We start from the raw sequence: 60213 nt of genomic DNA, 5'->3' as shown, positions 1-60213 counted from the left end.
CTCTTGCAATGAATAATTTTATATCTTTATGTTAATTAAATGTTTAATAAATGCTAGTTATTTTTTAAACTAATTTTTTTTTCATTATTATTTTTTTAGCTTCTTTGATTGTGACATGGATCGTCCACAAGGGGATGTGGCGGATGCCAATGCTACAACTCCTACACCGGTGGGTACTTCCACCCCTAGAGGGCAGCTACATCTAGAGCAGCTACATCTTGTGCGAGTAGTCAACTCCCACTCCCAGTTGATATAAATGATGAGGATATGTTCAACGAAGAGGAGGAGATGCTCATTGAGCAAGATTAACCACCACGGCTTCCTAAAAAGAGGTCATGGATATGGGAGCATTTCACCAAAATTCCTAGTGATATTGCGAACCAGGTAGCAAGATGTCATTACTGTGTGGTTGCCATTCGAAGAAGTAAGGTACCAGTGTGTTAATAGCACATCTAAATGGTTGCCAACGATATAAGATAGCGAAGGGATTGCAAGCCACTGATTAGACCAACCTCAACTACCAAACTTCTATAGCCATTGATGGTACACAGACTAAGAAATTGGTCATCCCTCAATACAGTGAGAAGATGTTGAGGGACATGCTTGCAGAGATGATAATTACTGATGAGATGCCATTTACCACAGTCGAGAAAATATGCTTTCAAAAGTTTCTAAATGTTGTTGAGCCACGATGTCTCATTCCATCACGGTATACGGTGATGCGAGATTGTATGAAGAAGCATGCGAAGGACAAGACGAAGATGAGGAAGATGTTTATTACCACTGGCCAGAGAGTGTCGTTTACGACTGACACATGACTTCCATACAGAACGTCTGCTACACATGTATCACCACACACTACATTGACAATGAGTGGATTTTGCATAAAAAAATTATTGGTTTTAAAGATATTGTGGATCATAAAGGTGCATCCATTGGGGCGAAGATGGATGATTGTTTAAAGGACTGGAGAATTCGAAAAGTGCTGTGTATTATAGTTGACAATGCCAGTGCCAATGAAACATCAATTGATTGGTTTAAGCAGAACACGACGGTAAGAGATGATGTCATTCGGGCCCACGAGTTTATTCACGTTCGATGATGTGCTCATATCATCAATTTCATAGTTGTTGAGGGGTTAAAAGAGGTTGATGATTCCATTACCCAAGTTCGCAGTATTGTACAATATGTGAGGGGTTCCCCTCAAAGGCTTGCCAAGTTTAAGGTAATAGCAGAAGATCTTAAGATTGAATGTTCTAGTATGTTGTGCTTGGACGTTCCGACTCGATGGAACTCTACATTCATGATGTTGGATGTGGCACAAAAGTACCAAAAAGAATTCGAGTAGATGGAGGTCAAGGATGGGGGTCTGAGGTATGCTTTGTTGGAGCCAGCAGGACAGGGGCTCGGTGCGCCGGACGCACATGATTGGACCAATATGAGCTACTTTGTTGAATTTTTATGAATTTTTTATGACATAACCATGCGGCTATCTGGATCCAAATATACGACTGCGAACTCATTCTTCAGCAAGCTGTCGAAGCTTCACTTCCACTTGGAAAATAGTTGTACTGACTCTGGTGGATTGTTATCTGCTATGGCTACGAGGATGAAGATCAAATATGATAAATATTGGAGGAATATTGAGAAAATAAATAGATTGTTATTTGTGGCTGTGATCCTTGACCCCCGATATAAGCTCGTCGTTCTAGAATTTTGGATAAAGTCCGTCCTCGGGGCAGTGAAGGCTGCAGAGTTTATTAGAGTGCCAAAAAGTGATATTGATGACCTATATAATCACTACAGCAATAGTTGTCAGCCTTCATCCGCAACTGGCAGCTCCTCACATTCGAGGCCGACGGGGTCGACAGCTTCCTCAGGTGATACTGACCCATCTATAGGGGTTAAAGGCCATTGAATTATCTAGCAGTATCATCAACTCATGTCAACAAGGAATATTATGCATTGTACATCTGAGGTTAAACGATATTTTATGGAAGCTGTCGAGGCACCTGATGATGTATTTCAGTTATTAACTTGGTGAAAAGTTAATTCCACCAAGTATTCAGTCATTTCTCGTGTAGCCCGAGATGTGCTAGCCATTCCTGTCATTACGGTTGCCTCAGAGTCGGCATTTAGCACTAGAGGTCGTGTGTTGGATGCTTATCGGAGTTCATTGTCACCGTCAAACATGGAGGCCCTTGTTTGCACACAGAATTGGATAAGTGAAACGCCCATTAGACTAGATATCGTTGGCGTTGATGCCGAGAGCTATAGGCTTGAATCGGGTAAGTTTATATGCTTTTAAATGATTATTTAATTATTTTTAATGTTTATAACTTGTACTTTTTATGATTTTATAGATCTAATTGTGAACCTTAACATAATTGCCGATGACTGAGAGTCTGAAACGGACGCTCCTTGAGAGTTGGGATGGAGTTGAGAGAACCCCCTTTCTTGGTAAGAATGAAATCCTACTTTTACTGTTTTCAATTTTTTTATCAACTTTTTTTTCATTTATTGATTGCAAATTTCTATCTTCATTTCAGGCATGATCACAGATCAATGGACTATTGAGATTTGAGTGACATGAGCATTTAATATTTATGTCAATGTTGTTATTACGTTATAAATGAGACTGTTATAACTTATAGCTACATCATACATGTTATTTAGTTTTTAAATTATTGTATTTAAGCTTTTTTTTTCTTTGTTTTTCTTTTCAGTACTATTTTTTTATAGGTTTAGACTTGGGCTTTGGTGATCATATTAGTCTTAATGGATCAAATTTTGCTTGCATATAATTTATTTAACAAAAGAAATTGACCACATTATTTATTTAAGTACTATTATTATTTTTTTTTTAGTCCAATAGACAGTCGGAGCTCCGACCTCCGATTGGAGTCGGACTCCGATTCCGTTCAGAGTCGGAATTGGAGCAAAAAGTTAGCTCCGGTCGGAGTCGGAGCTCAGAAACGGCTACTCCGACTTCGTCGTCGGAGCTCAGCCCAAGCATTTTTTGCTCAATAACTGTTACTTTAAAAAACTTTCATTTTGCTAAACAATAAGAAATTCTTTTTTGTATTGTTTCTGATTGAGAGATTTAGTTGATAATTTGTGCTGATCATATATAGTTTTTTTTTGTTTGACTATTTAATCTTTTCATTGAGCAGGGGCCACCAGCTAGTGACTAGAACACTTCAGTTTGCAACTTGTTTATACAAGTTACGGCAGCATAGGTCCAAGTAGGACCAAAAAAAAAGAGAGAGAGAGAGAGAGAGAGGCTTTGGAGCCGTACCATCTGTAACAGTATGCTCTGGCTCATCTTTGTTTAGGTTACTTCCATGTTTTTGCCTTTATAGTTGAACTGCATTGTTAAGTAATCTCTAATTAAAGTGTTGATCAAATGCAAAGTCGATATTTCTGGGAAAGACGGACTGCCCCATAATTCCAAGCCTTGAAGCAGCTCTTCTCTTTCTTTGTTTTGTTTTATGTTATGAAAACCAGACACGAGGAAAAATGTGTGGAGTAGGTCATGTGACATGTCCAATATGTCTTATATTCAAGGATAATCTCAATTCTAGTTTACAGCTTTCGCTCGCTCCTCTTTAAAACTCTCCATCAGCATTGGCCCAAATCTGGTATGAAACAATTGAAACATGATCCATGGATGTAGTAGATTCTTGTAGCTTTATTACGGAAGCTGAGTTGATTTGGGTGTAGGTTTTGCCTTGTCAATGATGGCTCATACCAGAAACTGGTTGACGTGAACAGAACCGCCGATCATAATTCAGTAAACAGAAGAAATACTTGATGTTTTATGGGGTTCGGGAAAATGATAGAAAAATAATTAAATAAAAAATATTTTAAAGTTAAAATATTGTTAAAATATAATTTTTTAATTTTATTTTTGTTTTTGTTTGGAGATTTGAAAAATTTGAACTGTTTTTTATTTTTTGTTTAAAAGTTATGAAAGTTATAATGATAGTTTGAAAATATTATAATGATTAGTTTGAAAATATTTTTGTTTGAATGATGTATGAGAAGATGAGATGAAAATTTTGGGATGAAAACCTTTTCCAAAGAATCCCTTAGTCCAATACAAATAACCTATCTAAAAGTAGTCACGAATGTTAAGTTCTACACTGGCAACTACTCGTTAAAATCAGGCTTTTTTTAAGGCAAGTTTTAAATTGACTAGTCTTTTAATGATAATGGTGTAGATGTAGGTAGTCGAGATTTTGTTTTTAGACACTTGGTGACAATAACCAAAAATTAAATAAAAGTTGTCATGCGTTGTGAAGAGAATTCAATGAGGCGTGAATCTCGCTGAATAGGAATAAATGATTTTATTGAATTGAAAATTATAAAACAATGTTATATATAGTCGTAGAGTGCGTAGTGCAATTCTTTTGAAAAAGAGTAAAGTCCACTATTAAAAAATTAATTTTTTATCATGTAGATTTTGTATTTATTCCATTGTTTCAAAGTGATTACGTGGTATTTGTGCAATTTCACGACTACAAATATCCTTTTTTAAAACTATAGACATTGTATAGCATATAAGTATTTAAGTTAATTGCGTAAAAAGTAAATTAGTTAATAAATTCGGCCAATACAACGCTCAATAAAATTGAGCAATTTAATGATAATGATGACTGTTTATCATATCAAAAATTGAGGTATAAAATATGGTATTTTCATGTAAATCGAAAGGTTGGCGATCTGTCTAAAGGTATAAAATATGCGGATTGAAGATATTAGAGGTTCTGAGGCCTTAAAGGATCAAATTAGAAACCTTAAGCGATCTATTGAGGAGGAGATACGGATGCAACACTCATTGCAAGAGATACAGGATATCATTTCTTCTTTGTTGAGGATAGCTGGGAGGAGATGAAAACATGACACTTATATTGCATTTTCCTGTTTTATGATGTGCCGGCGTCGCCTTGATGCCACCCAGGTAGCTCCTATGAGAATAAGGCAATGCCTAGTTCACAAGAGCACGATCGAGGCGGCACTACCTGGGTCGCATGACTCAGGCGCTGTCTCCTGGTGTGCGATCAAGGTAGCGCCGTCTTGGTCACACTCTAGCTACTAGGCAACGCTTTGGTCTCAAGCCCAGGCCATGCCTGGTTCACATGGCTTGGGCATGAACCAGGCATCACCTGGGTTGTGCTTGGTTCTCCTAGGTTTTTTCCACCTAAATATTTGTTTCTATACGATGTTTTTAACTTTTTTTTCCATTTTTACACAGAACTTAGTCATTAGTGCTAACAAGGCGTTTTATTAGATAGGGAGCAAAAAACATACTAATAAAATGATAAAAATTGAAAGTATAGGGAGCGAAAAGTTCAGCATTAGAACATAGGGACCACTGTCCAAAAGGTAAACCCCACAGACAATTTTAGTATTTAACACTAAAAAATCTCTTCTGGCTCACAACAGTGGAGTATCAACTTCATGAAGTAGGCCCGTGATTGGAAGGTTGCGTGTTTATAGAATTCTTTTGAAGTTGGTAATGAAAAGGTGGATAAGATTGTTTGGAGGCCTTCCAACAAAGGAAAATTCTCTGTACGCTAGTTCTATGAGGTTCCCACTACTCAGGATAACAATCACTTTCCTTAGAAGACTAATTGGACGTTTTGAAGGCGCCTCGTAAGGCGACCTTTTTTGTCTGGACTGCTTCCTTAGGGAAGATTTTGACCATAGACAACTTAAAGTAAATGCAGGATTATTATTACTCATTGGTGCTGCATATGCAAAAACAGTGGTGAAACTGTGGATCACTTGCTTCTCCATTGTGAGATTGCAAGAGCCTTATCCAATGACTTCAACAGGGTGGAATTAGAATGAGTTATGCCTGGGAAGGTGGTGGATCTTATGGTGAGTTGGAGAGGTCTTAAGGGTATCCCACAGATTGCAGCAGTGTAGAGGATGACACCCATTTGTCTCTGGTGATTTAGAAATTTCTTTTCCAAGACTTTGTTATGTGGGCTGTAGCTATTGATTTTAATGGGCTCAGTTTGTATGACTTGCATCTTTTTCCAGTTCCTAATTGGGTGCATTCTCTTGTATCTTTTTCCAGGTTTTTATATAATTAGGTGCCTACTTTCGTATTAATGAAATTTCTTTTACTTATTTAAAAAAAAAATGCACATCTGAAAACTTTCAAGAAAGGAAGCATTAAACTTTTAGCTCCAAATGTAGAAACATGCGCAGAACAAATCAGATTGAACTTTAAGAATCCTTACCATGCATAGATTTAATGAAGTAAGCCAACTCTGGTAAGCAAATTGTTCCTTCACCCAAAGGGGTCGGCTGTTGATATACAAAGAATGTAAAGTGGCGGTGATCAGGATCATTCCTTGGCTTGGCCATCTCAACCATGCTCATGTACCCTTCTCTATCATAACATGGAAGTGCATTCTCACCAGCTACAGCCAATCCTCGATCCCAGGCTGAGTTTAAAACCTGTAGGAATGCAAGAGTATTTAATATCGGTCACCTTTTTTTTTTTTTTATAAGTAATCAAAGTGTATTAATAAAAGAATAGGCAAAGCCATGTGTAGTACAAAGAATGCCCTAATTACGTAGGTACATTAGATACAAGGAAATCATGGAAATCTTTAACGGAAGAGGCCCAAGTACAAAAAGTTCTAAATAAAAAAGCAATAAGTTTTTCCATCGATCTCTCTTTGTCCTCAATCGTCCGTTCATTACGCTCTTGCCATACACTCCACATGATGCAAATACGAATCATCTTCCAAATATCCTTGATCTGCCGATTTCCTCTTAGATCTGTCCAGCTAGCCAAAACCGCCATTATTGACTCGGGCATTACCCAACCAAGTCTAGTATTCTAAATACCTCGTTCCATAACCCTCGAGCTACTTCACAGTGTAGTAGAAGATGGTCCACAGATTCACCCTCATTCCTACACATGCAACACCAATCTGCGATGATCACTTCCTGTTTCCTCAAATTATCCGTTGTGAGGATCTTACCCCAGGAAGCTGTCCACACAAAAAAAAAAACTGCTTTGAGAGGGCACCTTGTGTCTCCAAATTCATTTCCAAGGAAACTGAATAGGGAGCTCATGTGAAAGAGATTTATAGAACGAGCGAATTGAGAACGCACCACCCGAAGGTATCCACCACAATGAGTTGGCATTTTGATTATTCGGTTTGAGAGAATACAAAAGTCTGAAAAAGGCTGCAAAGCTATCCACTTCCCAATCATTTGCCGAGGGGCTAAAATTGATGTTCCACTAGATTTGTTCCCCTACTAACACCATGACATCCGCCACTGAAACCTTTGTATCATTAGCAACCCTGAAGAGATCAGGAAATAGATCCTTTAAAGCACCATTATCACACCAAGCATCATACTAGAAGTTGATCCTGGCCCCATCTCCTAAGCATAATTGTGAGTGACGAAAAAAGACCCCCAATCCTCTTCTTATATGTTTCCACAACCCCACTCCATATGCCCCTCTCACTTCACTGGTGCACCATCCCCTCCATAAACCACCAAATTTGCTCTCAATCACCAACTTCCATAGAGCTTCTAGTTCTTTATGGTATCTCCACAACCATTTACCAAGCAACGCCCGATTAAAAATTCTCAAATTCTCAAACCTTCTCCCACCTGACTAGGTGGAATTTAAATTCCTCACCAATTCCACCCCACAAGAAATCACGCGGTAATTTCTCGATACATAGCGCCACACTTGTTGGAATGGGGAACAAGGACAAGAAATAGGTCGGTAGATTAGATAATGTACTCTTTATCAGGGTAATCCTACCACTTTTTGACAGGTACATTCTCTTTCAGCCTGCTAGACGACGCTCTACTTTCTCAATGACTGTATCCCATACAGAAACCACTCTCGAGGCAGCCCCCAACGGAAGACCAAGATATGTCATAGGGAGTGAGGCAATCTTACACCCCATAGTGTTAGTCAACTATCCGATATGCTGGACATCTCCAATAGGCATCATCTCTGACTTGTCTAAGTTTACTTTCAACCCCGAGGCCGCTTCAAAACACAATAAGAGAGCCTTCAATACTCGCACCCGATTATTGTCTACCTCACAAAATATAAAAGTATCATCTGCAAACAATAAATGAGATATTAATAAATCCCCCTCCCGAAGATCCAATTGAGTAACCAGTCACGCCCATTGGTGCCATGGTTGTGGTCATTCTACTCAAAGCCTCCATCACAATAACAAAGAGTAAAGGGGACAACAAATCTCCTTGTCTTAGACCTCGTGAGCTATTGAAATAACTTATTGGACTACCATTTATTAGGACTAAAAATTTCACCGTAGATATACACCAACGGATCCAAGATCGTCATTTCTCCCCAAAACCACACCTCCCAAGAAGGTTAAGAAGGAAATCTCAGTTAACATGATCTTATGCTTTCTCCTTGTCAAGCTTACAAATAATCCCTGCATTGCCATCTTTCAGTCTACTATCCAAACATTCATTTGCAATGAGAACCACATCTAAGATCTGTCTATCTTTTACAAAAGCATTTGGGGCTTTAAGATTATCTGTCCCACTACCTCACTAAGGCGATTTGCCAGTACCTTAGAAAGAATCTTGTATACCCCATTTACTAGACTAATGGGTCGGAACTCTCTAATCTCCACAACCCCAACCTTCTTTGATATCAAAGCAAGAAAATTGGCATTTGGGCTTTTCTCAAATTTACCGACCGAATGGGATTCCTGGAACACCTTCATGAGATCTTTCTTCAATACATCCCAACATGTTCGAAAGAAACCCATAAAAATTCCATCAGGACCTGAAGCCTTGTCTTTAGCCATTTTCCTTACCACATCAAACACCTCTACTTCCTCGAAAGGCCTCTCCAAACAGCTACCATCCATGGGCCCAATAGAGCCAAAGATCAAACCATCAGGCTTAGGTCACCAAACCTCCTGCTCAGTTAGTAGATGTTCATAAAAGCCAACCACATGATTATTAATCACTTGCTCCTCCTTACAAATAGCCCCATCAATTTTCAGCATCTCAATATTATTGGATCTCCTCTAAGAGTTGGCGACCTGTGAAAAAACTTAGTGCTTCGGTCTCCTTCCTTCAACCATAATGCTCTAGACTTTTGCCGCCACAAAATCTCTTCTAGTAGAATGATCCTCTCAAGATCTGCAACCAGCACTAACTTTTGGGCTAGTTCCTCCTGTGATAAGTTCCTAGACTCTTGTAACCTTTCTAACTCATGGATTTCCTTTATCTTACTTTCCTTGTGCTCACCAATATTGTCAAAAGACTGTAAATTCCAAAGCTTCAAATCTTGTTTTAAAGCTTTCAATTTACTTGCAAACATGAAGCTAGGATTACCCTGTATCTGATAAGATAACCACCACAATTTGACCATATCCACAAAATCTTCTGATTTCAGCCACATGTTTTCGAACTTGAAATACCAACGTCTTCTTTGAATCCCCCCACAATCCAACATAATAGGCCAATGGTTTGAACACAAACGAGGCAATTTCTTTTGCCAAACCTCCGGATAATGGATTTCCCACTCTAAAAGAAATTAGGAATCGATCTAATCGAGACCACGTCTGATTATTTGCCCACGTGCATGTACCCCCCGCCATTGGTAGATCCACTAAATTCAACTCAAAAATGCATTCCGAGAAATCTGACATTGCTGGACGCATTCTTCTATTACCATAGCTCTCATTGGGAAATCTGATTACGTTGAAATCTCCTCCAATGCACCATGGAAGGTCTCATACACTGTGAACTCTAACTAATTCATCCCACAATAATCTACGATCAGTGTCTGTATTAGGACCATACACACCTGCAAAGGCCCACAAAAAACCATCTGACACACTCCTAAAAGAGCATGTTACCGTAAATAACCCTATGAACTCCTCCCTTTTCTCCACTACCCTTTGGTCCCCCACATAACCAACACACCTCCTGAGCCCCATCAGCTGCCAGATATACCCAATCCACATGAACACGACTCCATATACTTCTTACAATTTTAGTATTAATTACTTTCAACTTCGTCTCCTGTAAACACACAATGTCCGCCTTCCACCCTCGCAGTAAGTTTCTCATTTGAAGGCGCTTACTGGCCTCATTTAGTCTACAGATATTCCACGAGACAATTTTTTGTTTCATTTGAGATAGGCCAGTCATTTTCCCTTAGACCTATCCCTACTAGAACTACCTTCAGAGTTCATGGACCAGGTTAGCCTCCTAAGTTCACATTGTCTCTTAGAGCCAGCTTTTCTTTGTTGTTGGTGCCCAACTTCAATGGCAGTGAGTAGCGCCATGAATTGCTCCTCATATCCCTGACATTTCAAACCCACCAAGTCCTGTATATCCTTCACTGTGTTAAAAACCCAATCTGAGACACTAGACTGCTCTGGAAACAAACCATTCAAAGGGATAGGATTCTGAATTCTAAACTCAAATTGTTCCTCCAAAACCTCATCCCCGAGTACGAAACCCACTTCCCCTCCCAGGTTCTCTTCGTCTGAGAGAGAGATCTTCACTGGCCGAATCATCTACTCCCATTTTTTCGCTAACTCCCACCACAACGGTGTGAGTGTGCAAGCCAGAGGGACTCCTCGCCAGACCGTTGTCTCCACCCTCACACCCCAACAACCCACTCTCCTGAGGAAGAATATTCTGCCCAACAATGAAGTCACAAGGCAGCTCCAGAGGCCTCACCGGAACTATATCTCCACCCTCACACCTCGTCGACTAATTCTGCCCATTCCCTAGAAGAGAGATGTCGCACAGCAATAGTTCAACTCCACTGAGCGACTTGGAAGGCCTCGCCGGACCCTCAACTTCACCCCCATACTTCGTCAGCATTTTCTGTCCATTCCTCGACCCGTCATCTCCACCCCCGCATCTCGGTTGTGGTGGAAGAGTCTCCACCAACTCTGTTGGCTTCACCTGCAGTACCAGCCCAATCTCCGACGAGGCCACCACCTTCGTCGGCGTCTTCTGAAGCCGACGCGATGAAGTTTCCGGCACGTCCACCACCCTCTGGTGGCGTTGCGTCAACGTCTGCAGCAGTGAGGGCCTTGACACTTCTCTTGCCCGAGCCCTCCACTTGTTGGGCTTAAACCCCTGCCTCTCTGAACGGCCCATTGGATGGCTATTCTTAAACCCATCAGAAGAGTTATGGGCTTGGTGACCCCGCCCAAACCCATCAGAGTTACGGGCCTGGTGGCCCAACCCTTTATGTACAACTAGAGACCCCCTAAACTCACTGTTCCCCCCCCCACCCCCCCGCACGCACCGTTTCATCATTTTCCTTAAAACACCCCGACACTCCTCACCACTTTAGCCATCTCCCTCTGCAGGTACCTCAACTGCTCCAGCACCTCCCTCACCATGCAGTACACGTCTCTACCATAATCACGCTCCCGAAAGAAAACTTGAGGAGCTCGATGCACGTCGCCCTCGAAGTGCCCCCTACCAGAACCTTCCCAACCAATTGCTCCCCCACCAGCCCCAGTTGTACAACTTCAAACCCACCTCAGTTTCTTTTCATGGCTTCCGCTGCAAACCACCCTCAAACCCTACGTTATTTCTGTCCACCAGGGTAGCCTCCAATAATACCTCATTCATTCTTCTCCAACCCCTTGCCCCCTCACCTTCAGGAATAATAATACAACTTCGGCGATTCCCTTCACCGTAAGCTGCCACTTCCAAGAATCTACCCTAGTTATTCGAGCATCGCTGAGCTATGACACTCCTGTGGCCCTCCCTTATTGACGTATAAAAGTCCCTCCTTTCGATTATCGCGCAATCCACCAGAGCTCTTCCAAGCCATTTTGCAGTACCCAGCCCCAGTAACAACTCTTGTTTGAACCTCCTAACTCTCTCAAAGATACGAATTAGTCCACCTTCTCTCACCACTATGAAGAGGTTTGCTTCAATCACAAGCTCCTTTGCAAATCCCATCCAAACCACCTTCAATGTAAACACATCACCTAACTAACCACCATTCTCATCGACGAAGAAAAAAAAGTGAAACTTTTTCGCACATGTATGGAGAGAAAGTGGCTTAATATTGGTCACCTATACTAGAGATAAACCTATCCACCTATTTAAGTAAAAATGTTTTTTTCTTTTATTGAACCTGCACACCAATATACAATACAAGGTTGTATGTCAAACGCTCCAAGTAATTTCCCACAAAAGAAAAGCTTATATAGCCAATAGAGAGCAAATGGGGAAGTCATAACACATTAAAAGTGGGAATCACCTGCCAACTCAAACCTTCTGGGTCAGCCAATGCTTCATCATTTTCCTGACCAGAAACGTGCAACCTCAAGCAAACAAACTTCAATGTCACCATGTGTTTTCTCAGAACCTCAAATACCGAAGAGTATCCATCTTGGTTCGTAGAGTTATAGAATCCTGCCGTTAGCTCTGCTGCATGGCTAGCAGTCTTGTACCACCAATGAACAGCAGGAACCTGCACATCAGCATCTTTCATTTATTTCTTTGTTTGTTTATTTAATTGGCAAGAAGTCCATCATATGATAGTTATCACAAACCACTACCACCAAGTATCTATGTATGTTTAGCTCCAAATTGAATATCCAAAAGTTATCAAAGCATCCAGAGTGCAGGTCAGGAAGAATTCAATCCCATCTAGTGAATTATGCAAGTTGTGATGTGCTGTTTGTGTGTGATGAGTATCAACTTTTAAACTTGTACTTTCACACCATTGTTTGACATTGACTTAATGTGAGATCCATATTCCACATCTAATTGTCTACTATGCTCACTGAAAAAGGTTTGAATTTTAAACAACCGCACCCTCGTAAAATTGTTTGCAAGGCAAGGAAGGCAAAATCCATCGTGACAGCTCTACTTACAATTCCAATCCTTTTCATACATGCTTCTCAAACTTCTGCTCTATTCCAAAGATGTTGTAAAGGCATGCTTTAAGGCCAAAGTACTTCACTTAACAAAAGCAATGTGTTCTTTCAAAAGCACGCTTTTTGTGTGAGTTTAAAGCACAAGAAAGCGTGCTTTTGCAATTCTTTAAAAAAATTATAAATAGCAGTTCAATACCCCAAAAATGATGCAAGCATATACTCGTAAGTATTTAGTTGATGTTAAAGATCATTGGCATACCATGGCACTCATGTTGTCATGTGTGATGTATATGCCTTGAAATCAATATAACAGTCCAAGACGGCTTTCAAGATGGATCGATATTTGATTGACCAGAGCTCTACGATTAACAAAAAACAAAGCGTATTTACGAAAGCATGCTTTTTGTGAGCTTAAAGTGCAAGAGAGTGTGCTGTTATAAAAGTTACCCCCTTCTATAATACCTAATTAACCTTCACTTCATTGAAAAAGCTTAAATATAGTATTCACTTATAAAAACTATATGTCATGGGCATTCCTGTCTTTTTATACATATTTCTGAAAAATTTAATGGTTATTTTTAACAAAATGCGGTAACTAATAATGAAGCTTTAAATTAGGATCTGAATTGCATTGAGTCAGTTTAAGGGGGTAAATGAAAAAGGGGAAGTAGTTCATGAGAGTAAAAGATAATCAACTTTTTTAATTTTGAATATGGGTCCTGCCTCTCTTTGTGTGTTGAAAAGGGCTTGGTTATCATAAAAAAGAAACTTGGTGGAAATCATTCTTAGTGTGATGCATATTAGGAAAGAAATGATCCAACTTTAGAAGACTGTGAGAAGACATCTCCCCGGGGTTTAGGTTCCATGGGTGAGTCCTAAGGGCTCTACTGTGGGGTGGTTCCCAGTCATAAAAAAAAAAAAGACTCAGAGAAGACAATTGTGGATCTCAAGCCTTTCTTCTTCAAAACCTTTTTTTTTTCACAGGTAAGAGAAATTTGTTAATACTAATAGAGGAATAGGCATAGCCTAAGTACACAGGACATATATAAGAGAAAACACCTATTTCAGATGCATAAAAAAAAATGAAGTAATCATGAAAATTGAGCTGATAAAAATCTGTAGTTATTGCCTATAACATATTGAAGAAGAGACATTTATCTTTGAAATTCTGCTCATTTATTTCCCTCCAAATGCACCACAAAAGCCATATGGGGACGATCTTACATACTGTTGCAATTAACGGGATGCCATAAAGACTTCTCTAGTTGATGAGAAGATCAATAGCCCCTCCAACATAACCCATGCTAACCTAACTCTGCACAGAAAATTTTCCAGACTTCGAAAACCTCATAATGAAGTAGGCAAGTGATCCACTGTTTCCTTATCTTTTCTACGCGTGCAGCGTTGGTCAATTACGATGATTTGACATTTCCTTAGGTTGTCCATGGTCACGATCTTCTCCAAGGAAACTGTTCATACAAAGAAGGCTGGCGTCTTACATCTCCAAATGCTCCTCCAAGGAAAAGGATTGTTATCCTAATTAGTGATGCCTCGTAGGTAAAAAAACAATGCCTTATAGAATGAGCATATAGAGAATTACCCTTCCTGAGCAAATAATGTATGAATCCCTGGATGACATGAACATAGGTCTTCTCCATATCTAGTTTGCATAAAATATCTACTTCATTATAATTTTCTCTACCATCCACATTCATTAACAATGAGTACCAAGTCTAGGATTTGTCTACCCCTGAAAAACTCATTTCGAGGCTTTGAAATGATCTTTCCCAAAACCTCACTCAAACAATTAGCAAGAACTTTGGAAAGAATTGAATTTTATACACCCTATTTACGAGACTGATAGGGCAATAATCCTTAATATCTGTCAAGTAATGCTAGATACAATCCTTGGGTGTGCAAGCCCTACACACTCCCTTTAAAAAAAGTGAGTAAATCTGGCACCCACATGAATAAATCATAAAGTGTGGTCCACCATTAAAAAAATGATTTTTTCATGTGGGTCCCAAATTTACTCACTTTTCCAGAGGGAGTGCATGGAGCTTGCACGTCCTACGACTGCAAATATCATATCTCATATCTAAAGCCCCAGCTTTCTTGAGGATGCACACTAAAGGTGGCATTGGGGCTTTTCTCAAACTTTCCAAACGAGTAAAACTCTTGGAATACCATCATAATATTCTCCTTTACCACAAGAAATCGCATAAAACCTTCTCCAAATTTAATATATGAGGCTTCATTTAATAACTACCGTCGCCCTCCCTTTGGTCTTGCCAAGGTTTGAACTCCTTTATTTTGTGTCATAATTGATCAACCAGGTAAGTACTTTAACTTCCTATACCTTTTTGAACCCAAACAGATTACGTGAAAGTGTCTCGCCTCAATGGTAGTGGGCAATGCCACGAATTGATCCTCAAATCCATCACATGAAATCCCCCCACATTGTTGTATCTTCTTCACTTTAGTTAATACCCAATCCGTTGATAAAATTATTATATTATGACTCGAAGGAAAAAAGATTAAGGGGACAAGGTCATCCCCAGGATCAGCTTCAACTTGTGTACTTGACCCCAAGTATTCCCCCGTCATTTCGCACCAGTGACAACTCCATCAGCTCACCCACACCACCAACATGGCACTATGTCCGACCATCCCTACTGTGTAGCCCAATGAAGAGCACCAATACCCCAGCTCCACTTTTATTATCCATTAAGTTGGATAGAACCAAGTTTAGTTATTTCTTCCACTTCATCAGACCTTCCACAAAGTTCCTGGGATTAGGGGCTATGAAGGCAAACAAATCCAGTTGATTTTGATATGCAATCTTCTGCTACACCAAAAGTGTTGTCCCCTGTCACCTCCTTTCCATTCTCCCTTGCCAGAGTGGATTACCCAAACGACGCACAATTTTGAGCATCATTGCCTGCCAGCGTGTTTACTCCAAGAGCCGAAGAGGAACCCTTTTTGTATACAAATGGTGAGCTCCATCCTTGACTGGCCGCCACACAGCCTTGGGCCAGGTTATCTCCATTAGTCACAGCCCCACTTTTACTTTACCCTTATCCGGTGGTTCAGTGGGTTTAATGGATTTCAGCTCATTAGCTTTAGATAAGCTCAATGATTTGCCACAGCCATTAAAAATAGCTAGGCCAAGTATGCCTGCAGGTTTTTTTGATTGTACAGGCCACACTCCAAGCCCAAGCCTTCATCCACACACTTAAATTAAATTGTTCATCACCTCTTTAGAATCCATTAGCTGTGTTTTCAGACCCATAAGAGCATTGTGAGCATAATTTTCTCCCAAATCACCTTCGATATCTCCACCGCTCTTCTTGCATAAACCTTGGTATTATAAGCAACAGACGGTCTGACATGCTGCCTCCTTGACTACTGCACAGTTCCACTCCCAATGGTAACTTCACCCCCCACCATGTTTCTACTTGTCCCTGTTATGGTGCCAGGATGTCAAGGAGCATGTCAGCCCCTCCAATACTACCATGTATGACTGCTCATTCACCAATTCCACCTCTATTGGTGTGATACCCATATAATAAGGATAAGGGTAGGTGGTATATGGGATCTCACATTACTTGAGAATGAGAAGTTTTTGCTCTTTATAATATTCCAATGAGATTTCGATTGTACCATTGACTAGTCCTTTTGGAGTATAGGTCATGTGGTTTGAGCCTTTCATTGGGGCATTACAAATGGTATCAGAGTATCCCAAACAGAAATGTGGGACTTGAGCCGTACCACCTATGACAGACAGGCCTGACGAGGATGTCGGAAATTTAAGGGGAGTAAATTGTGATACCCTATATGATAAGGATAATGGTAGGTGGTGTATGATATCCCACATTGCTTGGGAAGAAGAAGTTCTTACTTTTTATAATGTTCCAATGGGACTCTAGTTGTATTATTGACTAATCCTTTTGGAATATAGACCATGTGGTTTGGGTCTTCCATTGGGGCGCTACAGTTGATGGTGGCAAGACCAGCTTTTTTTCTATCTTCAGCTTCCAGGATTTTCTTAATTATTTTACCTGTTCTACTTCATGTTTCTCTTGCATAATCCTTGTGTACATGTACATCGCCCTTTTTGCTCTTTAATAAATCAAACTTATCAAAAAAACAGAAAGAATTATTGTATTGGTCAAGGGAGTTTGTCTTTATTTCAAATTGGCCCCTGGGTAATGCCCAACTATTAAAGTGGTCACTGTGTCCAAGTTTCGTCAATCTTGGACAGAAAATGTAATGTGACACTGACCATGTCGGTAGCAATGAAATGATGCCACATGTAGCAAATGCATAATAGCTTTTAAAATTAAAAAGCTTCCTATGAACATCCCAGATCAAATGAAAAATACTTAAAATTAAAGGAAAAAAAAAAACACGACTGAAATAAATAAATTAAAAACTATCTACAAGAGTCAATTAAAATGAAAAAAACACGTAAAAGTGTAAAAATATTAAGGACTTAAGAAAAAAATCTGAAAATTGAAAAAACTGAATATTGGATCAACCATCTCACAACATGCTCAGGTTCCCATTCATTTTAAATTTAGAAACAGCATTATATAGGATATCATATTCTTGAAAACTCTTTGTATAAAGACTTCTGCTTGGTCATTGCTTGAATCAGTTTTTAACAATGCAAGAGGTCGAGGCCTTGTGGTGATAAAGGTGAAGACAGACTATATGATGCAAATCAGATTGCGTGTAATACAGGAGATAAAAAAAATAAAAAATAAAAAATAAAAGAGAGAAGACAGAGAGAGAGAGAGAGAGAGAGAGAGAGAGAGTAAATTGAGACATTGGCCAACCCTATTATTTGACTCTAACCTTCATAAAAATTTTGGACACCCAAAAAAATGTTCACTCTTTTTAGAGGATGGAGATACTTCTAAATTGCTAATTGGCCAGTGCAGGTACAGCATGTGCTTGCAAGTTTGAATATCAAATCAATAAGACCAAGGCCGTAGGCCAACTGTAGGGCAGTCACAATTATGGTGCAATTCATCCACCAGAATCAAGTTTAAAATCAAAATAGAACTCCACAAATTAAGTTTAGTTATTGAGCAAGGTTATATGATACCAAGCACTACCCTTTCATTAAAGGTGAAAAGGCATATCATATTGCACGTAGTAAATTCGATAACAAAAGCTATGACAAGACATTGGCAAATTCTATTATTTTAGTTTTTGATGTTCGGAAAATATTTTTCGGCACCCAAGAATTTGCCAATGCAGGTGCAGCATGTGCATATAAGTTTGAATATCTAATTAATAAGAAGAAAGACAGAAAAACAAGGCCAATTGTACAACAGTCATAACTGCAATTTATCCAATTGAATCAAATTTAAATTCCAAATAGAACTCCCTAATCTAGTTACTGAGTCAACACAGACTTTTTGGAAAGTGATGATAGATGTTACAGAAGGGGTCCCTCCAGAGTAGAATCATGATTTGCAGAGAAGCATGGGATGAAAAGACAGGCAATGACTGAAATACCAGTAAGATAACTTTTTTTTTAAATGACTGGTATTTTTGTTTTTTTCTGTTTGTTTTTTTTTTTTTTGAAATACCAGTAAGATATTACCAATGCTTCTTTTGGATTTCAATGGCATCTATCAAATATTATTGATTATAATTGCATAAGGAGCACCAACAGAATCTAGTGGCTTGAGTTAGTCATACGTACAGAGAAAAGAAAATACAACTTAAACATACTAAATTTTGAGTAGATACCCACCAATACATACCTTAACAATTATTTTTGTTTCCTCAAATGCAAGGCTTGCAAGTGACAATACATTATCTGCATGTTCTATTAATGACTGCGCATACCAATTGAGGAAAAAGCGGCCATAGTAGCTATCATAATCACCTCGTTCACAAAAGAAACCAGTCTCATGTGGCCTAGAATTGTATTCGCCAGCGTTATCAGGACCCTTAGCCCAGAATGAGTGCCCACGCAATTTAGCTGCTCTGCACAGACTTTGTTGTAAATATTTGTCATAGCACTGCCATAAATGTGATCAGTATAAGCTGAGTGGAATTACAATGAGCATAATTTAGAATTTGAAATAGCATGCATGACGTCTTTTGTTGAAGAATTAATGATAGATAGAAACATGTACAGAACTATAACAAGCAACTGAATGGGTTATATGATATCACATACTCATATACGACAGGTAAAGCAAAAATCTCCAACCGCCATACGAGCTCAGAAAAAGAAAAGTATGTGTCCCACGCATATATTAGCAAGTTTGTGTTTTCTTTCTCAGTGTTTGTGAGTGTCACTTGTGATGTATGTTTGCATTACTTTTATGTTAATCTATACATAGTAAAATTTTAGGGAGGTGGTGAAAGAAGACCTAATGAGTCTTTTCCATGACTTTCAAGCTGAGGACAGAATTGTAAAAATCCTCAACGCAACATTTATAGCCCTTTTCTCAAGAAGGCAATAAACAGATCGAAACAGCGTGGAAGATAATCTGTCTAGTGTGGCATTGAGGGAAAGGAATGATAGGAATTTTGAAGACTGGGAGCTGAGAATGGAAGAACTTATAAACTTATTTCTTCAATAGTTTATTTCTTTGGACAACCGTAATAGACTTTAATGAGATGAGCTTCAGGTTTCTCTTTTATACATCCTATATGCTTGGGCGTGCATTTTGAGCTCTACATAGATTTCTCAAATTATTTCACTCGCAAAAAAAGGGAAGACACGCACACGCACCTAAAAAGAATTATGGAACTCCCTCCCTAAGTTGCAAAGATTGATGAGTCAATTAAAAAGTAGAGTTACTGACTGTTACACAAATTTTCAAGTGAATGCATATGCCACTATGTACACACATCACTATGTACATGTGTGTATGTGTCTGTGTGTGTTCATGCATGTGTAGGCATGAATATATTTATGTAGTAGTTAGGTTTAAGAGATACCTGAAACTCACCGATACCCGGATACCTCCATCCAATCCTTTCTGGAAAGGATGGATACTTCAGCTCTCCAGATGCCCCGAGTCCAATTTCTATACCAGAAACGAGACCCTCTGCAAACAAGTCATCAAACTCCATCCGGAAGCTTCTCATGAAATCAAAATAGACCTGCATATATTTGAGACTGCTATGGATAAGACAGCAACGCACAACCTTTTTGTGATTAACTAAATGGAAGAAACAAACCAAGATAGAACAAATCCTCAGTAGAAGTTCAATCAAACAACTATGCATAACTTTGTCACAGCTTCATTTTCTGTAATAAGGTAAAAAATAGAAAAGAACAAGCATAACAAATTTCCTACCTCAATGCCAGTTCTTCCTTTTAGAACTCGTTCTTTATCAATGCCCCAAGATAGACATTCAGTATTCCTCCTTCCTTCACGATCTGAGAAGAATATATCCCCATTTTCTTTTCCAATGTCCAAAACCCAACATGGGAGGGTAATCAACATGTCACCAGACTCATTTCCTCCAAACTCATGAAATGCCATTACAACCTTCAGAATTTAAGAAATTCCAAAAGCTACTCAAAAACTATGAAAAATATTTACTTCATTGCAAAATTCAGTGTCAATTAGAGAAACCCTTAAAAGGCAATCATAAAAATATTTCTCATCAAAACCCTTCATTCCTATTAGAAAAGATTCATGGATTAAAATTTAAGACATGGAAAACTTAGGTAGTGATGCATTTTGAAACTCTTTCCTAGTTCTGGTTCAAGAAAACTTAGAAAAGTTTAGAGACCAATAAGAAGACCTCGGTGGTGAGCACAATATGAAAACTTAGAAAAGTTAGAAACTCGGAAAACATAGAAATGTTTGAAAACAAATTCATATAAATATATTGCTGCAGATAATAAAGAAGGGGTGAAGAGCCCTGTGAGCCCTGTACACTTGGCCTTATACGAACACTGGTGTTTTCTCTTTTAATAGGTGCTGATTTTTTTTTTTTTTTAATGAACACTCTGATGTTAAATAAGATGGGAAGACATTTTCACAAAATGAAAACACTTAACTAAATAACAGCATTGCATTTGAGAACCAACAAGTAAATTCAGTATTTATGAAAATGGTGACAAATTATATTTTTTTACTTAGACATTTTTCATATAAGGGTATCCTATTGCCTATTTTGTACATGAGTAATGAAAAACACTAAATAAAAATGGGTGATATCCCATCAGTCTTGATGCCACGAAAACTTGCTGCCAGGTACATATATACAAACTTGTACATACATAAACCTGTGAACCTATGGAAAATACACAAAGAACAATATGTACACCACCTCAAATAAATCAGAGAAGCTACCTGCAACTTCAGCTTGAATTCTCGGATGATGTTGAAAAGCTCGCGATAGCCAGACCAAACATATTTCTGTGGACACCAGCCTTCAACAATACCCCACCAACAGTCTATAACAATGCCATCTACATCTAAAGATTTCAAATGACTAAGCTCCTGTCTAACACCTCCAGGATCAACCAACTGGCAGAAATTGTTGATAACACCAGTCTGCCACAGAAGTCTTTAATTATTTTACAACTCATAGTAACAATTACAAAATCTTATAGTATTTTACAACTCATAGCATTTTACAATTACACATAATATATAATCTGTTAAATGTAGAAGGAAAACATACAAAAACAAAATCAAAAGATAAAAAGAAGGGTTAAATATAAAAGTAGTCCATGTACTTTCCTTGAGATCAATGCAATCCATGTATTTTTTAATTGAACATTTTACTCCTTATAGTTGTAATATTGATCAAATTGATCCCTCCGCCAAAATTTCATAAGTAAACCATTACAGATGTCACATTAGCAAATGAGTATTGGACTAGTGCAAATCAACAAAGCACATGTATATAGAAATAAATATCATCTTAAATTCCAGAAAACTGGAAAAAAATGAAAAACAAATAATTACAAATCTTAAAAATATTAAACTACAAAAAATAATAATGATGATAAATATATTTAAATGTAAAAAATGAAGTGAAAAAGCAAAAAATAAATAAAATACCAAGGGGTGGTGGAGCTCAACCCTATGGTGCCCCAAATCTGGCTACCTCAGGGCAACTTTGCTAGGGCCACCCAACAGTGACCATCCCTTGGGCCACCCAATCTGGGCCGTTCCATTGAGGGCCACCCAGGCTATGGGTGACCGACAGTGGGCACCCCCTTAGGCGGCCTAGATTGGGTGGCTGGCAAGGGCCCAACAGCCTTTTTTGTTTTTTGAAATTCTTTATTTATTAAAATTTTAGAAATTTCAAATTTTTTTATTAACATTTATTATTTTTTTGAAAATTCAAATACAAGCTTTTGTTTAGTTTTGCTTTCTTTTAAAAAGAATGCCACGTAGCCTGCTAAGTGTAATGCCATATCAGCATATTTATTATTTTATTAACGGTATTTTAACGAAAGGACTAATATGATCCATCTTTTTTTTTTTTTTTTTGACTAGTAACTAATATGACCAATCTAAAAACACATGGACTAAAAAGTTCAATTTAAAAGCATAGGAGTAAATTGATTTTAAAGCAAAGCATAGAGACCATTTTGATATTTAACCCTAAAAAGAAAGCAAAGCTTATAACTAATTGCCTGCATGACAGAAGATTAATATCAATAAAAGAGAGTATAGCAGTAAGCAGTAAGCAGTAAGCAGTAAGCAGTAAGCAGCTAGCACTTACTGGAAGTTTTACAAAAATAGGGACATTTGGAATGCCAGTATAATCATTCTCATGCTCCCCAGAACGAATATCTTGCATAAGCTGCATAAGCACATGATCAGATGCTTCCATAGTCAGCAGTCTAAAACACCAATGAAGTCCCCTAGAGAATAATACCACCGAACTTAACAAATGCACCATGAGTGAGCAACAGAAAGTCAGGAAAAGATCATACAAAATATAGTGACACCTATGGCAAACACACAGATCCATATCACACAGAGTATTAAACTCCCAACTTTCAGATGAAGGTTAGCATTGTCCATTTCAAATGATTGTATCTTGCATATAAAAGGACAATGATTTGCTGAGGTTATTTTTGATAAGTTTGTTTTGCATGCAGAAGAGGACAATGGCATTGATTGAAACACAAATTGAGAGGACCACTAGGGGTGGGCTCCAACTCCAACGGAGTCGGAAAGTCCACCTTCGAACTATGACTGCGCTCCAATTCCAACTCCAATCATAGTTCGGAAGTGGGCTCAGAGTTCGGAACTCCAATCGGAGTTGGGCCAGCCCAAGGCCCAATTTATGTTGACTTTCAACCCATTTCCAAAAAACCTGTTAAACAAATTTAAAAAGAAAAATACTAAAACCTAATATCAGCCCAGTGGGCTTCAGTTTCAACCCATTGCAGAAAAATTCTGTAAAAAAAATAAAAAAAACATAAATCCAATGAGGAAATTACATACATTTCTTTTATAAGTAAAAAACTGCACATCCGGGGAATCGAACCCCGGATGTGGAAATTACATACATTACAAAACAAAAGAGGAAAAAATGCACAATCACAATCACTACAATCACAATCACTAAAAGAGGAAATTACCTACATTAAACCCCTACACTAAAATCACAATCACAACCTAAATTAAAAATGCAACATTCCAGCAGCACAATCACAACCAAATGCAATATTACACCCCTGCATAGGGCTGGGCAAAACTTCCGCCGGCTCTGACTTCGAATTTTAATATTACACCCCTACAAGAATTTTAATATTCAGTATTATTAAGTCTATTATAAATCGAACATTTCCAATGTTATTTTATAGAATAGATAAAATATACCCCATACTAAATTGTATTTGAAGGACTAGATATGACATTATTATTTTACTAATTATATGATATTAGTAATTATTGAATTCAGTATATAGCTGAAGATCTTATTAGAATAAAGTTCATTATATGTGTTCAATGGGGTAGAATGCTACAACACGTTTAGTAACGTCTAGTACCTCGTACAGGTCACGAGATATGAAGTGAGATTGTGGAAGCATTGCTAAGAGGTAAGTAGTATGAACATACCTTTATGTGTGCTGTAATTGTTCAGCTTTTGAATGAAAATTGTGATGTTTACTACGCTACGCTACGAGCCAATTCCAGCAGCACAATCACAACCAAATGCAACATTACACCCCTGCGATGCTTAAGAAAGCTATTTGTGATGCATACATTTGTCTCATTTTTATTCTTCCTATTTTCTTTTCAATACTTTTGCAATTTTGTATCAAAGTCCAGCCAATATTTTTGTATCGGATTCTATGCCTATCATTCCCTAAACTCCAATCTTAAAGAACCCAACTACCTGTTCCTCAAATAGATCCCAAATTACCCCATGAATACCAACATATCATTCTTGGGTAGCTATTCACTGCAAAGACCTAACGGTCCAAAATTTCAAACGACGTGCAGATATATAAAATTACAGAAATTACCTTGCCCAGATTAAAGAAAACAAAATAAAAATAAATTTGATTTTTTACTGCCTGCATCACCATGCATAGGGACATGAATTAGTAAATGAACTAACTTGGTCAGCCTCCAGGCATTCAACTGAATTGATGGGGCTGGCACTGGTATATTTCTCACTCTTAGTATCCCTTTCTGCAATTACCACTGAATCAAGAGATGCAGGTGACAAGCTCTCATCAATTCTCAGAACTGATGGCTGATGGTCTAACGCTGCTTTGACAGAGCAATTTCTCAACGAACTAGAAGATAGTGGGCTCTCAACTGACCTCACAGGAAATGCTGCCTGTCAATGAATACAAAACTTACTTATCATTAAATCATGGATATAATATGCATCTAACTTGTAGGCACAGAAATAATAATCAAGGACCATTGCATTGGCGTCTTTAATTACTCAAGAACATAGTGAATCTGAAACTTCATCTGTCATTTTCAAATGCACTTTGTGAAAGATGTCTTCAAGTGTCTCAACCTCATTTCAACAATAATGGCATGTGTCAAGCACACACAAGGCACAACAATTTCCCGAGACATATAAAAATGTAATATCCTGAATTAAATTCAGGGGGCTTCAATAGTAAACTTGATTAGTACTTTTCGAGAATAAACCTAAATGTGACTTGGACTTTCCTTTGATGTTATAAACTGCATCAGAGTCAATCCCTGGCCAGAAATGTAGAACTTGAACCATACCACCTACAATGGAATGGCCTAAAAAGGATGTCAACCATTCAAGGGAGGAGACAGCAATACCCCGAATTGAGTATAGGGGAGTCGTGCATGGGATCTAACGTTACCTAAAGGGAAGTTCTTATGATCAATAACAATTTTAAGGAATTCCAATTATAAACTTTACTATCCCTTTTGGAATATAAGCTCAAATGTGACTCAGGATTTCCTTGGGTCATTACAAACAACAACAAAAAACATGGATTTTTTAAGTCAACTAAACTTTATTATCCAGGCCTAATTCAAATATTAAGAGACTTCAAGACATTAATATTATATTTCATTCTTTACATAATTTCCTTGGGAAATCATTCCACCCATTGGGATTTCAAGAATAGTAAGAAACAATAACTTGTGTTGATAAACAATTAAGAAATAATAACTAGGGTTGAATGTAAAATTAGTCCACGAGATTTTTCTCAAATTGATCTGAGTTTCTTAATTGAACATTTTACTCCTTGTGTTTTAAGATCTTCCAAATTGGTCCTCCGATAAAAATCAGTTACTAAACCGTTAACTTTGTTAACGTGACACACCGCCATGTATCAAAAATACAAAAAATAAAAACAAATGTTAAAAAATATTTAAAACAAAAACAAATCATAAACAAAAAAATTAAAAAAAAAAACTTGTAGGTGAGGAATTTTTAATTTTAAATGTTTGAAAAGTTCTTTTTTGTTTTAAATATTTGCTAACATTTTTTCTGATACGTGGTGTGACACGCCACGTCAATAATAGCTAAAGGTTTAATAACTAATTTTTAACAGATGGACGAATTTGACTAATCTTTTTCTTTTATAAGTAAAATTTGACTAATCTTAAAACCATAAGGAGTAAAAATTTCAATTAAAAAACTGGGGGAGTAACTTGATTTCAAGGCAAACCATGTAGACTAATTATGTATCCAACCCTAATAATTATGTAAACATCGTATGAAGGTCCTACATTTACTAAACTAACACAAATAAACATGGACTCTTTAAGCCTACTCAAGTTTACTATTCAGGCCTAACTCAAAAATTGAGAGCCTTCAAGGCATTGCACATTATATTTTGATGCTTTACATAATTTCCATGGGAAATCATTCCACTCAATGGGGTTTATATCAAGAGTAATAAGAAACAAAAATTAAGTAAACACACCATAGGAAGGTCCTACACCTAAAAATCTCGTGAATAAAAAGCAACATGAATGTTCAAACAGGAAATATAACCACTAGCTGCCTAATAATGTTCCCTTTAAACATTACCAAGGCCGGGACAACTTTATCCAGCAAAATTGAGAGCCTTCAAGGTCGGTATTCTAGGGTGCAAAGTTCAATCTTGCCAATGAAATATCTCGGTCTCCCCTTGGGTGCTTCATTCAAGTCAAAGTCTATCTGGGATGAGGTGTTGGAAAAAATGAAGCGTCCATTGGCTAGCTGGAAGAGGATGTTCTTGTTTGGGGCCGTTTTCAATAAGGCCTTATTGGGCAAGTGATTGTGGAGATACCAAAAAGAGAGGGGAGTTTCGAGGAAGGCTATAATAGATCTAATATGTGGTGGATATTGGGGAGGATAGTGCTCGAATGAAGTGAGTGAACCATATGGGGTGGGGGTTTGGAAACAAATAAGAATAGGAATCTAGGATGGACAATATTCTCTTGATACATACGCCTTGTAATTGGCAATGGCTCCAATGTTAAATTCCAGCATGATTTATGGTGTGGCAATAGAACCCTAAAGCAAGCTTAACCCAAAGATCTACGGTATTGCAAGGAGGCAGGAGGCTTCAATTGCAAACCTTCTGGACCTATCTTGTGGCTCCCCTCAATGGAATGTCATCTTCCTTAAAGTAGCACAAAATTGGGAAATTGAAACATTTACGAATTTCTTCAATCACGTGTATACTAGAGTGAATGGAGCTAACAAGATACTTTGGTATCCATCCAAGAAGGGGAGATTCACTTGTCCGTTTGTTCTACAAGTCCATTATGATACAAAATACAGATCCATTATCATGGAAGAATATATGGAAGACTACACCCCTGCGCTGGGGCGCCCCCCCTATAGCTTCTTTGTATGGACAGTTTCATTAGAGAAGATTCTCAACTTAGAAAATTAAAGGAAATGCCAAATCATTATGTTGGATTGTTGCTACATGTGCAACAAAAGTGGGGAGTCAGTGGACCACTTATTATTGCATTGTGATGTGGCCATGAGCTTATGAAATGATATCTTTGCTAGAGTGTGGCAACTACGGGTGATGCCATGAAGGGTGGTTGATTTACTAGCAAGTTGGAGAGGCATCTAGGGTAACTCTCAAATAATAGCTATGTGGAAGATGGTCCAGTCAGTTAATGGTGGTGCACATGGAGAGAGAGGAATGAATGGAGTTTAGAGGATCGTGAACAGAAAATGGACAAACTTAGATCATTTTTTCTTAATAACTCACTCCATTCATCGGTTGTAATAGATTTTAATGGTATGAACATTCATGAATTCCTCGTATCTTTAGACAATAATGCATGGGTGTTGCTCTTGTATATGTCCCCTGTACTTAGGCTACACCTACTTTCCTCATTAATAAAGTTCTTCTTTACTGATCAAAAAAGAATTTTCCCAGTTTCTCTTTTTCCTATTTTACTAATTAATGGGGAGAATGGACTACCACAAATAATTTGGACCCTCCATTTTCCATTGACCCGTATCTCTAAGTTTGTTAAGCTTTCTTCGTAATGGAAAAGCAAAAAAGTCCGAACTTTTTTTTCCTTTTTCTCCTCGGTTTTCTCCCTTCTCACATTTTCGAAGCAACCAAACATACCACAACCAACCTAATTTCTGTTGAAGATTTGTGCCCCCCCCCCGGGGAAAAAAAAACAAAATAAAAAAGAGGTTCAGAGGAAAATTCATAACAGAAATCTCAAAAATTGGGGGTAATCACAAACCAAATGGGAAGGAGGGGGCGACTGTCTGTAGGTAGTCCCATCAGCCTCAACGACCCAGCCGGCCTCACGAGCGAGGGCCGCAAGCACATCGTTCATATCTGCGCGCGCGGGGAGAGGAAAATTACCGTACTGCCGGAGGCCGGCGAGCATCCTGCTGGTGATGGCTCGGCGGTGGCGCTCCCGCAGCTTGGTCCGCTCTTTCTCTTTCTCTCTCTCCTTCTTCCCCTTTGCCGTTGTGGCGGGACCCATGGCTGCAGCAGCCGCAGTGGCCGCAAAGCCGCGGGGGCGCCGCGCCTGGGGCTGGGGCTGGGGCTGAGGCTGAGAGTCGAGGATTTGGGGGAGAGGGTTAGATAGGTAGTCGGAGGAGTGGTCCAGATCTTGGTGTTGGTGTTGGAAGTTAGTATTGGTAGCGTCGTCGTTGTCGACGCTCATCTTCTTGCTCTTTTCTTTGTGCTTCTAACACTCTATACGGTACTGTTCGTTACTTATCGTATCAGTGCATTGGAAGCCCTCCAGTCTCCATCTACTTCCAGCTGCTCAGCCTTGCTTTACACCGTGTGATAAAGTATTATGGCTTGTTTGGACAGTTATATATCCGATATTTATAAATTTTTTTGTAATTTTCTTTTCAATCAACATCACTTAACTATAAATATTTTTTAATTTTTAATTTTTAATTTTTTCATCTAATTATTATTTCATTATTATTCAAATATAAAATTCAATACAACTTTTTCAAACTTTCAAACAAAACAAAAAAATAATATTAACATTTTTTAAATTTTAAAATAAAAATAATATTAAAAAATTATAATTTTTAATTTAACTTTTTCTATCTCATTTTCTAAAACTCAATAAAACATATTAAATCAAATCATTTCATTACTATTCATAAATATTCTAAAATATTCTAATTGTCTAAACGAGCCCTTAGTTTTGATATTACTATTTATTTAAAAAAATTTATTCTCGAATCGTTATATTATATAACACCTAGTAAAGTGGGCACTTTATTTTATTATTTTATTATTTTTTACCTATTTTTCATTACTCTTTAATATTTTATAATTATTTTTTTATTATTATTCACAAAATATTTAAGATCACCTTATTACTCAAACACAATTTTAGAATATAAATTTTAAAATTTAAATCTTACAAATCAAAATTTATAATGTAAGTGATATATTTTATATGTTCTACACATGAACTTAATAACGAAATAATCGTTAAAATTTTACATTTTTTATAGTTTTGAGTTTTTTTTAAATTAATATCTAAATTTTAAAATATTAACAATGAGGTACTTTCAACAAATCTTTGGAGATTATCACGTGGTATCAGTATAACTACGTGTTAATCCTTGATTACCTAGCATGTGGCATCACATGGCATGTTAAGGCCACGTGATAGCGTATCATTAGTTTCTACTCAAGTACTAATTTTGAAATAAACCTTATTCTAAAATCAGCAGCGAGTGTCGTTACACCCATGGTAAGAAGATAGATGTATCTAAACCTAATAAGACTTAGGCTATGTTTGGGTACTAAAGTATCCTCAATACTTTTTAAGTATTCTCGTACTTTTGAAAATATTTCATATGTCAAACAACTTAAAATATTTTTAATGGGACCTACAAACTCATTTAAATCTCTACTCATAACTATTCACAAACATTCTATAATATTTATCACTATTATATATAAATAAAAAATAAAATCACTATAATATTTATCACTATTAAATATAAATAAAAAAATTATTATAATATATAAATAAAATAAAATCACTATAATATATAAATAAAAAATAAAATTATTATAATATTTATCTCTATTATATATAAATAAAAAATACAATCACTAAAATATATAAATAAAAATAAAATCACTATTATATATAAATAAAAAATAAAATACTATAATATTTATCATTATTATATATAAATTAAAAATGAAATCACTATAATATTTATTAATATTAAAAAATCACTATAATAAAATCATTATAATATTTATTACTAAAAATAAAATCATTATAATATTTATGAGACCCATACATTTTTTAACTACCTACTCAAAAGTCAACAACACAACATACTTCACACATTCAAACAACTCAAAATACTCTCAATGGAACTCACAAACTCACTCTAATCTCTACTTATAATTATTCATAAATATTTTCAACACTTCTCAACACTTCTCATTAATCAAACGTATCCTTAATTACAAAATCAATATTTGAATTTTCACGTTTTATGAATCAAGTTCATAGTTTTTAATTGCCATAATATTGATAGCTAAGAATTAATAAAAAAGAAAAAAAAAAATCAATTAAGTACTTTTATCAATCTAGTTAACTTTGACATGCTGGTTTGGGAAAGTATGCAACATGATTCGAGAATGTTGTCAATTGCTTGGGGAGTGTGAAAAAACGAAAATTCTAAGACTATTTCAAAATGTTGATATTGTGACAAAAGAGAGTAGATAACTGTCTTACATATGTGAAGAGCTACAAGAAATAACATTTGCTACGTTGGGAACCTCCTCCACCGCGTAAATGCAATAAATAATTTAGTTTTTTCTAAATATAATAAATAATTCTTATAAAATAATAATATTTTATTTAATTTTTTAAAAAAATCTTATTTCATACTATCTTATCTGAACTTTCTATTCAAACACACCATGATTTTGATGGCTTGTCCTCAGTCTTTGAATAAAATTTGGTGTGGGAACTATTTTACCTAGGGAAATGGGTGAAGTTGAGGTATCTCGTGAAGTGGAAGATATTGAGGCTCTTAGTTTACAAATAATTATGTATATAGGCGTTTCAAACTTGATCTTAGAAGGTGATTCTCAAATCGTGAATTTGTGGTGGAAGATATCTATTCTAACGAGGAAAAGTTTTTAAACTATAGTCATTTGGGGTTTGGATACTGTTGTCAGAATATCTCACTATTATTTATTATTTTATTATTATTTTTTACATATTTTTATTATTATTCACTACTATTCAATATTCTATCATTAATTTTTTATTACTTTTTCATTATTATTCACAGAATACTTGAGAATATCTCACGATCTAAACGCAGCAGAATTTTGTTATCCAATTTCAAATACCTGAAGGTTGTTCATGTTGGTAGACAAGGCAGTGAAGTAGCACATTTCTTGGAAAGACATGCTAGAGTAGTGGATGATACGCTCCAATGGTGGCATCAATCTCCTTCTTTTCTTTCAAGCAAGGTCGCTGCAGAGGCTACATGTGATCTTGGTTTTCATCTTGATTTGGTTCCAATTATGAGTTCGTTGATTACATATTGTTTTGCTCAATTCTTTGTTTGTAAAAAAAAGTACTTCTGTCAATCTCTTGCTAGAAAACTAACAAAAGGATTGTAATCTGCCACGTGTTAGACTTCGATTGATTGGCACAAGGAATCATTATGCTATATCAACAATTCAATTAAAAATTTAAAAATATTGAAATCCTCTCGTTAATTTTCTAACGAAAGATCGAAGGAATACCAAATTTTGAATTTCTTTATTCTCATGTTATTGCAAAAGTTGAAATTGTAGCATCGATTTGTAAAAACGTGAAAATACATATTGTGGAAGTGTTTCATACCCCTAGAAATGACCTTTAGCAACCTGCACCAAAAAGATAAGAGGGGGTCGGTGTGGTGAGGGACACTTCCGATGCATAAGTCAATGAGAATTGAGTGTACGAAGCATTTCAATTTTTGGATTGTGACCTTTGGCATGTGTTTTGACCTTTATTTATATAGATCGAGTGTTCAGTTGGTACGACTTGCCTTACGACCCGATCCTTGCTAATCCTCGTTGGACTAAGGACCATTAGTGCTTCACATTCTCTTGTGTGGCGAGTACTATGACGAGGGAATTAATATGACGAGCCAATATCATGGACGAGTATCACGCTGGAGATTATGAAGATTATCAATATTACTCCTTGTTCGTTACGTCATTAAGTCACTATTAGTGACGATTGGATTCAAATCTCGTAGTGCATTTTGGCAATCGTGGGCATCGTTTTTGCTAGATAGGCTTATGGCTTTGGGTTCATAGGCCCTTGTGACATGGGGTTCAGCCCGACTTCTTTATGGGAATATTCGGCCTACTAGTTACCCTACGAGTGTGACGGGAATTTCATATTCTGTTTTGCATTGTTTCAGTAAACCTTGTACGCTTTGTCTTTGCCTATGATAACTTCCCTTAACGACACATATTCCTACATCTGGGATAACGTGTGTCGACTTATCATCTGTGTCTTTTCATGCAGTGCGGATCTTGAGATTTGCCTAATTTGTCTCTGTTCCTTTGACACTCGTCTCTTTTCTGCTGGGGTTGATTCAACCATTGTTGTTCCACTTTTTAAACTCTTTTTTCTTTATTTTTTACTCTTTCATTTCTGTTTCTTGCCATTGCATCTCCTTTTAAACTCTGATATCTCTTCTTCTAGTTTTTCCTTTCAGCCTTTACTCTTTTCATCGCTAATGGCTCCCCGTAATACTTCTCTCTTTGGCTCATGTGGTTTGCATTCTTCATGTCCCCAAGAGTTCCCCTAATAAGTTTAAGGGTGCTAGTTCGCACTATCCGCCTTATTTTGAATGACATCGTTGGTCTGCAACTACATCACAGGCAGATTTGGATTTGATGAGGAACTTATGCAAGATTCCAAACTCCATAGTTGTGGAATTGTCTAGAGCCCATCGTGGGGCCAATGATTCATAAGGGTTTGCCGATTGGGTTGCCCTATACACGAGCATATTTCTGATGGGGCTTCAACTCCCCTTTTGTAGCATTGTTCAAGACTTCTTAAATTTCTTGGGCCTATCCCTTTTAGAACTTCTTCCTAATGTCTGGAGGACTTTATGATCATGTTGAGTTGTGTGGCGTCAAGTTTTGGAACTTGTCAGCGAGAAATATCCAGACTTTATTGCTCGGGAGTTCATTTACACTCATGATGTTTGGCATCATGACGAGAATCAATGCAGTTTCCATTCACGAAACAAATACATGGTGGTGTGTTTGGAGTCCCACTACTTTCACACCAAAGAGTGGTATAAGGAATTTTTCTCATTTCTTGTACATGCTGGGAGTTTCCATTAGGCAACACCAATGGTCAAGAGTTTTCAGTCTAGACACTATGGAGCATTGTTCCTGAGGATCGTGAATTCGGTGTGGTGCTTTCTCAATGAGAGAGCTCGCCTACAACAAGTCTATTTTTAGATTGGACAAAACCTTGAGGCGGTCTATAGTGATGTTCTTCTTACTCGGGTGAATATTGATAGGCTCTTTGTTCTGCCGGCCACTCCCATGTCCTTGGTGGTCAATTTTTGAGTGGGTCATCCTCTCCTCATAGATAGAAAAGGCTCTCTTCTATTCTGCCGGAGCAGAAGGGGAAGAAACCTCGCATGGGAAGCGAGATGGTTAGTGGAGCAGGTAGGGCCAAGCTCAATAGAGTTCTGAGCGTGAGGCTTCAAATCCCCAAGTTGGTTTTGGACAATAATGACGTGTTTCATCGCCCTTAAAGCGCCTCTAAGCCTCATTGGACGCATTTGTCATCCTCGCTTGGCGACCGATGGCAGGTTCATCAGCCATTGTCAACTCTTGATTGCCTGGTTCAGACTCTCATTCAAGAAGAGGTAGACCCTGAGGATTGCCTGGGTCCTCTTCCCAAGATGCCTTTCGAGGACATCGGGGGGATGTCTTCGGCACCAGGAGACTATGTTGGAGTGCCTTGGATCAACGATGAGGCATTACCTCGGCTCAATCGCGATGCTCCCTCACATGTCGAAGATGATGGGGTCAGCACCCCACCATCCATTCCTTCCACAACTTTTGGTAGAGAAACTCCCAACTTCCCGTTCAATCCTTGGGAATTATCTCGCAATGATCCTTCAGGTGCTAACCTTAGTAGGGTTCGGGTCTCTATACCTTTCCCTCCTTTCAGTACCTCACCTCTTAGGGGAAGAGCTTCTTTGCCCATGAATCTAGAGGAGACTTCAGCCTAGGTCCTTTCTTTGGGTGATAACGAATGACCTGAGAGGATGACAGATTTGTAGTTGCGGCCAGTGCCACCTTGCCATAATCTCCCACGGCTTCATCGCCTTTGGCGGGTGAATGGTTCCAGGCCTTCATTTGCTAGTGGGGAGCATAACGTTTCAGGGTTGCCTAGACCCTTTGAGTCTCATTCCTTAGGGCCTACCTTGTGAGCTGACAAGCATATGGAAGATTCATTTTGAGATACTGCACACAAACTTAGGAGTGTTTTTATCCTTGGTAAGTCTGCCTCCTTATTCTAGCTGTTGTATTTACATCCTTTCCATTTCATAATCTTGACTGGTTTTGTGTCCTAGGGGGTTGATTCTCTTCTCAATTGGATGATCTATCGCCAGGCTTACCTAGAGGAAGTGGTTCACTCTTTGCATATCTTTGCTGACAAGGCTTGCCGAGTTGTTTTTGAGGTAAGGGCAAAGAGGGACAAGTTGGAGGAGTCTTTCTCCCATTCGGAGTCTTATTCTCATACGCTATAGAACAATGGCAAAACTTGACATTTTTATGTGGTGGGGTGGCAATTTTTCTAATGTGCAACATTTATCTAAAATAAAAAATTAAAATAAATATAATTGTTAGGGGCAAAGAAATTAATTTTGAAAGGACAATATCATAATTAATATATGATAAATAGAAATCAAATAAAATGTTGGGCCATATAAGAAAAAATTAGAAAGACATTTCTATTTATGTACATATTTTAGAAAATTTTGGATAGTACACATAAGATTTATAATTTTTTTTTTTTTGGGGGGGGGGATTTCTATATACATAAGGGAAACTTGTGAATTATAAAAATTTTTGGGGTATTGTATAAGTAGTTCTGCCACTGCTAGAGATGACTTTGTCACCCTTCGAGATGATGTGGTTGATCTTCGATGGGATTTGGAGAAGTCCCGAGAGGAGGTGTCACGGTGCTACTTCGAGTCTAAAGTCTTGGAGGAGGAACACTACACTAGGCAAGATAGGCTCCATCGTCCTGACCAAGAACTCGAGGAGACCGAGCATGGCTACATCGAGTATACTAACAGGGCGACTCAGGTGAAGAATTCTCATCGAGAGCTCAGCTTAAACTTTGACCCCATCCTCAGTGAGATGGCCTTGATAGAGGCTCAGTTTGAGGAGGCAAATAAGGAACTCAAGGAGATAACCAACTTTATTTGTAGCTTAGCCATGTCACAGAGACCTTGAGGCTCAAATTAGCCTCCTCCGAGCAGCAAGCGACCGAGTTAAAAGCCGAATTGAGTACTGCCAGGGAGGAGATTGTACGCCTTTCCCCACAACTTGCTGCAGCCAAGGGTGCTCGCAACAGAGCCTAGGGGCTGGATTATAAAAATGATCTGCTAAAGTTTAGGGACCATTGGCTGGAGAACTCTCACACAAATTTAAGATCTTTAGACTTAAGATCCATTCATCCAGATCGCGCCACCATCCAAGTCATCAATTCCTTGTGTAGAGACGCATTTCCTTCTTCAGCTCGCAATCCTTAATTTTCTTTACTTTACTTGTAATTACATCATTCTTTAGACAAATTTGTTTTATTTTTTTACTGTGATCTGGATTTTATTTACTTTGGTTTGGACTTCATTTGTTGTGTATGCTTGGGTTCTGTTAACTTTTACTGAGTAGAAAATGACTGGTATGTCTACATGAATGTGACTGTTAAGATACTTGTTTGATGAACTCACTTGCACTAACTGTCGAGGGATGATGCGCTTATGGAAGTGGCACCATCCCTTAATTGTTGGGTGCGAGTGTTAAGACGCTTAGCTTTGATGTTAGGCGGAAGATTGGCTCAATTGCGCTAATTGACAAGGAGTGAGACACTTAAGAATTTTTTTTCATCCTTTGATCGTCGGATGTGAGTGTTAGGACACTTGGCTTTGATATTAGGTGGGAGATAAACTCGACCGCGCTAATTGGCAAAGAGTGAAACACTTAAAAAACTTCGTTCATCCTTTGACTGCCATATGTGAGTATTAGGACACTCGACTTTGATATTAGGAGGGAAATGGGCTTGACTGCACTAATTGGCTAAGAGTGAAATACTTAGGAAAGTTGGTTCATCATTTGATCATCAGATGCGAGTGTTAGGATACTCGGCTTTCATATTAGGTGGGAGATGGACTTGGCCACACTAATTAGCGAGGAGTGAAACACTTAAGAAAGTTGTTTCAACATTTGAATGCCTAATGCTAGTGTTATAACATTTGACTTTGATATTAGGCGAAAGATGGGCTCAACCGCACTAATTGGCGAGGAGTGAAACAGTTAAGGAAGTCATTTCACTCTTTAACTCGTGGCACAAGAAACAAATATCGAGGAGGAGAATCAGATAGCTTTATTGAAATAATTTTACATAACGAATTTAAACAAAGTATTGCCTAAGGTGCTCAACGTTCCATGGATGAGACAACTTCTTCCCTTCCGCATCCTTAAGATGACTCTGGTTTTTGGCAAGTTGTTACTACATATGGTCCTTCCCAACGAGGATTGAGTTTTCCTTCTTCTTGAGCAGTTACTCTCATTTCTTTTAAAACTAAATCTCCCACTTTAAATGATCTGGGCTTGACCCTTCTGTTGAAGTAATGTTCCATTTTCCTCTTTTTGGTCGCTGTCCTGGTTTCCACCTCTTCTCTCTTCTCTCCAAATAGGTTGAGATTTTCTTCTAGTTTTTTATTGTTTAATTTCTCACCAAAGTGCTGGACTCTGTAGCTAGGTATTTAGATTTCTACTGATACCACTGCTTTTCTTTAGTATGTTAAGGCGAAAGGGGTTTTTCCTGTTGGAGTTTTCGTAGTTGTTCGGTACGCCCACAAGACAACTGGAAGTTCTTCTACCCAAACTCCTCTTTTGCTCACCAATTTTTTCTTTAAGATGCCAAGTAGTGTTTTGTTAGTCGTCTCGACTTGTTCGTTAGCTTAGGGGTGTCTTGGAAAGAAGTATTTGACTTTGATTCCTAGCTCGGCATGCCAATCGCGATAATGGTCGAAATCGAATTGCCATTTGTTGTCCAAAATTATGCTTCAAGTGTACCAAATCGGCATATAATATTCTTCCAAAGGAATCTAGTGATGTTATTAGTTGTGATTATTGCTAGGGCCTCTACTTCCACCTACTTCGTGAAATAATCCATGGCAACGATGATGAATTTTACTCCTTTGTAGGGGCATGGACCCAATGGTTTTGACCCCCCATTATGTGAAGGGCCAAGGCAACGTAATCGATGTTAATTCTTCTGGTGAGCAATGAGGTATTGGCGCATGTTTTTGAAACTTTTGCTTATTTGAGTGTACATGGCCAGTAATAGGGCTTTTCTAGCCAGATCTTTCTTGCTATGATGGTTTCCACACACTCATTCGTGTATTTCTATCATCACATATTGTGCTTCTTCCAGGGGATACATGCCTCAAGAGGGTCATGGAGAAGCCTCATTTGTATAACACCCAATCTAATAAGGTGAATCGAGCTACTTATTTTTTACTTTCCTTGCCTCCCACTTTTCGTCGGGGAGTTTCCTAGTAGATAAAAACTTGATCACGTCGAGTGCCCATTCTGGGGCTCTTGATCTTGGTTAAGAGATTTTGAGCCTGACGACCGGGATTTCTACAGTTCTGGAAGTTACTTTCCAGGGTAGAGCTAATTTATCCATGCTCGATGCAGTTTTTGCCAACTTGTCCACCTTCTAGTTGTCCTCCTAGGGTAATTGCTTAATGTTGGAATATTGAAAACAATCATGCTTCTACCATACTTTTTGTAGATACATCTTAAGCTTTTCCCCTTTCACCAAGTATTCTTCTTCACCTTATTGACTACTACTTGGGGGTACACCCTTATATCAACTTCTTTTGCTCCCAATGCTTCTGCCACGACAAGTCCTGCCAACAAAGCCTCATATTCATTATGCTTTATTGTTGATGATTTTGAACGTGAGCTTTATCACGTAGTAAACTTTTTCATCGAAATTAGATACAATATGCACTCTTACCCCTCCGCCAGTGCGGCATGAGGAGCTGTCGATGTAAATCTGCTAGGGATTCCCCATTGGTGTTGTTTGTACTTCATCGTGAAAATTGGTGAACTCAACTATAAAATCTACCAGAACGTTCCCTTTTACGGAAATTCGGAGGAGATTCTCAATGTCAAACTCACTTAGCTCAATTGACCAAATCATGAGGCATTTGGATGCATCAGGCTTTTGTAGTAATTTTTTCAGTGGAGCCTCAATTAAACCTTTGATTCGGTGAGCCTGGAAGTGTGGCCTCAACCGGCAGATGATAGTTATTAGCGCAAAGGTCAGCATGTCCATTTTTAGATAGCTAGTCTCGGTTCCTCTCAAAGCTCCGCTTGTATAATATACTGGCCTTTGGGCATTTTCCTATTCTTTTATCAGTACTGCTGAGATGGCAACCGGGGAAACCGATAAATACAAGTATACTGTTTCTCCTTTTCTAGCTTGACTTAGGAGGGGTGGATTAGACATGTATTCCTTCCGCTCATTAAACACTTGGTCGCACTTGTCATTCTAGGACTGAGTCTTCCATAATACTTTGAAGAAAGACAAACATCTATCAGTTTACTTTGTCATAAATCTATTGAGTGTTGTTATTCGCCTGGTCAGCCTCTGCACTTCATTTATATTTTGGGGTGGCTCCATGTTGATTATGGCCTTAATCTTCTCTGATTGGCTTATATTCCTCTTTCCAAGACTATGAAGCTAAGGAACTTGCTTGAGTCCACGCTGAACGCACATTTCGTAGGATTGAGCTTCATTTTATATTGTCATAGGATGCTGAAAGCTTCTTGCAGGTCTACATGTTCATCGAGTTCCTTATTCTTAACCAGCAAATCATCCACATAGACTCCCATATTCGGGGTGGCGGTGGCGTCCCTTCATTAGGCTTGGATAATCCTATTGCTCGTACATCTTTCTCCAAATTCTTGAGCTCTTGCACTTAACATTCTAGTGACAATACCTACTCACCATGTATTTCACCCATGCCTATGTCCATCGAAAATCTCATTTTCAAGTGGAATGTGGAGGTGACGGCCTTTAGGTTGTTCAAAGTTGGTCGCCTGATTATTACATTGTATGAAGAATAGGTCTTGACCAACAAGAAATCCGTCATGGTGGTGGCCATGCACTAGCCTGTTTCGGCGTAGGTAATGTGATGGAATCCATTGTCTACATTGTCTCTCCTGAAAATCTCTTTAACGGTGTTGGCAATAGGCGAAGCTGGTTTTGGTCGATCCCCAACTTCACAAATGCATCCCAAAAGAGTATATTGGTCAAACTCCTATTGTCTATTAGTAGTCTCTGAGTGGTGAAGTTGGTGAGCAACATTGTCACCATGAGTGTGTCGTCATGCGGGTATATTACGTTTTCACAGTCGTCATCATTAAAGGAGATGGCGGCGGTTTTCTAGGTTTTTGCCTACTTTGTCAGCCTCCCAATGGCAAAGACTTCTTCATATCTCGCTTTTCGAGCACGTGTTTTTTTGCTCAAAGATGTTGAACCGCCTCCAACGAATCCTCCTATAATTGTTCAGATTTTGCTGAGGGGTGAGTTGTTCTTGTTTGGACTTTGGTGAGAGGTTCTTTCAGGATTCCCTCGCATTGTTCTCATTTTCTTCAGGCTTTTGCTTTTATGGAATTCTTGACACTATTCTTGCTCCCTTCTTGTTGATTGCCTTGGGGGTGAGGAAAGCTGGGCAACTAATCAGTCTAGCTCCCCATTCTCCTGCATTGTGTCAATTCTTCATTTTAAGAAGTAGCAATCTTCCACCCAGTGCCCCTCTATGTTGTGGTATGTGCAACAGCGGCGAGTTCTTTGGTCACGGTTGCCATCACTTCGAGTTTGTTCTTCACTCCCATTTTGCACTTTTAGGCTCGAATACACCGCCCTAGAGCTTTGATTTCTTGAGGGCGTGCCTCCATCCCTCCTTTTATGGTATTGGCTTTTCCTCGCCTTTTGCTCATTTTCACGGATTTTTCCGTTGGTTGCTCCCTTTGGCTTGTTCATTCATTCGCCTGACGAAATTGCTTCTTGATCACGAGTTGCTTGAGAATGCATCGTTGCAAGCGTACGAAAAAGCACAATGAAGTTTCATAGATCCCACAGACAGGGCCAGTGATGCCCCTAGATTCCGCTTGCGATCAGACGGACATTTGAAGCGTTGAGACAAACAACACAAGGGTACCTGCTCCCGTTTATGACAGATAAAGATGCAATATTCATAACATGTATCTAACAATATGTAATATTCGCAGAGGATAATTTTTTTTTTCTTTAAGCAACACTATGCATCAAACTAATAATATCTCAATTACTTAAAATATGATCCATAGATACTTGACAAAATAAACATCCATTATTACAATACGAGTCTCAGAAGACTGTAATATCAAAACATGAGAGACCGGGCTTCATAATTACATTACAAAAATATATTATTGGGTTAGTTTATTGAGTAACTCGCGTAACTTGAATAGTGATGCCAAAATACTGTCCAACAACCTAAGTATGGAGGCCATAAGCTCCGCGTCACGACTGCGACGTCTGGTCAACCTCACTCCAATTTGCCAATGTCTGCTCCCTACTTTGATCCTGACACATCATTTACCATTCGAAAGGAATGATAGTTGGGACTACCACGGTGAGATTTGATTACAATTCTCAGCAAGTTAACAAGAAACTTCCATACAGGTTAATGATGCATGCATGACAGTAAATACATGAATACATAATCAAAGTTAATAATCAATATAATATAACTTGACATAGCATGACATGAGCTAACATAACTTGAACTGAAAAGTGAACTGAACTTGAAACTTGACAAGACATGAACTTGAAATAGAGACTTGACTTGACGTGAACTGAACTTGAAACATAGCAAGAACGTGAACTTGAAATTTGACATGAACGTAAACTTGAACATAACATGACTTGAAACATGAAATGAACTTGGAATATTGTTCAATAAGCTTGATTAATAAAGTGACCATGTGGGTGCTACATGGGTTCCCTAAAGCCATGTGTCCCTGCCGATTACCGCATCACAACACATGGTATCTGGACCAGCTGTGAGTGCGTTAATATGTACTCCACAGTTGTTGTGGTCCTACATATTCTATGTGTCACAATTGTTGTGTCTTATGTAGTGTATGCGCCACAATTGTTGTGACCCCATAAGTCATGCATCACAATTGTTGTGGCTCCATGAATTGTTTGTGCCACAAATGTTGTAGACACGTGAAATAAAATATGGCTCCATCGACGTTAGTGTCTGGCGCGCTCCGGTGACCAGCTAGTTAGGCCTCATTCATAACCTGTTGACTGTATTTCGTTAACTCAGAGAATTTCACAAATATTTAGACACTCCAGCGTGAACAAAAGAGTTTTACTAGGATATTACTCCATCCTAGCACTTAGGGCTATGATAGATAGGGGTGATACCCGCATGATGCGGGGCGGGGGGTACCCTCCCCCGCCCCCCGCCCCGCACCGCACCATGCGGGTGATGGGGGTTTTTCCCCTGCCCCCCGCCCCCGGGAGGCGGGGGCGGGGTCCCTTACCCCGGTGCCGGGGGGCGGGGGAAAAAAACTCATCCGCCTAGGCCAACACACTGTGTTTAAAAAAAAAAAATTTAGTCCAAAAATATTTTTTTAGACCAAAATTATAATATAATTTAAATAATAAATTAAAATTTATAAATATAAAAAGAACTTAAACTCATTAGAGTTAGATTTTGGATTGTTTTGGGCTCCTAGGCCAACATTTATATAGGAGGCCAAGGCAATGCAATAGTCATCTTTAAGCAATGTGGGACTTAGTAATAATTCCACATTACTTAAGGATGACTATTGCATTGCCTTGGCCTCCTATATAAAGGTTGGCCTAGGAGGCCAAGACAATCTAATGACTTGAATATAATTTTAAGTCTTTAATAAATTGTATATATCTATATACAATATATTTATATATATATAATTTATATATGTGGAGCGGGGGCAGGGTCCCGCTGGGGTCATCCCGCCCCCACTAGGCCCTCTCCATGTGGGGCGGGGGACTCCGCCCCCGCATGGGAGGAGCGGGGTAGCCCGCTCGTCCGCCCATGAGGAGGCGGGGCGGGGCCCCACTGCCCACCCCTAGTGATAGACATGAATTGACTTGATATGACTATTCCTGAGATACATAAACTGTGCCCGTGAGGAAACATGACATGAATACGAAAAGACAGAAGTTCCGACATAGCGTAACATGACATAAACGTAATTCGACAGACATGACGTACTTGACAGAAAACATTTCATAGTATGACATAACATGAAACAGACAATATAGCATAACATATAACATATAATATTTCGTAACATGTCATTACATGTAATAATGAAGATTACATGACATGACATACATGTAACAGATGACATACGTAACATGACATATTTGCAACAAATGGCAATACGTTACAAAATATAGTGTAAGCATCACATATATAATAACATACAAACACAACTGTAGCTCCCTTACCCATCACACATACAAGTAAACTGATAGTAAGTTAAAAGCTAACTTACAGCGATCGTCGCGTTACGAGAATAAATTACAAAATACGAAAAACTATAAGTAGAGACATTTGAAATTTAATCACTAAAAATTAGAAACAAGGAAAAAAAAAAACTAAAACAAATTAGAGTAAAATTACAATTTTACCTTGGAAATGCATAGTTCGCAAGACTCAATAAGAAATTTATATATGTGGGAAAATGGTTATTTTATCCCTAACTTAAGGATTTTGCATCCTAATTCTAAAAATACCAAAATTTACATTCATCGTGTAAATTTTATCCTAAAGTCAAATATCAACTTAGAAAAAAATTAAAACAAAACACAACTATGGAAAACTCTACGACCGAAACATCTATAGGCCATTTCTCTTGATTTTTGTTACAATTCTTCCAACTTTCAAAACTCATGATTAAACCAAAATTCCTTCTAATATACTCATAACATTATCCTAAGACCAACCATGCTTCTAAAATATAAAAAAAAGTCACAAAACACCACTTGAAGTACTCAGCTCCACACTTTGTCTAAAAACAGAAAAATTTTCTTAACTAGATTTGATCAACCACTTGATCCATAATTTAAAAAGATGAGATCTTCAAACCCGAAACACCCCATGGTTTAAAAAGGTGTCCTTAAACAAGTCCAAGCTTTAAACTCAAAATCACATGACTAAAAATAAATCAAAACATGAATTTAATCAAATACATCAAGCCTTTGGCCTAACCGATTATTCTCTTACATAAAAATTCATATATTTGAAACTAATACCACAAATCTTCAAAATAACATCCTAACATTCATATAAGAGGCTTAAGATCATCCTATAAAAATATCAAAGGCACTGAAGTAAGATTAAACCACAAAATATTCAAATTTTCTCAAAACAGAAACTGTTTTTCTTTTTCTAGTTTCTAAGTTTCTAGATCTAAGAAAATATTTCATCAAAAACTTTATTCATGCAACAAATCCTCAATGAAAATTCATATACATATGTTAAAAATACTCCATAAAAATTTCGGACCAAGATCTATCTATTAGTTTGGTCAAAAACTTCAAAATATAACACTTTTCAGTTTAACGCCCAGAGTGATCTTTCCATGGTTAAAACAACTTTTGACCACTCAAATGACCCCTAAATGAAACGAATAAGCTATCCATGGAAACTGCACTCAAAGACGAACATCTTTTATGAATGAGTCATTACGAGAAAATACATACAAGGGGTTGAAAACACAACGCAAAACGACTCAGAAATCTACCGGAGAGAGCTCTTAAGGGTTTTTCTCTAAGAACGGGGTGGAAAAGTGATGAAATGAAGTAAATTGTGCGTTGCACGACTCTAGACTTCTGGAAGGGGGAGGTATGAGCTTGAATGACCCTTTGATTGGAGGTGTCTATGTCACAAAAAGTGAAGAATAGTGAGGGAATAATCAAAAGTAACCATGCCATCAAAATGGGAATAATCAATTATCATTTGAGCATTAGCATATTTATTTATATAAGTTATTTTTCCTGTCTGGAGACTTGGGTAAATAAAGATGATTTTCTCTTGCAAGACAAGGGAACCTAATATCTACCTGTTAAGCGAAGGAATAATCTGTGCGATCCTCGGAAAATAGGAGAATGTATCATCTTTGATAATGAGTCCAACTCCAATAGTGTCGCTCTAGAGTCTAGACTAACGATTTCCTACAAACAATTATGATTGTTGTGACGCAGACGCTTGTGCATTGAATTGTCAGCCTTTGATTTTCAACCAGTATAAAAACCAGTCCTCTCATCTCTGGGAATCACAATACTGGGGAAATTCACATTGGCAAGGACCCGTTCTAACCTGGAAAAAGTAAAAGTAAATAGTTCATACAGGAGAAAACAGGAAAAAATTTGAACGAAAATTGGCATATACACACTGAAATCAAATGGGTTAAAAAGTAACGTTAGATACAAGTCTAGGACATGCAAGTACTGCACAATCCCTTTGAAAAAAAGTGGGACTCACCATAAAAAAAAATAGGTTTTTCAGGTGGATCCCACTTTTTTTTTTCCCCAAAAAGCGTGCATGGGGGGATTGCATGCCCTATGCACAAATCATTTTCCAAAATATATAGGTCAATTCATCTGGCAGCGAATGGGTTAAAAAGTAACTCCAAACACCTTACGAAACGTGAAAGACACCCTCCTTGAACCCCTCCTGATCACGCTGTCCTTTACCAAATCAATCTGTAACCAAAAGATTATCGGCTTGCCATCAGGTAAGTGTATAAATAAGAGAGAGAGAGAGAGAGAGAGAGAGAGAGACGTATTCAATCTGATCCAATAGTTTCTTTTAAGCAATTACAAACTATATTAACTTTACAAAAAAAGGCTCACAAGGGGGTGCAATAGGGGCCTCAACAGAACCCATAACCAATGCAGCAAAATAGTTGGGCATATAGCTCAAAATAAAATTTTGAAACATGGGCCAAAGGATCAAATCAATAAAACTTCTCACAAGCTAAAGGAGAGGCCAGCTAGAGCAGCAGTGGTGCCAATGGCAGTAGCCACAAGAGGCAGAAGACATACTGCTGGAGGAGGCTACAGACAAGGTATACTGGGGCAGCCTTTTCACTTCATGGGAGGGTTGTTGCACTTTAAGAGAGCCAACAAAAAACTGCTGAGGTGTCTTCAAAGGAGTGGCAAGAAGTGACCTTCCATCCAGGCTCATCAAAAGACTACCAAGCAGCCACCCAGATGTATTGTTGACGGTAATCTTGCTGGCAGGGAGAAGAAAATGCACAAATCGTCAAGAAAATTGCTGTTGAGATGATGCAGGAGTTCCACAATAACGATGGCCAAGCATGGGGCAAGAATGCACATAAAAAGACCCCATCCGGTAGAGAAAAGGCTGGGATCAAGCCCAAGGAGGCGCAAGATCTAAGGAAAAGGGAAGGGAAGGGGAGGGAGAGGGAAGGAAGGAAGGGCAGTCGGGGCCACCCAGAAAGCATAGGGTAGGTACCCCACAAAGTGGGAGGGGGGAGAGACAGGGTACTCTCAGGAAAGAGCTCTTAGAATTGAAATAGCAACATTTCATTTACTAGGCTCTGGTACTATGATCCAATAGTAATTACAAAATCACAAAATAAGAATTTACATATAACTGAATCAGAAACATATGAGAACTCATTGTCATTAAATAAGCCAAAAAAAAAAAAAAAAACCATTTCATTAGAAATAAATTATAAAAGCTCAAAGTGGGAAGCAAAACACTCAGTCAGATCTGATTGAACTTTATAATTGTGATTCAAACATAAAATATTTCATTAATATAATTCAATAGATATGTCCCACCAAGTTATGAAATTAATCTGTCCTCAATGTGAGCTGAATCAACAAGCCATTGGATGAGGGACATGGAATGAGATGATTGGAAGGTTATCTCCGGAAAATACTTCGGTGTTTTTCTCACATTCTGACGTATTAATGTGTATATGTATTGGCCCAATTATCATTATATCTCACATTATCATTCATCAAAAGAATAAATAAATAAACAAACTACAATCCCAAGATTTTTTTCTCAGAAGTGCACATCAATTTAAAATTTTAGTATATAACAAGTAGATGATCCGAGGTCAATATAATATACCTTGTGGTGTGGAATGTAATGATGCCAAGCATAACGAGCCTCCCCAGATAATAGAAGCATGGACCGTGGGGGAAGATAGATTGCCCTCCTTAAGAAACTTTTGTCATCTTCAGGACTTTGCATTTTCATACTGGGGCTTGAGGTATGGTTAGGAAGCCAAGCACATTCAGCATATTGCCTGAACTCCATTATGCAAGGCCCTGCCAATGAAAGGCTGAATATAAATCCTTCAAATGCAGAATGGGTGTCCACGTGAGGAGACAAGCCCACCCCAGTTGGGTACTCATTAACCTGTAACATAACCATTGATCTTAGATCTTAATCATAAATCCTAAAAAACTACCATCATATAGTTCTGAGGGATTATTATAATTAAAAAGAACTACGAATACAATTATAATTAAAAGGAGATTATATTGACAATTGTTTTTTTGATTGGCACCGGGTGTCCAGGAACAGCGTCCCACTAATCCCATGGGTGCATAGGCCCTCGGCAAGGAGTTTCCCACAAGTGCACATCGGGTGATTCAGGGGGAAAATCCCCCAGTTTGATGGCCCCTAGAGATTGTTTGCACCCAAAGGGACTTGAACCTTAGACCTGGGGGGAGCATAACCCCAAGCCCAAGGCCTATACTACTTGAGTCAACCCCTAGGGGTTTTATCTTGACAAATTTTTTATTTTTATAATTAATAAGAGATTTATTACCAAGAATAGGCATACCCCAAGTACACAAGAGGTATACAAGAGGAAATACCTACATACACTAACTAAAAAAGACTAAGCAAATCCAGAAATTCTTCTCCATTCAATACAATAGCCTTAGCCCACAAACACAATTGGTTTTATATTGACAATTATCGGAATTATTATAAATATTTAAGGTAGGGAAAAACATTACCACATACCGTCAATTGATCCAAAACTATATTGGCAGAATCATCAAGATTCGGAAACGATGAGATCCTTTCAAGAATGAGGGAAACGAATGAGGGAAGTTCACCTAATTTCCGTCTCGTATTAACATTCCTAGTCTGTACCGCCAAAAGAGAGAGGGTGGGGAAAGGGAAATAGAAAAAAAAAGAAGGAAATGAAAAGAAATATTCACTGATCAGTTGACATTCATATCCTACTTGAAAAAAGAGATCTAAGAATTGAAAGTTTTCACTAAGAGTAAAAAGGCCGTAAAATCATTCTCAATAAGGGAAAAAGCATAACACCACCACAAAAAATGAAATATTATTATCAATAAAAATAATATTGTATAATACATCTGTACAACATTTACAACTGCGTCTATCCCAGTTAGCAAAACTCAGATAACATAAGATCACAATTTATGGTTTCCAAATAAAAGAGGCCAGAGAAATCTGACTTCCCATAAATGCCAGAGAAAACACATCCAATCTACAAATAGCAGACCCAACATGTAGACCAATTTGGTATTCCCTTACCAGCAATAACTTCTCTAGTTCTCATTTAAACAGGGTTGTCTACTTTATAATTCTATTTTGCACCAATATAAGACCTTCTCGTCCTTAGTGACCATCATGTAAAATCTGCTACAATTATTGGTCATAGGATACATTTGAAAAATACCAAGAAGCCATAAACATGCATATACAACAACTAGAGAGCACTACCACATGTTGATGTGAGAAGTTCTTGTGGCTTATTCTGGATTTCATGAAGGCTCAATTATTATTCAATGTGTTTGAATTTGGTAAGTAATATATGCAAATTTGGTAAGTAAGATGTGCATAGAAGAATGTCAGTTAAAGCCCAGACCGCTCAAATTATCATACCCACACAGTATGGAAAAACTAGAAAAAACATAGAAATAAAGCTTAGATCAAGGTGCTGAAAAGAAAATAATGGATTGGGGCAGCATTTGTAGCAAGATCCTGGAACTTAATCATAAGAACAGCACTGCAAACTATAATAATTTCTCGTATTAGGTATAGCCACATTGTCCACAAACTTCCACCAGTTCTTGCAGCCAAAAAAAATAGAAAACAATAAATGAACAGAGGAAAAAATAAAAATAAAGAAAATGTAAAATGAGGCCAAGAAATGCTTTACAGCTACTATGGCAGCGATAATTCCATTATCCAGCAATGCAAACTAACTGTTTTTTTACACCAGAGTCCCACAAAGTCTAGCCCAGAATATATGCTGACTTGCATACATATCAACTAGTGTGTACTTTTATATATACATATGTGCGCATATATACATGTGCGTGTGTATATGCACGAAGTGACAGGAGGAGCTAGTTTTTCTATATCATGTGACATACTTCATAGCAAAATTCATAGCCATAATGCTGAACCCTTCTTTTGGAAAGACTTTTCCAAGGCCTAGCATCAACGGCTGCAAGCAATTCCTGAACAACAAAGAAATGTAACATAAAGAATATAGTGAAAGCCAAAAACTTTCATGCAACATTTACTCAGACAGGATTAGAAGCTTAAGTGCAGAAGATTGAGTAAAGCAAGAATAAAGTCCTGCAACAGAAGACAGTAACCTAACCTCCTCTTCTTTGATGCTGACAAAGTCCTGCAATAAGTAAAGGCCAGGAATGTTCAACTCAGAAGCCATCAACGATACTGGAACTGAGTCATTAACCTGCCCCTGAAGGCAAGCAACTTTATCAATCTATAAGAGACATATACATAATGGATACTGCTGCTTGTGTATGATAAAAGATAATGAGTTCCATTGAGCCATTGAAGATCTACTTGTACACGAATGAATTCGATAGTATACCTATAAAAGGCTTCCGATAAATACACAATGTTCCTGGCTACTTGTCCAGATTTTAACAAGGAATTCAAATATCAAGTCTATCTAAGACAAATTCCAAGTTATCTGCTTAAGAGACAAGAATTAAGCAATGGCCAACCAAATTGTACAAATCCCGTGTGAGAAAACACCAATTATCACATCTAAGACTGCGATTGAGGCAAGCCACGCACTTGAAACCAAATCAAGTTTCAAGAAAAGTAGGGAGTTTCGTCTTTTTTCGGGAATCAACTACGACGCTAAGGGTTATAGCTCATCTAGAGGGAAGTCTAAAGGGAGGGTATTGTGAAGACAAAACAAGGGGTTGGAGTGGGGTTTTTGGGAAGAGTTTTAGTTCTAGGAGAAGCAAGGGGTTGGGGTCAGACTTGGTGTATTTTGGATTGTTTTTCATGGGCTTTCTGGGTTATTAGGGGTTTTCTATTATGGGCAAGGTGTTCTCTTGTATACGTTCAGTATACTTGGTTACTCCTTTTGATATATATATTTTTACTTATAAAAAAAAAAAAAAACTAGTTTTAGTATGAATTTAGATATTACATACAAATTCATCGTAAGGAGCAAAAAGTAAATAAATGCAAGATAACAGAAAATGAACCCAGAAACAGCCTTTTGAGCAAATCATGAGACATAATCGTTAAAGTTTAGCCTAAAAAAATTAGAATAACAATTTATCTCTCAAAAGAAAATGATCTAATCACTAGCCTAGTTTTTGCGACAAAAACAGATAGAAAACCAAAACAAGTTTCACAAACTTGAATAAAAAAAAAAGAAGTCTCACAATAAGTTTCTCCCCAATCATATATATTGACTGAGCCCGCTAGTTCCATAACATACCTGTGAAGTGGGTTGAATTACTGAATACCGGATGTGCAACGAACGGCCTCCAAGGTCAGGACAAGGGTGTCCATCAAATGCTTCCAATGCAGCTGTGGCGGAACTCTCATCACGATAAGAAACAATAACACGGGCACCACTGTCGTCAGCCGCAAAGACACCTTTGAGTTCCCCAAAGGCACTGAAAACTGAGGCAATGGAGTCGTAAGAAAGTCCCACCGCCGGCCCACAGTTGGCCACGTAAAGGTTGGGACTCGAATCGCCTTCAAAACCCTTCGGACGCCCAAACCTTGGCAATCCCATGGAAGTGAAGGATATCGTTACAGCCGATTGAATCGGCTCAATCTCTTCGCCTCAGTGGAAGAATTCTGCCAATCAACAATTTTCTTAGAGCGGGTTCGTGGAAGAAAAACCGAAAAAAGAAAGAAAGATTCCAATAATGTCAAAAGAACACACACCGGTGGTGGGAACTGGGAAGCCGCGCGAGAATCGATGCAAAAACGTAGTGGGAAGGGCTTACACCGAAGAGTTAAAGAGGACGGTGATATTGATTTTGCTTGGCCCAAAAAAGTAATTGGGCAGCTGCGCCCGGCCCTCCCTCGAGAGGATGAACCTAATGGCGTTGGTAATAAGGATTCAAATTGAAGCGTTCGAGAGAGTAGGTAGTTTTTTGGAATTAAGTTCGGTTTGAACAGCGAAAGTATTTTATTTTATTATTATATATATTTTTAAATTTTTATGTAATTTAAATTTTTTAAATTTTAAAATAATAATAATATTAAAAAAAAGTAATATTACATATAATCATGGAATTACGTAAGTATCGTGCAAGTAATTTGAAAAAAAGTGGAGTTTATTATTAAAAAATTATTTTTTTAATGTGAATTTCGTATTTATTCATTTTTTTCAAAACGATTGTGCGGCGCTTGTACATTCACGATCATAACTATCATTTCTCATTAAAAATTAATATTTTAATAATATTTTATTTAATTTTTAATTTTTATTTAAAACTATTTCATTACTATCCAAACTGCACATAAGAATTTTCATAATTTTATTATTAAAATATTTTTTAACGATTTTGAAGAGAAAAGAATATAATATTTAGATCTAGCAATGAAGAGATGTGTGGGTAAAAATAATTAATAATTCGTAGTTATAATCATGTGGTATCATTAAAAACTTATGAAAATTGATGTATATTCTTTTTTTTTTTCTTAATTTGACTTTTATGTCTCTTTCAAAATTTTCATCAAATTCTTATCCAATTTATTTTTCTTACGTTTTTCTTTTATTTTCCCTCTTATGAATTCTAAGGTCTTGTTTATTTTTAAACATGAAATTTTTTAAAATATATATAATTAATATTGAGATATATTAAGTATAGATAAAATAAGATGAAATAATATGAAGTGTATATTTATTTATAGAGATAAGATGAGATTAATTTAATTTTTTTATTATAATATTTAATGTGGTGGGATCTACAAATAATTGTATTAATTTTTTATAATATTTCATTGGAAAAACCGTTGAAAGGGGCTCATTATTTCTCATGATTTTTTTTCCTGTTTCCTTTGGAAGATGGGCTTTGTAAATTGTAAAGTGATTGTACATGAGTTGGTGTAAAAGTGTTCCGAATTTGAGATGTAAAAAGTGTTTCAAATGTTTTTTTTTTGAAAAGAACCTCCTTGTATTCAAGAAACAACTGTTACAATATCACTCTGTAGCCTGTCAATAGCTAATAAATTTTTAATCGACTCAGGTCCCTCCTCTATCCAATATTGATCATTAGTACAATGTAATGCAATTTTTGCTAAATGATGCGCCACTTCATTACCCTCTCGATGTGTAAACACTGCCCTCCATGCATTGCTTTGTCTCAAGCTTTGCTTTAAATCTTCTATAACATGGCCGAACCTGGAATCATCATCCTCTTCTCTATTTACTGCATCAATAACTTCCTTTGCATCCCCCTCCAGCCACACTTCCCAAAAACCCAGTTCTTTACATAGTTCCATAGCCTCCAACATAGCTGAACATTCTGCAATGAAAGGAGAGCTTCTACATTTTCTGTTTGCACATTTTGCAGCCAACAACTGTCCATTACAGTCTCTGATGACAACTCCCAGTCCCATGGTCTGTTCAACTTCATTGATAGCAGCATCAAAGTTTGCTTTAAAGCTTTCCCCCTCAGGCCTTCGCCATCCCAATCCTCTTCTGGTTATGCACTTTTGTACTACTCCCTCACCCCCCTTCCTTAGAGCCGATGAATAATCTTCAAGATTTATAGCAGCAATCCGTATAACCTGTGCAGGACTTAAAAAATGAGTATAAAAAACAAACTTGTTTCTTCTATACCATATGTTCTTCATAATCACCACCATTTTTACAATATTATCTTTTGTCAATTTTCTATACATATCAGTCCATAACTGAGTGAAGCTTTGTTCTCCAGACCACCATTTCTTTACTGGACTCCTCTGCCCACACATCTGAAACTGCAGAACAATTCCAAATGGCATGCATCACAGACTCCACTTCCAGCAAACATATAGGGCATTTTGGTTCCTTAACAATGCTCCTCTTCCATAAATTTAACATTGTAGGAAGGATATCATTAGCTACTTTCCATAAAAACTGTTTAACAGTCCCTGGCACTTCCAGTTTCCACAATTGCTTCCACAAGTCAGCTTCTTTGTTCATCTCAGAAGATTCACCCATAGTTCTCCCCCGCTCCCTTTGTTCCATAAGATAGGCACTTTTAACAGAATATTTTCCATTCTTTTCAGGTTCCCAAATTACTTTATCCACTGCCCCCCCACGACTGATAGGAATGGACAGTATCAAATTTGCCTCTTCCTCTTCAAAAACCAACCTAACCAACTCTTCCTTCCACCTCTGACCAACCGTATCAATAAGCTCATTTACATAAGCTTCATTTTGCAAAAACCTCACTTGGGATTGGACACAACCAGAGCCAGGTTTAGGCAACCATTTTTGGCCCCATATTTTGATATCTTCTCCATTTCCAACTCTCCATATCATTCCTCTCTTCAGCACATCCATAGCAGACCATATACTTCTCCATACAAATGATGGAGATTTACCCAAAGGGGCCTCAAGCAAATGAAGATTCTTAAAATATTTATCCTTAAAAATTCTTCCAACTAAAGACTCAGGCTCTTTTAACAGTCTCCAACCCTGCTTTGCAAGTAAGGCCTTATTAAAATCTTCCAACATTCTAAATCCCAGCCCCCCTCTTCCCTTGCATTGCCCCAATCTGTCCCACCTCCACCAATGCACCCCTTTTCCATTTTTATGATGTGCCCACCAAAACTTTGCAAACAAAGCTTCAATCTCATGACACAAACGCTGAGGTAATTTAAACACACTCATAGAATAAGTAGGAATTGCTTGAAGAACAGCTTTGATCAATACCTCCTTTCCTGCCTTAGAGAGAAAGCTATTCTTCCAGTTTTGGAGTTTATGCCAAACTTTCTCCTTGATGCTTCTTAAGGCATTATATTTTGACCTACCAACCACTGCCGGCAAGCCCAGATATTTCTCATACCTGTCACAAAGCACAGATCCAGCCACTCTAAATATTTCCTCCCTGACCTCCTTATTTGTATTAGAGCTGAACATAATAGAAGTCTTCTGCTTATTTAACATCTGTCCCGAGGCTTTTTCATAGCATTCAAGAATTGCATAGATGCTATCCCATTCATCTTTTCTAGCCCTTCCAAAAATCAGACAGTCATCCGCAAATAAAAGATGATTTACCCTAATGCCTCCTCTCACGGCTGCTGTTCCCCTTATCACACCCTCATTTTCAGCTTTATTAAACAATTGGCTCAGACCTTCAACACAGACCAAGAAGAGATAAGGGGAAAGAGGGTCCCCTTGTCTCAAACCCCTCGAGGGAACAATGATCTTTCCAGGCTTTCCATTAACCACAACTGAGTAACTAACAGAAGACACACAATTCATAAGTAGCTTGGACAGTTTTTCACCAAAACCCAATCTTTTGAGCATAGCTTGTAAAAAGGGCCATTCCACTCTATCATAGGCTTTTGACATATCAAGCTTTATGGCCATATGACCTGATTTGCCCTTTTGTTTGGTCTGCATTGTATGAAGTAGTTCAAAAGCCACCATAATATTGTCTGTTATAAGCCTACCGGGAATAAAAGCACTTTGGTTCTGTGATATAACCACATTCAGCACCTTTTTAATCCTATTAGCTAACACCTTCGAGATTAACTTATACAAAACATTGCATAAGCTAATCGGTCTAAAATCCTTCACAGATTTTGGGTCCTTAACCTTTGGAATCAAAGCTATATGAGTATGGTTAAGACCTGTGGGCATCACCCCCCCATTTAGGAAATTCAAAACAGCCAAACATACCTCCTTTCCCACCAGACTCCAATGTTTTTGGAAAAAACCAGCCCCAAAACCATCGGGACCCGGGGACTTCCATGCTGACATTTGCTTCAAAGCCCTCTCCACTTCTTCAAAGGAGAAATCCCTTTCTAATTCCCCTCTCATATCTTCATTAATCCTCACATCAGTGGAAGCAATACACTCTTCAATCTCTCGGGTGGATGGGTGTGTTGTTGTAAAGAGCTCAGCAAAATAACCCATAAAAGCCTCCTCAATATCTGTTTTGCCTTTCTGCATTTGCCCCTGGGCATTTTCAATTTCCACAATGGTGTTCTTTTTTCTCCTCTGAGTTGCACAAGCATGAAAATACTTGGTATTACGGTCCCCTTGTTTCAGCCAGTGACTCTTTGCCCTCTGTTTCCACCAAACATTCTCTTGATCAAGCAGTAAACTCAGCCTCCCACTAATCAGCTTTATTTCAGTTATCTTCTCAGGACCCTCAGTTTCTTTTAGGATCTTTAGCTTATCAGTCAGTTCCTTTATAGATCTACTCCTTTTTTCATCTGCTTCCTTAGACCAGTGGCACAAAGCTTGTCTACAAGAAATTAGTTTGTTTTGAACCCCCCCTGATTGATACTTCCATGCCCTCTCAATTACTTCCCCACATTCCTCATCCTTATCCCAACACATTTCATATCTAAAAAACCTCTTGAATCTTCTATTGTCCATCCAACCCTTTGAACAGCTTAAGAGTATAGGCAAATGATCTGAACACCAAGCCAAAACAGTCTCCACCTGGATCTCATCAAATCCTGTCCTCCACTCTCTGTTTGCTACAGCTCGATCCAGTCGTTCTTTTATGAAAGTCTCATCTCCATGCCCATTACTCCAAGTGTACTTTATTCCTTTCCATCCAAGGTCCCTCAAACCTCCATCATCCAATGCATTCCTAAATTTTTCCATCTGCCCCTCCCTTCTTTCCCTTCCTCCCCATTTCTCATCTTGGGACACTATTTCGTTGAAATCCCCAATCACACACCAACCAATCTCATTATAAGGTTTTAATTCAGACAATAGATCCCAGGACCTATCCCTTTTAGAAACATCAGGATCTCCATAAAATCCCGTTAGCAACCACCTTTCATTATTCTTTTCATTTCTCACCCAAACACTAATGTGCCATTGAGAATAATTGCATAATTCCACTTCATCCACATCCTTCCACATCATCAGCAGACCCCCACCCAAACCTATTGGTTCCACCACAATGCAACCCTTAAAACCTCATTTCCTTTGTATAGCTTCCACTTTATTAGAACGTAGTTTAGTCTCCATTAAGAAGACTATATCTGGCTGCTTTTCCTTGACAAGCTTGCCAAGGACTTGAACTGTCCGAGGGTTGCCAAGCCCTCGGCAGTTCCAACTCAAAACCTTCATTGATCTATGCGGGGCTGACTCGCAGCTCCCGCCATCGAAATTGTCACATTTTGCTCCTTACCCTCTTGCTCCCTCTTAGATTTTTTAACAGCCCTACACTTAATGTTACTGACCTCATCCTCCCCAGCCAAACCTCTTTTTTCTCCAATAGAGCTACCATCCAGACCCTCAGATCTACCTATCCCCCTTGCTCTTCTTTTCCATTTCCCTTTTAGAACCACTGCATTATTATCCTTCCCCACCCCTTCACTTTCAGCACTCAAAACTTTTTCTATCTCTCCTTCCCCTATTTTTTCATTTTCATTTATCTCCCCCCTCTCATTCTCATTGATTTGTACTATCTTCATCTTGTTTTTTCCACCCATATCCGTCTCCTCCTCACTCCTCTCCCATCCCAGAATCCTCTCATTAACACAAACCACATTCTGACCTTCCCCCACATCATACCCTTCACCCCGACCCCCTTCTACCACTTTCTCAGAATAAAGTTCTCCCTCTCCACTTCCCTTTCTCCCACCCCCAGTGTTTGTACTCTCCACATCCTCTCCCTTTCTATTCCACCTATCCCCCCCTTCAGTCCCCTGCCCCTTATTAAATCTTCTCCTAAAACCAGGATCAGCTCTCAGCCAAACACCAAATTGTTCGTTCATACCTCTCTCTTTAACAGTCCCTTCGAGTCCCATTTCACACCCCTTATAACCATGAACAATTCTACCACATTTAAAACAAACTCTAGGCAGTTTTTCATAACGTAAATTTATCCATACCTCCTGGCCATTAACTTTGATCAAACGTCCCCTTGTTATTGCCTTCATTAAAGGAATTTCAACTCTAACACGCAGAAATTTTCCCCAACCCATTTCATCATTAGGGACATCCACTTCTACTAACTTCCCCAACGATTCACCAATCAATCTCCCTTTTTCCTTTGTCATACAAACCATTGGTAAATTGTGAATTTGAACCCAGAAAAGTTCTTTATCAAACCTCCACTGATTTGGTTGAGCATATCCATCAAACATTTGTAGCGCGAAAAGGTGATTGTCAAAAAGCCAAGGTCGTCCATCCATTACACGCATCTTGTCCACTTGGTTTCTGAAAGTAATCACGAACAGGTTCACCCCAACCTCTCTGAATACAGCTGGCTTACTCACCCTCCATATTTTCCCCATTGTAGCTGAGATAACATCCAAGCCAATGCTTCTATCCAGCCATATTTTCCCTATAATGCTCCTGTCCCCCTGTTCCCACACCTCCTCTGCATCGTCGATTATTTCTAACACTTCTGATTCCTCCTCCGTGAGACGCAGGTTCTCCCACTGTACTTCCAGACTCTTCATTCCGCCCCCTGAACCACCTTCCATTGCTTTCTCACCACCGTCCACTTCCGCCGCGTTCCTTCCTAACCACCTTTGTTATTTTGTAACCGTCTGTTCCGTCCCTCGCAAACTACAGAAAAAGTTCCTTACCACCACTGATTCGGTTAGAATCTTGGTAGACCCCACTTCACCCCACTTTTCCCCGAGAGAGAAAAAGCGAGAGAAGACTATCCACTTTAGTGTTTCGAATGTTGTGTTATTGTTATTGTTTTTTTTTTTAATGATTAAAGAATTATTTTTTAATGATATTATAAATTTTTTTATTTTTTAAAAAGTGTTTATGATAATTAAAAAAATATATAAAAAAAGAAAAAAAAATTAAAATATACTGTTCGGAAAGTGAATTCGAGAGATTGTTTCGGGAAGTGTAGCAGCGCTCTTATTCTTCTGCCAAAAGGATAAAGAGAGACGAGAGAGGTGGAGAAGATTCTAATCGTACGAAAACATTGAGACCAAGTGAGATGAAAATATTAAGATATAAAATGAGTATTTGTTTTTACAGATTATTTAACTCTACGAAAATTTAGAATTTTTTTTTAAAATTTTGTGTTTTATCTCTAAAAGTAAACGATGTCTAAGTATTCAAATTACAAAAATTAATCCACTTTTATTCTTGTCTAATTAAATTTCTAATTGCTTTTAAAAGTTTTTTGAAAGTTTTATCATATGCAATTTTTTTCCGTACAGTTTGAAATTGGTTTACAAGATTTCGTTTTTGTTTTCTCTCTATCATCATAGGTTAAAACCTTAATGTAAAAAACTACTGTAATATTGTACCCACCACACAAAATTTTAAGAAGAAACTATCGTCATTATAAAAAAAATGAATTTTAACGACTAAAATTTAGATTTTTTTTATTTTTATTTTTTACTGTAGCCGCATTTCCTCTCTGGCGATAGAGTAAGTTGCCAATAATATAACTTTTTGTGACGACTTTGTTGCAAATAACACCATCGAGAAATGGACTAAAATAGTCTTTTTTGCATTGACACTATTGTCGCTACAATTTATTGTGGTGCTTTTTAATCTTTTACGGTGAGATTGGTTTGATGAAAAAAATGTGTTTCGTATAGGAACTATTAGCGGCGACAATAGTCATGGTTTCAAAATGAGATTTGTATTTCTTTTTCCTATCCCGATACTAGACTCTTTCCCTCTCTTTTTAGATGCTGAGAAAGCGTACGTTGAAAAGAGAGTCAAACTCCAATTTTTTTCATTGTTTTAATATTGAGAAAAAATGTGGTTTTAATTTTGTTGAACCCAATGCTTACTTGAAACGGTTTGGTTCATGTCATGAGATTAATGATCTTGTTTATTTTTTGGGTTTCTCAATAATCAACAAGGGGGTTTATTGATTTTTTCTTTAACTAAAAGATATTATATGTGCAGGATGCAGTTTATCCTTTATGTGAAGTGGATGAGGAATCTATAGAACATCTCTTGTGGGAATGTCCTTCAATCAAAGGTGTCTGGAGTATGTGTAGTAAAAAGATTCAGAAATGCAGTCTAGTTGGCCTAAGTTATATGGACATTGTCATACTTTTATCTTGTGGTTTAGAGGTTGTAGATTTTGAACGAGTTTTATTAGAGTTTTGCAGTAGGACACAAACATTGTTAAGGCAAATTGGGACATAATTAGATAGCAAACTTAGGAGAAAGATCGATAATGAGAATTGCATTATAATTAGAAATAACAATGAAGATTGATAAAGTGTCAAAAATACGTAATTAAGTAGTTTGAGTGAGTAAATTGTTTCATCAAAGAAGAGTTGAGCACTTAATTATACATTAGATTTTAGTATTGGAGCCAAATTGATTGCTGCCAATACTTTGCACGTAAAAATATGGAAAGTGCAGTTGGTGGTGCTAGGAATAACCGTGACATTCATATTGCTAAGCCATCAAGTCTAAAGTTCCATCTTTGCCCTAAAAATAATGAGCATATGCATTTATATGTTGCAGGGCATTTATGGAAGAAAAATAATTCAAACTGAATTTGGTATCTTTTGCTGAGTCGATGTGCAGGGTAGGAAGGTTCTAGACTTGAGAACAAGGAGGAAGAGGAATCGGTTAGGACAATGGGAGGTGCATGTACATAAGAGGAAATGAGAGGGAACGCGGAAAATCATCCTACCAAAAAAAGAAAAGTTCTCTTAGGGAGAACAAGCAAGAAGCTGGGCAATAGAGTATTATTTTCTTTTATTTTTTGTTTCTCGTTTTATTTCCTAGATTCTACAATGTTTAGAAAGAGGTTTGCTAGGCTAAATTTATAAGCTTAAGTTTTGGGGAGTAACCCAGAAACGGATTGAGTTTGATTTCTCATTTTCTCATTAATTTCCATTTCTTAAACTTATTGAGTTGCATTGTGTGTTATAACTAGAAAAGCTTGGAGTTCTTTCTTCTTAATCTTGATCTGTTATTGACGCAAGGCGCAACCGATGCTTGAACTTGATATAAGATTCCATTAGACTTTTTTTATTGTATAAACTTGCTTTGCAAACTAGTAGAAAATTTCAGATAAACTGTAAATTACTTTTGAATTGTTATATTTTCCAACCATGATCGTTATGAATGGGTTAGTGGTTGAGAAAAGAGGGATTTGAGTAGTATTCAACAACAATCCATGAAAGGGTGAAACCTGAAGGTTTGGTGTTTGAATTATTGTCTCTTAGATTGTTAGTTAACATTCTACACAATATTTCTTTAGAGTATTGTGAATCTGTCAACTTCTAATTGTGTTGTATTTTCTTTTAAATCTTTCATTTAGAGATGAAAAATATATTATTAAATCAAACTAGATATTCTTATTCTCAACCATCCGGCTCTTCACATGTAAATAGATACCAACCATGCATTTTTGTATTGCTGTAAATCGATTTTTGTATATACAACAGTTACAACATCTTGTTCCAACAGTTACAAATTGTTTTCTATATTGCTTTATTATTGATGATGAAATCTAATGCTTACATGAACCACATTATCCCTGTGAATTCG

The 60213-nt window shown here is 37.8% G+C and overlaps 3 protein-coding genes across 14 annotated transcripts; all 3 read right to left on the bottom strand.

The window, feature by feature from the left end:
- Window positions 1–6169: 6169 nt before the first annotated feature.
- On the bottom strand, window positions 6170–28647 carry LOC108983325 (beta-amylase 8). The gene is made up of 9 exons (XM_018954919.2): window positions 28088–28647; window positions 24492–24716; window positions 22638–22718; window positions 21251–21454; window positions 20243–20437; window positions 19881–20045; window positions 18689–18949; window positions 12287–12499; window positions 6170–6474 (listed from the first exon to the last, which is right to left on the bottom strand). Exons 1-9 carry the CDS (start codon window positions 28517–28519, stop codon window positions 6241–6243), a joined length of 2010 nt encoding a protein of 669 aa, XP_018810464.2. The 5' UTR covers window positions 28520–28647; the 3' UTR covers window positions 6170–6240.
- An 11849-nt stretch (window positions 28648–40496) lies between these two features.
- LOC109019322 (alkylated DNA repair protein ALKBH8 homolog) lies at window positions 40497–50637 on the bottom strand. Of its 12 annotated transcripts, none has more exons than XR_004800879.1 (9): window positions 50466–50637; window positions 50008–50375; window positions 48901–48996; window positions 48668–48754; window positions 47277–47402; window positions 46371–46661; window positions 44900–44965; window positions 44323–44579; window positions 40497–40777 (listed from the first exon to the last, which is right to left on the bottom strand). XR_004800879.1 is itself a non-coding variant. In XM_035687811.1 (8 exons), the coding sequence occupies exons 2-8, from the start codon at window positions 50308–50310 to the stop codon at window positions 44523–44525; spliced, it is 1026 nt and encodes a 341-aa protein (XP_035543704.1). In that variant the 5' UTR covers window positions 50311–50375; window positions 50466–50626; the 3' UTR covers window positions 43819–44522. The 12 variants fall into 12 exon arrangements, 9 of the variants coding, with proteins under 9 accessions (XP_035543711.1, XP_035543709.1, XP_035543710.1 ...); XR_004800878.1 differs by having other exon boundaries at window positions 48901–49002; window positions 50466–50626; XR_004800880.1 differs by lacking the exon at window positions 40497–40777 and adding an exon at window positions 45308–45498 and having other exon boundaries at window positions 44530–44579; window positions 48901–49002; window positions 50466–50626.
- A 1070-nt stretch (window positions 50638–51707) lies between these two features.
- On the bottom strand, window positions 51708–52397 carry LOC118347671. The gene has a single exon (XM_035687690.1). It carries the CDS (start codon window positions 52395–52397, stop codon window positions 51708–51710), a length of 690 nt encoding a protein of 229 aa, XP_035543583.1.
- Window positions 52398–60213: the final 7816 nt, after the last annotated feature.

Source organism: Juglans regia, chromosome 2 (genome assembly GCF_001411555.2).
Source record: "Juglans regia cultivar Chandler chromosome 2, Walnut 2.0, whole genome shotgun sequence".
Lineage (NCBI taxonomy): Eukaryota > Viridiplantae > Streptophyta > Magnoliopsida > Fagales > Juglandaceae > Juglans > Juglans regia.
The sequence above is the reverse complement of the archived record's forward strand: the minus strand, read 5'-3'. Positions and strand labels throughout refer to the sequence as shown.

Bases quoted from the DNA above. Each gene is read 5' to 3' on its own strand.
- LOC109019322 (XM_035687809.1), bottom strand. From the start codon at position 50,310: ATGGGATTGCCAAGGTTTGGGCGTCCGAAGGGTTTTGAAGGCGATTCG. The intron at 49,003-50,007 runs GTATGTTATGGA...GCTTGCCTTCAG, and splicing joins TAATTCAACCCACTTCACAG to GGGCAGGTTAATGACTCAGT. The intron at 44,966-46,370 runs GTATATTATATT...TTTTGGTTACAG, and splicing joins ATTACATTCCACACCACAAG to ATTGATTTGGTAAAGGACAG.
- LOC108983325 (XM_018954919.2), bottom strand. From the start codon at position 28,519: ATGAGCGTCGACAACGACGACGCTACCAATACTAACTTCCAACACCAA. The intron at 24,717-28,087 runs GTTTGTGATTAC...ATTCATTGACAG, and splicing joins CGCCCCCTCCTTCCCATTTG to GCAGCATTTCCTGTGAGGTC. The intron at 21,455-22,637 runs GTAAGTGCTAGC...CTTCTGTGGCAG, and splicing joins CTATTTTTGTAAAACTTCCA to ACTGGTGTTATCAACAATTT.
- LOC118347671 (XM_035687690.1), bottom strand. From the start codon at position 52,397: ATGGTGGTGATTATGAAGAACATATGGTATAGAAGAAACAAGTTTGTT.